Below are 72,089 nucleotides of genomic sequence, written 5' to 3' on the forward strand. Positions count from 1 at the left end.
CTAAAGCTTGCATAGATTTTTTTGGGGGGGTCCGGTCATGGGGCCTGAACTCTGGGCCTGGGCGCTGTCCCTCAGCTGTTCAGCTCAAGGCTAGCACTCTACTACTTGAGCCACAGTGCCACTTCTGGCTTTTATTTTTTGCTTATGTGGTGCTGAGGAATCGAACTCAGGGCCTCATGCATGCAAGGCAAGCGTTCTACCACTGAGCCACCTTCCCAGCCCTAGATAAGTTTTTTTAATGTGTTGATTCTGGGGTTTGAACTCAGGGCCTCAGCATTGAGTTTCTTTTTCTCCAAGGCTACTACTAAAATTGGAGCACAAATCTCTTGAAATTTCCTGCCAAACAAACTCCATAACTAAGATCTCAAAGACAGGTAGAAATGCAAGCATGAGTCACTTAAGTATTACATCATGTACTCAAGTTAGAATGTGACAGGGAATAACAAAAATATCTATTGATACTATTATCTTTGATGATGAAGCCATTCTCCTTCTCCTTTTCCTCAAAGCCTGAGAGGTCATTTAAAGTAATAACATGGCTCCTTTATCTTCAGCATTTCTAAGGGTAAGTACACTGCCCACAAACAACTAGGTTCATATTCAATTATATACACACAAAATGAAATATCATGGAAAAGCAACACATATCTATTTGCAAAAAGCTAAAATGACTTCTTCCTTGTTCTCTTACTCAAAAGATCATTTGCCATGAAATAGATTGTCCTTGAAAAAATCGTGTTAAGTATGTCAGGGTTAGAGAGACAAAGACATATGTCTTCTCTCTGTGGAAGTTAGATCTAAATTATAAACATTCATGAAAAAACATATTCAGGGTCCTAGGCATACATACAAGCTGAATAAATTCTGGTATACTCATGGAAGATTGAAAGAGTGTAACTCCTTTAAACAACTCAGAGTTTAACAAACTGAATACCAGGAGGCTGAAACATGTGTTCCATATGTGGAGAGTGGGAGGAGGTCAAGGGGTAGAGGATGGTGATTGGAGGGAGAGAAGGTGGGTAACCAAACACAGTCCTAATAGTCAATGTATATGCGTGAATATAAAACCAGGTAACTTGAGAACATAGAGATGGGGTTGGGAGATATGTGGGAGAAGGATGAATGCAATGACATTGATCAAGATGCATTGTATTCAAAAAGTGACATGCTGTCAGTAAAAGTCCTTTGTAAAAGCAATTAAATAAGAAAGTCATATAAAAAGTAAGTCACACCCCATGTCTACTGGCTCAATTTGCCTCCTCCAAGTGATCTGTGAAAAAAGCTCAGCTGCTTTCAGATAATTACCTCAAGTTTCTTCAGGAGGAATTTCATTTGCACTGCGGAACTCAGAGAGTGCTCAGGCCACATCTCTGTGATTTCACCTTCCAAGTCATTCATCCAGGTCATCATTTCTGTGACTCTCCACATGATGGAAATTTCTCCATCGGAAGCCACAACAACAGAATGATTTCCCCTTAATTTCTGCAGTTGACAAGTCAGGATATCACAAAAGAATTCTCATTTGATAAAAGGTCTTGCTACCATAATTATGCAGGTTACCCACAAACCCAACACAACATTTAACCTTAAAATACATGACCCGCCCTTCCCACACCCAGTAATGATATAAAACTTTTACATAATGTAGCACAGTACCAGATACTATGAGAAAAATGTAAATCTTATTTTGCCCTTAAGAAAGATCTCATTAGAGGTCAGTGAAGTAACTAAGACCTAGATTAAGTGGTGCCACAGAAAAATAGTGTCAATAAAAATTGTTGAATTGGAAAAAAATATTTTAGAATATTTGTGGGCTAACAATCAAATGCTGATTCAAATACCAAGATCTCCCTGTATCAGTTGAAGCACTGGTGGGCTTTGGAGAAAGCATCCCTAACATCAAACCCAGACCTTCCAACTACACAGGCTACAGCAGAAAGGGAGTCAGGGCAGAATCCTAGCCATAGCCTTCCTTTTCTTAGATTCTCTATAGCACATGCTCAGGCTAATTTGGCACCATGAATATGTGTTCTTGCACACTGTGTACACACATAAACACAAATCCTCCCACATAATTAGGATCTCATGAGAATTTAGATGGGAGCCCACTTATCTCAAATATGGACATGAGATAATGACCTATGAACTTGGTTAGACACTGACCAGGAAGATGGAAATCTGGAGGTGAAGCTGAAGAATCCCTTGAACAAGACCTCTTTGTAGCAGGTGAAGTGTATTTGAGGAGGGTGGCACAATCCCCAGATTCAAACCCATAACCAAGTCTATAGAGGCCAGGAAGGGACATGGGACAAACACCAAGCCCTAGCCGTCCTTCTCTTAGTCCCACTGTAACACATTATCAGGTAAATCTGGCAACAGGTAAATGAGAACCTGTGTGCGTGTGTGTGCGTGCATGCGTACGCATACACACACACACACACACACACACACACACACAAACTTCACGCATGATTCTGTACACTCTGGAGGATAGAGCACCCCTTACCTCAAAACAGGGGCTTCCTGAGGGTAGCACATCACTACAGTCAGTGTATGAAAAGTTTGGTGAAGGCAGTAGACTCAATGGCTCCAACCCCATCGCCACTCTCAGTTGACACACTGGACGCAAGCAATCCCCAGTTATGCCTGAGAAGAAAGCCCAGGTTGTCAAACAGCCCCCACCTTCCTTCTCAAGTGGACTCTTAAGCATACATTCATTCCTATCTGAAGCTACATGTGTACAACTGTGTAACCCTTCATCGTGCCTCAGCAACCACACCAGGGGAAGGGCCATCTTACCTCAAAATGGGGCCTCAAGGCACTTGGGCACATGTGTTCCAGCAAGATGGAGATCTGAAGAGGTCTTTGGACACTAGGTCCCTCCAGCAGTTGAGAGACCACTTGGGGGTGGGTGGCAGTGTTAATGGCTCCAGTACTACAACCACCAGTGAATGTGTGAGCCCTGCACTACAGGTTTTAGTAAGGTGGACTCTAATCCCCAGCCTTCCTTCTCTGGTGACTGCCACAGCCTATGTCCAGACCAACCTTGTACCACATGCATGTGCATGTGCGTGTGTATACTTAAGTGTGCATTTCATGGACATCCTTTCACCCACGCATGTTGAGAGAACAGAGGCTTGGAGAACAGGGTTGAGGGACTGAGGGCAGTGGGAGGAGAGTGGGCAAGGTGGTAGGGGAGCTGGGGAGGCTGTGGAAGGTGGGGGTGGGGAAATAGGAAGGACCGGGTAGAAGGGACAGGTCCACTAAACCCACTTAACTCAAAATAGGGTCTTCCCAGGATGGATCCCACAGGGAACCGGAGCTGAGGGATGAGGGAAGATACTCACCTAAATCTTTGTTTTCCAAGAATGATAAGTGCAGTACTGACATTAGACAAAAAAGCCTAAGCCAGGAGGTGAAGTGGGGAAGACTTACTCTAGGCCTTCCTTCTCTGGCAGCTCTCACAGACCTTGTTCAAGAAATTTGGCACCACTTCCAAGCATGCTATGGGAATGCCTTGTGCATGAGCAGATGTCCACACATGCCCGCATGCATGCATCTGTTCCCATGGGAAGATGAGTAGAACTGGGAGAAGGGAGGGGAAGAGGAGCTTGGATGAGGGATGGAGATGAAAGTTGGGATAAGGTGTGGTGCCAAAGTGGGAGGTAAGGTTGGGGTCAGAAGTGAGGGTGAGGGTTGGGCTGGAAGGGGACTGAGGAGTGGAGCTAGAAGTAGTAGTAAGTTTGAGGCCCGATGTGGGGTGAGAGGTGGATCTAAGAGTGAGGGTGAGGGATGAAGCCAGAAATGAATGTGAGGAATGGAAGCAGAAGTGTGGATGAGGTGTGGGACCTAAGTTGGATGTGTGAGTGGGACCAGAATTGGTGTTGAGGTTGGGGCTAGAAGTAGGATGAAGGGTGCATCAGAGCATGGTTGTGAGGGGTGAGGTTGGAAGTGTGGGTAGGTTGATAACAGAAGTAGGATGAAGGGTGGATCCGATATAGTGATGGATGAGGTCAGAAATGGGGGGTGAATAGTGGAGTCATAAGTGGGGTGTGGGTGGATACAATACTGGGAATGAGGGGTGAAGCTGTAAGTGAGGGTTGGGGTTACAGTGGGGGTGAGGAAGTGAGGTGAGTGGTGGATCCAAGAGTGGGGTGAGGGTTGGAGCTGAAAGTAGGGGTAAGGATCTGGCCCAGAAAAGGCGGTGAGGATTTGGTCAGGTAGGGAGACAGGCCCACTTACCTGGAATCAGAGTCATCATGGGATGTGTCCAGCACCTGGGGCCACACAAGAGGAAGGTGGAGATCTGCCTCACTTGAAGCCCTAGAGTCCCTCTAGTACCACATCTCAGAAGCAGGAGGTAGCAGCAGCTTCCCCACCTCCAGCCCTACAACTGTCAGCAGATGCCAGGAGACCTAGGAACCTCAAACTACAGTAGCCTCTGTCTATGGTGACTGTATTGCCAATGTGCAGGTCAGTTGGGCATCACGTACATGCATTCAGATGTACATGCACACACATTCCCCTCACCTACGCATGTTGGGGTGGCCTTGGGTCCAGAGGGACAGGGTGGGGCAGGATACAAGGTAGGCGGAGGGGGAAGGAACACGGTGGGTGTGGGCCAGGCTGTGAGGAGGGGAAGTCAACTGGAGGATAGTGGAGCCTAGCAAAAGGATATGGTTCCAAGAAGAGGTTTGGGCCCACTCAACTAGAAAGAGAGTTGTGTTGGGATGGCTTCCATAGTGTAAAGAAGGAGCCGTAGAGGACTTGGAGGGGACTTGATGGATGGTGGAGCTTACCTAGAATCTGGGTTGTCCAGGAACATTTCCCGGGAGAACCATTCTGGTGAGTGTATTGCCTATGTTCTGGCCAAGCATTCATCTCATATAAGCATGAGCACACATTCCCACATCCATGAATGTTAAGGTGACCTGGGAGGAGGACAGAAGGAGCAAACAGAGTGGTCCTGGGGTGAGGGAAGGAATGAGGATAGGAGTAGACAAAGCAATGTTGGATAGGTGTCTTTCCAATGTAGATGAGAGGGGTCAGAAAGAGGGGTTGGGCTCACTTCACTAGAAACAAGGGTGTATGAGGATGGCTGCAGCAGGGGGACAGCGGCAGAGTGATGGGTGGGGAAGAAGAGGATGACAGGTTGTCTCCATGGTGTTGCCTTTCTATGGTGCAGCACTGGTTGGGAATGGACATGATTAAAACTTTCATCACTTTTAAAAAAAAATAATCAATAGATTTTTAAGTTTCTAGTTTTAAATTTCCAATTTTCCATGCAGTTAGGAAGTTGAGATGATGCAAAGAAGTCTCAAAACTGTATGTCATTTAGTTTTGGTGTGTCTATGGGGGTGCCAGTCTGATGTTATTCTTCTCTAGGCTAGGACTCTAGCATTTGCTATAGTTTTACTTTCAGATCTTTTGATTATGCATAAGAGAAAAGAAATATCTCTCTTTCCTGCCTGGTCCAGTTTCAAACTACAATTCTCAGCTCTCAGGCTCTTGAATAGTCAGTATTACAGGCATTAACCACTGCCGCCCAGCTATGTTACCTACACTTAAATCATATGGTATGCTGAGTGTTATCCACTCATTAATTTGTGCACCAGTGCTGCCAAAAATAAATAGTAAAAAAACAAGATATTACTGAGATTTTCCTAAACCAAAAAAAATTAATGAGCCATAATATGCTCAATTTAAGTGATGAATTAAAAATTATGCAGCTGTTGAAAAGCAACATATATTTGGTCATTATGTGAAAAATGATTCAAATAGCCAGAGTATTCAAGATACAGAGAATAAGCAAGGTGCGTGGGGGGGGGGGGTTGGTTGTGGGGTTTGAATTCGGCCTGGGTGCTCTCCCCTAACACTTCTGCTTAAGGCTGGTGCTCTACCACTTGCGTCACAGCGTCACTTCTGATTTTTTAGTGGTTAATTGGAGATAAGAGTTTCACAATCTTTCCTTCTCAGGCTGGCTTTGTACCTCTATCCTCATATCTAAGCCTCCTGAGTAGCTAGAATTACAAGCATTATTTCCCAGTGCTGCCCTGTTGTGGGTTTTTTTTTTAATTTATTTTTTATTGTTAAAATACTGTACAGAGGGGTTATAATTACATGGGCAAGATAATGAGTACATTTCTTATCAAGCATTGCAGCCTCCTCCTTTGTTTCCCCTTCCCATCCCTTCCCACCTTCCTCCTGGCCCCCCCATCCTCCCCGCTCCCCCCCCACAACCAAAGTTGTAAAGTTCGTTTTCGACATAACAACTTGTATATCTCATTGTTGCAATGGGTCCACCTGTATCCCTATTTAAACGATTTATTTTCCCCTTCCCCTCCACAAATTATACCGACATCAAATACAGTGAAAGCAGGGGTTATACTATGGGAGAAGGACATACAAACAACAAAGAAATAATCTTATAAATGTGTTAAAAACAATCGCATGAAAGAAAAAAATAACATGTGAATACATACCTTAGGGTTCATTTCCCTAACATCACCTTATCTGAACTTTTCTGCTTGACTCAGACATATGCTAGATATTGCAAATACGGGAAACCATGGGATCTGTTTCTTTGGGCCTGGCTTACTTCACTTAATATATTTTTTTCCAAGTCTTTCCATTTCCTAACAAATGGAGCAATGTCATTCTTTCTGATGGAGGCATAGAATTCCATTGGGTATATATACCACATTTTCTTGGGAGGAGGATCACAAAATCCTGTTGTGTTTTTTTGAGCAGTGTAAATATGTACAATTTTTAAGTTTTTAATGTAGCCCACTTCATTTAGCATCAAGGTACAGATGCTCTGATCTACTGTCTACATGGTAATCACTGAATTTTTAAATTCTGACTTCCTGAACATTTTCAGGATTTCTCTTTTGAATCATACATTTAGGTATCAGATGATTCCTATGGTCATTTTTTCATTTAAGAAAAATCATTTCTGATTTTATTTAAAGTCTAAGACTGGAACTTGAACTTGGTAATTGATTCTGTTGCTCATTAACTAGTCCCTTACCACGTGAGCTATCCATTTAACCTCTAATTTCAGGTTTTTCAAAAAACCAGAAAAGATAATAGGAGCATTGTAACTTCAAGAGCAGCCTGAGCTACATGGCAAGTCCCTGCCAAACACACACACACACACACACACACACACACACACACACACACACACACACACACACACACACACACACACACACACACACACACACACACACACACACACACACACAAAGAGCTGGTGAGTTTGGAGGAGGGGAAAGTGTTATTAATAGCAGTGATACCAGCATAAAAAATTTAGTGTGCGTGCGTGCGTGTGTGTGTGTGTGTGTGTGTGTGTGTGTGTGTGTGTGTGTGTGTGCTGATCCTTGGACTTGAAATCAGTGCCTGGGCACTATTCCTGCAGTTTATGCTCAAGTCTAGCCCTCTACCACTTGAAGCAAACCTCCCCCTCACCTTTTTGGAGGTCATAGGAGATGAATCTCATTTACTTTCTTCTCCAGGCTGACTTAGCACCTAGATCCTGAGGTCTCAGCCTCTTTTCTAAGTAGGATTAGAGAAGTGAGCCTGTAGTGGGTGTTGTATTACTATTAAGTAACATGGTAAACATCATGCCAGTTTATACTCTTTCAAGCAGAGGTTGAGTGTTTCACACAAACCTAAGACACAACCCACTCCATATCTGATGACATCCAGATCTCATAATACGATGAGATAAGTTTTGTTATGCTAACTTTACCTATGAAGAATTTGAGGTCCAGAGAGTTTAATTAAATTTGAGTCCCCAGTTTGTATATAGTGGAGCCTGTATTAAAGCTCAATTAGGTTTGTTTATTTCAGAAAACATTGAGCCAGCATGTATTCTAGTCAGCATGTGTTCTAGCAAGTGCTGCTCTTTGTAAGTACTATTTTCTGCCTGATAGATGAACTTTCTCCTGTATGTATGACTTATTCTTCACTCTTTAACTTTGCACCACTCTCATAAGCTAGGTAAAGTACAAGTGATGAGAAGAGCCATTTTGAACAGGAAACTGATAATGGGGTTTGAGCTTGGTATCACATACATATGATTTTGTTTCATTTGACTCAAGCCTCCAGTATTATATTTGTCTGATTTTCTTTTGTATTGTTATTATAAATGTGATTTATACAGAGATTGTAATCATATAATTCAGGTAATGGATATATTTCTTTTTTAATTTTTATTTATTTTTTATTGTGAAAATACTGTACAGAGGGGTGAAAATTACATGGGCAAGATAATGAGTACATTTTTTATCAAGCATTGTAGTCTCCTCCTTTGTTTCCCCTTCCCATCACTTTGCAGCCTCCCCCTACTCGCCCCTCCCAATCCTCTCCCCCCCACCAAAGTTGTAAAGTTCGTTTTGGACATGACAACTTGTATTTGCACTGTTGCAACGGGTCCACGTGTATCCTTATTTAAACGACTTGTTTTTCTCCTTCCTCTCCACAAATTATACCGATATCAAATACAGTGAAAGCAGGGTTTATATTGTAGGGGAGAGACATACAAAGCAACAAGGAAATAATTGTAAAATTGCATTAGAAACAAATGCATGAAATAAAAAAAAACATTTAAAATACATATTTTAGGGTTCATTTTCCTAACATCACCTTATCTGACCTGTTCAGCTTGACTCATATATATACTAGATATTGCAAATAAGGGAAATCATGGGACCTATGTTTCTTTGGGCTTGGCTTACTTCACTTAATTTAATTTTTTCCGAGTCATTCCATTTCCTAACAAATGGGGCAATGTCATTCTTTCTGATGGAGGCATAGAATTCCATTGTGTATATATAACACATTTTCTTGATCCATTCATCTATTGAGGGGCATCTGTGTTGGTTCCAGATCTTAGATATGGTAAATAATGCTGCAATAAACATTGTTGTGTTGGTAGCTTTAGTGTGGTCTTGTTTGTAAATATTTGGGTAAATGCCCAAAAGTGGGACTGCTGGGTCATAGGGGAGCAACATGTGGAGTATTTTGAGGATCTTCGATACTACTTTCCAAAGTGGTTGAACAAGTTTATACTCCCACCAACAATGCAGTAAGGTTCCCTTGTGTCAATATCCCCTCCAGCATCTGTTGTTATTAGAGTTATTGATTTTTGCAGTTCTAACTGGGGTGAGTTGGAATATCAATGTTGTTTTGATTTGCATTTCTTTTATGGCTAGGGAGGTTGAGCATTTCTTCATGTGTCTATTGGCCATCCTTTTTTCTTCTTCAGAGAAGTTTCTCTTTAAGTCATTAACCCACTTATTTATTGGGCAGTTGTTTCTTTGAGGATTTGTTGTTGGGGGATTTAATTTTTTGAGTTTCAAGTATATTTTAGATATGAGACCCCTGTCCGTTGTATGGCTAGTGAAGTTCTTCTCCCAATCTGTGGGCTTTCTATTGATCTTGCTAGCTATGTCCTTTGCCATGCAGAAGCTCTGAAACTTCATGCAATCCCATTTGTCCAACCTTTATTTGATTTGTTGTGCTTCCGGGTCTCTATTAAGAACATTTTGGCCTGTGCCAAGGAGACCTAGGATTTCTCCTATTCCATCCTGTAATGTTTTCAGAGTGTCTGCTTTGAATCCGAGGTTTTTGATCCATTTGGAGTTGAATCCGGTGCAGGGTGATATATAAGGATCTAGCTTTAGTTTTCTACAAGTAGTTAACCAATTTTTCCAGCACCATTTACTGAAGAGGCTGTCTTTCTTCAATTCTAATTTTTTAGCTCCCTTATCAAAGATTAGATAGCTATAGGTCTGTAGGTTCATTTCTGGGTTTTCAATTCTATTCCATTGGTCCTGAGGTCTGTTCTTGTGCCATTACCAAACTGTTTATTCCTTTGGCTTTATAGTAGAGTTTGAATTTTGGTATTGATATTCCTCCAGCAGTGTTCTTTCCGTTGAGGATTGTTTTTGCTATTCGGGGTCTTATTGTTCCGTATGAATTTTTGGATTGCCTCTTCTATTTCCTTGAGGAATGAGGTAGGAATTTTGGTAGGTATCTCCTTAAATTTGTAGATAACCTTGGGAAGTATTGCCATTTTCACGATGTTAATCTTTCCAATCCTGGAGCATGGGAGTTTTTCCCATTTTCTAAGTTCTGTTTTGATTTCATTTTTCAAGTTTTTCAACTTTTCATCATAGAGGTCGTTCACTTCCTTGGTTAAGTTAATTCCTAAGTATTTTATTTTTGCTGGGGCTATTACAAATGGAGTTGCTTTCCTAACTTCAGCCCCACTTTTCTCATTGTTGGCATACAGAAAAGCCATTGATTTTTGAGGGTTAATTTTATACCCTGCTACTTTGCCAAAGTTTTCAATCAGCTTGAGTAAATTGGGAGTGGAGTCTATGGGATTCTTTAAATACACGATCATGTCATCTGCAAAGTAGGAGAGTTTTGTTTTTTTTTTTCACTATTTGGATCACCTTTATGTCTGCATCTTGCCTTATTGCTGTAGCTAGGCATTCTAATACTAGGTGGGAAAGAAGTGGAGAGAATAGGCATCCTTGTCTTGTTCCTGCCTTAACAGGAAATGGCTTTAGTTTTTCACCATTAAGTATAATGCTGGCTGTAGGTTTGTCATATACAGCCTTTATTGTATTGAGGCATGTTCCATGGTTTCCTAATTTTTCCAAATCCTTCATCATACAGGGGTGTTGGATCTTGTCGAACGCTTTTTCTGCATCTATTAAAATAACCATGTGGTTCTTATTCTTGCTCCTGTTGATGTGATGAATAATATTGATTGATTTGTGTATATTGAACCAGGTTTGCATCCCTGAAATGAATCCTGTTTGATCATGGTGTATGATTTTTGGATGAATTGTTGACGTCAATTGGCCAAAATTTTGTTGAGAAGTTTTGCATCAATATTCATCAAAGAAATGGGTCTATAGTTCTCTTTCTTTGATGAGTCCCTGCCTGGTTTTGGGATGAGGGTCATGATGGCTTCATAGAATGTGTTCGGTAGTGAACTTTCTCTTTTGATTACATTGAAGAGTTGGAGGAGTATTGGTGTGAGCTCAGCTTTGAAGGCCTTGTAGAATTCCGCTGTAAAACCCTCTATTTCTCTACTTTTCTTAGCTGGGAGATCTCTTATTGCTGTTTCTATTTCAATGCTTGATATGGACCTGTTAAGATGGTTTAACTCCTCTTATTTTAGTATTGGCATGTCAATATTTGCTAGGAAAAAGGCCATTTCTGCCAAGTTCTCAAAATTATTAGCATAAAGTTTTGAGAAGTATTCCCTTAAAATGTTCTGAATCTTGGTTTTTTCCGTGGTGATATTTCCATTCTCTTCTTTCAGTTTATTTATTTGGGTGTGTTCTCTTCTTTTTCTGATAAGATTTGCTAAGGGTCTGTCAATTTTGTTAATATTTTTGAAGAACCAACTATTTGTTTTGTTGATTCTTTGTATAGTTTTTTTTGGATTCTAATTCATTTAATTCTGAGTTAATTTTAATTATTTCTTTCCGTCTACTGGATTGGGGTTTATTTTGCTACTCTCTTTCAAGAGGGTTCAGATGCCTCATTAAATTGTTGGTTTCAGATCTCTCCAATTTGTTGATGTAGGAACTCAGTGCTATAAACTTTCCTCTGAGTTCTGCCTTTGCTGTGTCTCAGAGGAGCTGGTAATTTGTGTGCTCGTTTTTGTTCTACATCATGAACATTTGAATTTCCTTTCTAATCTCTTCCTGACCCACTGGTGATTCAGCAGTGTGTTGTTCAGCCTCCATGTGTTACCAGTCTTTCTTTGGTGGCTTTTGGTGTTGAGTTCTAATTTTATTCCCTTGTGGTCTGAGAGAATGCAATGTAAAACTTCAATGTTTCTGAATTTGGACGTTTGCTTTGTGGCCTAAAATGTGGTCTATTTTAGAAAATCTTCCATGTGTTCCTGAGAAAAACGTGTATTCTGATGCTGCTGGGTTAAATATTTGATAGAATTCTGTTAAATCTAGTTGATTTATGCAGTTGTTTAGATCTGCAGTTTCTTTGTTGAGTTTTTGCGGAGTTGATCTATCTAGTGGGGAGAGTGGTGTGTTCAAATCCCCAACTATTAATGTCTTTAGATCTATGTGGGAGTTGAGGGAAAATAGTGTTTCTTGGATAAATTTGGGTGCTCCTTTGTTTGGCGAATAGATATTTAGAATTGTAATATCCTCCTGAAGGAGAGATCCCTTAATTAGTAAGTAGTGACCTACTTTATCTCTTCTCACAAATTTTAATTTGAAGTCTATTATATCTGATATTAGTATTGCAACTGCCGCGTATATTTAGGGCTGTTTGCTTGGTAGATTGTGTTCCAGCCTTTAACATTGAAAATGTGTTTGTTTTTACGGGCAAGATGTGACTCCTGAAGGCAGCAGATAGAAGGATCTTGCTTTTTAATCCCACTAGACAGTCTATGTCGCTCAATTGGAGAATTAAGTCCGTTAAGTTTGAGAGATAGGACTGAGATGTATTTGCCATGTTATCCACCTTTTTGGGGGCTGTGACAACTGTGTCTTTCCTATGGTTCTTGGATTCTCAGTTTGGCTGCAGTTTCTTGGCATTTATTGTGGTTTTGTTGGTTTTCTATGTGTAGGACATCTTTAAGAATCTTTTGTAGTGCTGGTTTGGTGGAGAAGTATTATTTCAATTTTTCTTTGCTATGGAAGGCTTTTATTTGGCCTTCAGTTATGAAGGAGAGTTTATCTGGGTACAGTATTCTTGGTTGATAGTTGTTTTTCTTTAGGGCATGGCATACATCACTCCAAGGTCTTCTTGCTTTGTCGCTGCTGAGAAATCTGAGGTGATTCTAATTGGTTTCCCTTTATAGGTGATTAATCCTTTATCCTTGACTGCTTTAAGGATCTTTCCTTGGTCTGAATTGATCCTGTGTGGATTATAATGTGAGGGTAGGATGTCCTTATCTGGTCAGGTCTATTTGGTGTTCTAAAAGCTTCTTGTATCTGAACAGGTCTATCTTTTTGCATTTTTGGGAAGTTATCTGCTAGGATCCTGTTAAACAAGTTTCCTAGACCATTAACTTCTGTTTCTCAGTGCTCCTCTACACCCATTATCCTTAGATTAGGCCTTCTGATCGTGTCTTCCAAGTGTTGGATAGATCTATCATATTTCCTGGACTTGACTTGGATGGTGTATGTTCTTTCCCTATAATATCTAAGCTATCTTCAATCCCTGAGATTTGATATTCTGCATGGTCTAACCTGCTGTCGAGACATTCTACTTTGTTTTTTATTTCTTTTCCTTCTAGTTGGTCAGCTTTAGTGGTTTCAAATTCTTTGTTGAAGCTTTGTTTTAGATCTTGTATGAACTTCTTTACTTCCTTAATTTGGTGTTCAGTGTTTATTCTCAAATCACTTAGTTGATTGGTTATGGTTTCCTTGGACTCCCATTCCTTCTGTTTGGTTCCATTCAGCATTCCCTTTGTGGTCTCCCTGACTTCCTTCAGCTTTTTATTAATGGATTCCATGAATGCCTTTAGTGATCTTTGAGTATTCTCATCTTGCTCTCTCAATTCCTGTATTACTCTTTGCTTACCTTCCTCATGTACACACCATTCCTGTAGTTCTCTTTGAGTGTTCACAGCCTGCTCACACCATTCCTGCCTTTCTTTTTGAGTATTCTCAAACTGCTCACACAAATCCTGTATCAGTTTTTGAGTAGGTTCCTCACGCTCATGATATTCCTGTATAAACCTTTGGATTGCCTCCTCTCTCTCACTATCATGCTCATACAGAGTCCTTTTTTTGTTTTCAATCTTTTCATTTATCATGTTTGCCAGCAGTGTTTGTAGAGGTATTTGGGAACTCTACTCTGGATTATTCATTATTTATTCTGTCCCTGATTATCATGAGTGGGAGTTCAATACCCAGAGTTGCCATGTTTCTTGTGTTTCTCTGGCTTACTCTGCCCATTTGGGATGAAAATAACACCAGTTTTGTGCTAGAACACTATCTTAAGGCAAGCATCAACCAAAGTCTCTATTTGCACAGTCTATAGTCTGCAGATACAATGTAATTCAACAGATAAATCTATTCAACATCAAACAACTATATATTAATGGGCTACGAACTGCAAAGAAGAATTTGGTAAACCAGAAATTATTAGGTTTAGGGAGAGATGTGAGTAAAAAATAGGAATAAAGTGATGTGGCAAGGCACAGGGAGAGTTAACTTAACTAAGTCCTATACTCAAACAGGAAATAGGTTGGATAGTATGAAAGGAGAGAGAGAAAATAAAGAAGAAAGAGAAAGGAAAAAAAAGAGACCCGACAAAATAGAAAAGTAAAAATTAAAAATATGCAGGATTGAAAACAAACTATTCAGAGAAGAATGTGCATATAATGAGAGAAGAGGAGGTATATAAAGGAGATGTGAAAAACTTAAAAATAGAAATACGTAAAATATCATATAGGTTTAATGAGGTAGTACTGCTATTAAGGAATTTAAGCCTAAGAGGTTTTGAATTGAGTAATAAATTTGTGGATTAAATGTGTACACAATGGGGGATAAGGCCTAATCATCGACTATGGGTTTATCTGAGGATGCGCAGAACAACAATTAAGTCACATAAAAAAGAATGAAGGAGAAGAAAAGGTGAAAAGGATAAGAAAGAAAGAAAAAAGATCTGAAGTTTAGTAGAGCTAAACAAAAAAAATTAAAGAAAAAAAAAGAAAGAAAGAAAAACGCACACACTCATATACCCCTAAAATAAAAATTATAAGAGGAAAAAAAGTTACTAGAAAAAAAATTTTTCAAAAAAGGTAAAAATTAAAAATTTTGAAAAAAGTTTTAGAAAAAAAAATTTTTATAAAATGTACAAAAAAAAGAAAAAAGTTATTTGATTTTTTTTGGAGGGGTGGGAAAAATTCTGTATCTCCCTTGTGTCCATAACCAGCCTCTTGTTGGAGTCTCTGGTCTGCTTGTGGTGATTGATTTTCCTGTGGCTTGCTTGGTTTCTTAAGTCAGTTTGTTTGAACAGGCAGAAAAATGCTCTGCTTTCTCCAATGTTTTGCCATCCTCCTCCCAGGTTAGTTCAATGGGAAGGAGATCTGCTTTGAGTATCACAAAAGATGGAGATGGGTTTTTCCTCACGTTTGTAGATCCTGTGATGAGGCTAGGTTCTGGGTAGAGTTGAGGCCTTTCAGCAAACAGTAGCTTTTCCTGGGGGCTGGTTTGTGAGAAACTCACAGAGCCCAGCCTGGAGCCACTCTCAGGGTTTATGTTACTGAATTTCAATTGATTGTCAAGGCTGCTAAAGGGAGGTGCAGCCTCTGGCTCTGATAACCCAGTGAAGAAATCCACTCCTGGGGCTGGTGCCCTTGCTGGGTGACTTTTCCCTGGGTGGAGCTGAGTCTGGCAGGTCAAGTTAGGTTCTTGTGACCTGCTAAATGACTCTAGTTTTCTTTCAAGGCCTGAGTTGGAGCTAGCAGCTCCACTGAGCTTTGTCAGTATCCAAGATGGAGATCTCCGGTACTGGGGGGGGGTGGCCTTCCCTCCTCTGCTCCCTGAGAAGGAGTGAGGACTGTTAAGCTTCTACTCACTCTGAATCTTGGTTCCTGTGTCATCTGTGGTCTGCGAACTGCAGGATGAAGATGCCTGCTCCTTGTCTGTTCTTTCTGTGTTGAGTAGAATTTGCTCGCCCACCATGTGTGGCTCCTTCGTCCCGGACTCTGTTTTGCAGGTATGGCGGCTACAGCCACCACTGCCACCGCTGCTGCCACAGCGGCAGCTGCTGGCAAGTGCTCAGATCTGTCTCCTTGCCTGAATTTTCCCTCTCTGGCCTAACTCTCTGTACTGTGATGGTACACTTGGTGTGATTCTCTGGCTTAGGACTGTTCACTGGAACTCTAAAACTGCTTTCTATGCGAGAGCTTGTTTAGCCTCCAGCTTTTCCTCCACCAACTTCCCAGAACTCTGAATATATTTCTTTTTGGAAGTGTCACCATTTCCCTTGCTCTCTGTTTTTCTCACTCACTGGTTTAGTTTTTATTATCATTATTATTAATATTATTATTATGGTGATGTAGAGGGGTTAGTTACATTCGTGTGGTTATGACTACATTTCTTTTGTCTTTGTGGCTTGAACCTCAGGCCTGGGAACTGTCTCTGAGCTCTTTTACTGAAGAATGGCACTCACATTGAGTGACAGCTGTACTTCCACAAGTACATTTCTTTTTGAACAATGTCACCCTTCCCTTCATCTTTTCCAGTGTTCTCCTCCATCCCTACCAATAAGTTCCATAGTTCATTTTGAACATAATATCAACTGAGTACCACTACGCATACGTTCATCCTTTGTCCCTCATTTATAGGTCCCCTTTACCTTTCCAAAGAGATAAATGAAAAAAAATTACAAAAATGAAAGAAAGTAAAGAAAAAAATCATCTTGATTCTGTTCCTGGTCACTGGTTATTTTTGAAGAATTTTCTCTCTCTCTCTCTCTCTCTCTCTCTCTCTCTCTCTCTCTCTCTCTCTCTCTCTCTCTCTCTCTCTCTCTCTCTCTCTCTCTCTCTCTCTCTCTCTCTCTCTCTCTCTCTGTGTGTGTGTGTGTGTGTGTAAGTTTGTATGTGTCAATACTGGAGCTTGAACCTAAGAAGCTGACTAGCTTTTTTACTCAAAGCTAACAGTCTATGACTTGAACCAAATTTGCACTTCTGGATTTTTGAATAGTTAATTGGAGATAAAGTTTTCACATATTTTCCTAGTTGGCCTTACTTCAATCCTCTTTCCACAAATTTCAGCCTTCTAAATAGCTAGATATACAGGTGTAAGCCACTGGTGGTGCTTGGCCTACCTTCTTTATGTTAAGTAGATGAAATTTAAAAGAAAGTTGCAACAGTAGTTCAAATGAAATTAACTTTCCCAGCTTCATTAAGTTTTAATACTTTGTCACACTTAATGTGTACAGAACAACATTTTTTTTGTAGATGTTCCTGCAATTTGGTTTTCATCTTGGTTTTTCCTCATGATGAACTTGATTTTATAGCTTTTACATACGAAATATTGATAGGAATATGTCCTGAGTGCATTAATGATATCTTGTTGGCTTTCATAGGAAATGGTGCAAGCTAAAACTTGTCATGATAAATTTGTGTGCCACACCCTGATGATATACCCACATTCTTACCCAGAAGACAGTAGTGCCTGTTACAAATCATTTAGATGTGACAAAACCTTGACTCAGGCCTTTTCTACCACCTCCCTCTATGTCCTTCTCTTAGCAATCCTGAGTCTCCAGTGACCATGACAGAGCCCTGATGGACCTTCTCAGTACACACAGCCAAGGTCACCAGTCAGGCATGGCACTCACATCGGGATGCGAGACCGGTGTTTGCTTTCTATGATTGCATGAAACAGGAACTGTTAGGTCCCTAAGCTGTCCACAGTCCTACGGGTTCCTCATTGAGCATTTGAACATAAGAATTAAGGAGATATCAAATTCAGTCTTCTTTCTGCCAGTTATGCACGTTTTTCTTCTGCTGCTGTCATCTTCTGTTGAAATAAATGATCTGGGCTCTAGAAGCCATTTTGCTTATTCTAGACCCTTAGGGTAAGTCTGGGCTTTATACTTAGACAAAAAGATATGTAGTGATAAGAAACTTAACATTTTTTCTATTCTATTATTACCCAAATATGTTTGCAAATTCTACCAATAATGCTTATTATTAAGAGACATTTATTTAACAGTCACTTTCTCAAATTCCTAACTTCCTCAATGAGCTAAGAGAAGCCACAGAAACTCTCAGGGGCAATTCAGTTCGACCTCTTATTCAGGAAGTAGTGCCAGTGTGCTAGACCTCCAAATTGAACAAAGAATACTGCTTATATCTCAGATTACCCACCCAAACTATACCAAAGAAATCTAAGGACAAGAGATTAGTCTGACTTGGGAACGAACAACACAGATTAAAAAAAAAGATGAGTTCTAAGTTAACAGAAACAAAAAGAAATTTTTGTTTATTCATATAAAAAAGATACTTGGGTAAATTTGGGTGCTGCATTGTGTGGTGAATATTTTGAATTGTAATATCTTCCTGAAGGAGAGATCATTTTATTAGTATGTATTGACCTTCTTTAACTCTCCTACATAATTTTAATTTAAAATCTATTTCATCAGATATTAAGACTCCAAGTCCTACATTTTTATGTGGGCATCTTGTATATACATTTTTTTCAAATTTGGGGAGGGGAAGGGAAATAACAAAATGATGAGCAAAGGATATAGGTTGACCCACTGTAACAATTAAATGTACTCAACACTATGTTGAAAACGAACTTTACATCTTCAGGGGTGGTGGGAGAGGAGTTGGGAAGTGTGGAAGGAAGGTGGCAGGAGAAAAACAAAGGAGGAGGTAATAGCACTTGATGGGAAATGTACTCATTACATTACTGAAGTAACTGTAATCCCTCTGTACAGTATTTTTACAATAAAAATATATACAAATAAAAAGTTACATTTCTCTTTATCACTTAATTGTGGTTATATGTATTTGGTACTAGCTTCTTGAAAGTCCTAAAGAACTCTTTCACATGAACTCATCTTGATAATTTTTTGTTGCTGTTGTTGTTGTTTTTTGTTGTTGTTTTTTATTGTGAAAATACCATACAGATGGGTTACAATTACATGGGCATGGTAATCAGTACATTTCTTTTTTTTTTCTTTTTTTTTTTCAATCGTGGGCCTTGAACTCTGGGCTTTGACCCTATCCCTCAGATCTTCAGCTCAAGGCAAGCTCTCTACTGCTTGAGCCACAACACCACTTCCGGTTTCCTGGTGACTTTTTGGAGATAAGAGTCTCACGGACTTCCTCAGTTCACAGCCTCCTGAGTAACTAGGATTACAGACTTGTGCTACTGGCACCCGGCATGAGTACATTTCTTATCAAGCAATGTTTCTTCCTCCTTTGTTTCCCCTTTCCATCCCTTCCCATCACCACCGCGACCCCCCCCCGGCCAAAATTGTAAAGTTCATTTTTCAACATAATGTCTTTTACATCTCATTGTTGCAATGGGTCCTGTATCCCTATTTAAACAATGTGTTTTTTCTTTCCCCTCCAAAAATTATACCAACATCAAACACAGTGAAAACAGGGGTTGTACCATGGGGGAGGGACATACAAAGCAACAAAGAAATCATCTTGGAAAAAATGATATTAAGTGAAGTAAGACAGGCCCAAAGAAACATAGGTCCCAGGGTTTCCCTTATTTGCAATAACTAGTATATGTCTGAGACAAGCAGAAACGGTCAGATAAGTTGATATTAGGTGAAATGAAGTCCAAGCTTGAGTTTTTTTAAATACATTTTCATTTGAAAAAATCTGTAGAGAGGGGTTTCAGTTACATGAGTGAGGTAATGTGTACATATACTCTCAGGAACTGTTACCTCATCCTTTGTTTTTCCCCTACCATCCTTTCCCTCTCCACCTCCCCAAATACTCTCTCCTTTCCCTCCACAAGTTGTAAAGTTCCTTTTCAACATAGTGTCTTGTACATCTCATTGTTACAATGGGTCAACCTCATATCCCTATTCAAACATTTTTTTTCCTTTCCCCTCCCCCAAATAGAAAAATGTATATACAAGATGCAGGGCACGAGAATCAAACCCAGTGAAAACATGTATTATTCCGTGGGGGAGGAACATACCAAAGGAAAAAAAAATCACATAATACATTATAAATACATTTAAAAAAACTGTAGCAAGCAACAAAAAATACGTGTTCTTGTATATTAACCCCTCTGTACAGCATCTTTACAATAAAACAATTTTAAAAAATATAAAAATTAAAAAATATATGAAAACTCTAGCTAAATAACTAGTGTATGTTTAAGACAAGCAGAAAAATTCAAAAGCTATGTACATATGACCATATAAGATGACAGTAATTCATTGATTTTCTCCCTCTATGCCTTCCCTCCTCCCACTCCAGCCCCCATCCTTGCCCGCCGCCACAAACTTATTAAGTTCATTTCCAATATAGTGTCTTGTGAGTATCATTGCTGTAATATGACATCTTTTGTACTTCTTTCAGCATTTTGTTATTTCCCTTCTGTTCCCCAAATCAGACAAATACATGTACAAGATGGAGAGTACCAGATTCAAAGACAGAAATTGCAGGGATACAGCCAATGGAAAAAGAAAAAGGAAATAATAAAAGAAGAAAGAACTAGCTGTAGTACATTGGCTACATCAAGATTGACAAATAAAGAACTACTGTTTCAAAGTGTTGGCATTCATTTAATTTAGCATCATTTTATGTGGTCATATGTTCATACTTCTTGGGCTATTATGATCCTCTGTTAGGACTAACTTAGGCTAACACTAATCATTGCAAATGAGAGAAATCACAGAGCCTAGGTTTCTTTGGGCCTGGCTTACTTCACTTAATATGATTTTTTTCCAAGACTTTCCATTTCCTTACAAAAGGGACAATGCCATTCTTTCTGATAGAAGCATAAAATTCCATTGTGTAAATAGACCATATTTTCTCTATCATTCATCTATTTTTTTTTGGGGGGGGTCCGGTCATGGGGCCTGAACTCTGGGCCTGGGTGCTGTCCCTCAGCTCTTCAGCTCAAGGCTAGCACTCTACCACTTGAGCCACAGAGCCACTTCAAGCTTTTTTCTTTTTGCTTATGTGGTGCTGAGGAATCACACCCAGGGCCTCATGCATGCAAGGCAAACGCCCTACCACTGAGCCACCTTTCCAGCTCTCATTCATCTGTTGAGGGGCATGTGAGTTGGTTCCCTATCTTAGCTTTGGTAAACAATTCTGCTACGAACATAGTTGTGCTCGTAGCATTAGTGTGGCCTAGTTTGAGATCATTGGGATAAATACTGAGGAGTGGGATTATTGCATCTTAGGGGAGTTCTATATTTAGTCTTTTTAGGAACCTCCATACAGTCTTCCAGAATGGTTGAAACAGCTTACATTCCCACCAACAGTATAGTAGTGTTCCCATCTAGCCACAACTCTGTCAGCATCTGTTATTATTATTATTCTCTGGATAATGGTCATTCTAACTGAGATGAGGTGGAATCTAAAGGTGGTTTTGGTTTTGATTTGCGTTTCTTTTTAAAAAAATACGCTTTTTATTGTAAAAATATTGTACAGGGAGTAACAGTTACATGATTAAGGTCATGAGCACATTTCCTATTGAGCATTGTTGCCTCCTTTGTTTTTGTCCTACCATCCCTTCCTTCCTCACTTCCCATACTACTCCCCTCCTCCCCCTTGCCAAAGTTGTAAAGTTCGTTATCACCATCTCATTTTTACAATGGGTCAATTGGTATCCCTATTTAAACATTTTATTTTTTCCCTTCCCTTCCTCAAATTACAAAAATGTATATACAAGACACAGGGCACTGAAATAAAACACAATGAAAACAGGGGTTAAACAGTGGGGAAGGAAGTCATCAAAGAAAAAAAAATCACATAGTACATTATAAATACGTTAAAACCATAGCAAGAAAAATAAACCACTTGTGTCCCTGTCTTTGGCTTCATTTCGTTTAATATCATCTTTTATTGTCATATGTACATAGCTTTTGAACTTTTCTACTTGCCCTAGACTTATACTAGTTATTACAAATTAAGAAAACCATGGGACCTATGTTTCTTTGTCTTACTTCACTTAATTAATTTTTTCCATGTCTTTCCATTTCCTAACAAAGGGATGGTGTCATTTCTGACAGGAATTGCCAGTGCACACTGAGAATAAACAAAGATTAATACAGGAATTTCATGAGCATGAGGAAACTAATAAAACATTAATGCAGGAATTGCATGAGTGGGATGGGAATAGACAAAGATCAATTGAAATTCATAGAATCCATAAACAGACAGGAAAAGGAATCTAGGGAGGCCACAAAGGAAATGCTGCATGAAACTCAACAGAAGGAAAGGGAGTCCAATGAAATCATAGTTAATCAAGTAAGGGATTTGAGAATGAACTCTGAAAGCCAAATTAAGGAAGTAAAGAAGTTTGTACAAGATCTAAAACAAAACTCCAACAAAGAATTTGAAGCCACCAAAGCCGACCAATTAGAAGGATAAGAAATAAAAAAGTAAACAAAGTAGAAAGTCTTGACAATAGGTTAGAGCATACAGAAGATAGAACCCTGGGATTGAAGACAGCCTAGATATTATAGAGAAAGAACAGACAACTTTTCAAGACAAATCCAAGAAATGTGATAGATTTATTCAACATTTAGAAGACACCATCAGAAAGCTTATTCTGTTGATTTGCATTTCTTTTATGACCAGCAATGTTGAACATTTCTTCAACTGTCTATTGGCCATTCTTATTTCTTCTCTAGAGACGTCTCTTGTTTTTACAAATTTCATTCTGTTTTTCTCTGAGGAGCTGGAGAGAATTCTTGTGAATTTCTCTCATTTATTTAATTTTTCTGTGTTTATTAGTAGTGCTTAGCCACTTGACTTCAAGCTCTCATTGCCTATCCCCACAACACTGGCATTCTACCACTTGAGGCTTTTAGTTGTTATTTGGAGAAAGAATCTGCTTGGCTTTTCTGCCCCAGATGGCTTTGAATATTGAGGGATCAACAGATCTCAACTTCCTGAGTATCTAGTATTGTAGGCATGAAATGAAACTTAGAAGTTGTGATCCTTAAATGGAGAAAATTTGCCTAATTGCAAAATTATTTGTTTTTTATTTTATTTTTGGAAAAAAGTGTCTCTCACACTTTCCCTTAGGCTGGCTTCAAACTAAATCTCCCTGGCTTCATTTTCTGCATGTTGTGATTACAAGCGTGCACCATAATATCTTGCACAAAACAAGTTTTTGAATAACAAACTAGTAAGTAAGAGACCTTCACATTCTCAAAAATAAAAATGAAATGTTACACCAAGACTTCCGAGTAGGAGTTCTCACCTGTAAACCTAGCCACTCAGGATGCTGTGATCTGAGTATTGGGGTTCAGAGCAAGACTAGGCAGAAAAATCTGAGAGACCCTTTTCTTCCAATTAGCTAGCAGAAGTCTGGGACTAGAGCTGTGGCTGAAGTGGTAGAGCACTGTCCATAAAGCAAAGAGATAAGGGTCAGCACCAAAGCCCTTTGTTCAATCCCCCAATGCTAGCAACAAAAACAAAGAGAAAGGCAAAGCAAGGAAAATGATATTTTTTTTCTAGGAAGTCAAATGCAAGAGGATTCCTTTGAGTAATTAGACCTCCAATTATCTTTCTTTTTATTAGCAAATATTAATTATATAAATTATAAAAATATTAATTATTATATATCCACACATGGATACAATGTATCATAGTCATATCCTCCTCCATCACCTACCCAGTCTTATTTCCAGTTAACCACTAAACAGCTAGAAACAAGAGAGGTAGCACAAGTGGAAGAGTCCTAGCCCTGAGCAATAAACATAAGGGACATTACCAGGTCCTGAGTTGAAACCCTAGTACAAGGACGCCCCACAACAAAAATAAAACAAGCTATAGCATATAATTGTCTACAGGAAATAGTAATATCTGTCATTAAGCTCCCACACATTATAAATAACATGAGGAAACAAATTTTCAAAGCTTTTTGAATAGCATTTTATTCTCTGAGAATAACAGAGTAACAAGACATTGGTCTTGTCTGTTCTGTCGCATGATATTGGATACAAGTACAGGATATTCTCCAGAAAGAGTCTCTGCACAACTTCTAAGGAAACAGAGGCTGCCTTCTTTTTTAAGGGTGAAGGAAATACTTTGTATCTGGTTTTTGATGCCTGTGAATCTATGGGAATTCATCAACATATTAAAATTACATATAATTTATAGCATTATATCATATAATAATAAAGGTCAATTAAGGTACTTTAAAACTAAGCAAAGAATAAGTTTAATTTCTAACAAATCAACAACAAACAAGGAAAAAGGAAAAGAAAATGAAACATATCTTAAGCAGCAGGCTGGTGGCTGGAACCTAAAACCCCTGTTTTTAAGGTGAGAACAGAAGGACATTGCTTACAAGGCAGCAGGAGCAGCCAAGTTTTGGGGAAATAATATGAAGATCACCAACATAAATTTTAGTAGAATTCAAATGCTGCTGGCTCATCGCTATAATTCAAGCAAGTCTGTAGGGTGAGATCTGAGGACCACCTTTTGAGGTCAGTCCTGGCAGGAAAGTGCATGAGGTTCTAAGACTACAATAAAGCCACAAATGCAAAAAGTAAAGATGTGGGCAAAAGAGACCATGGACAGAACTCTAGTCTGGACTTTAAGCTCTCAGAATAGACAAAAACAAAAACGAACGAAGAAAAAAACAACAGAAAAATGGGTGGGAATAGAACTGATGAGGTCCTAGGTTACTAAATCCAGTAATGTAAAAATGTAGCCTAATCCAAACAAAAAAGAATAAATTTATTACACACTGGTATATAGAAATTTATTTAGTGAGAATACAGAAGGAATGTCAAATGTAAAAAATGCCATAAAGGTATCTTTCTTTCTCTTTCTTCTTGCTAGACGGGGACTCGAACTCAAGACCTGACACTTTGGTTCATTGGCTATCTGTCTACCAACAGGACCACACCTCCATCACCACATTCTAATGGTATCAGACTCTCATGCTTCTCTCTAGCAGCACTTGTGTCCTTTCGTGTGCCTATTGGTTTTGCATGTGACTTTCCAAGGACTGCTCCAGCTATAGCCTCTTGAAGAGGGAGAGGTAAATAAGGGCCCACTGCAAAATCTCGTCTAAACTGAGTGGGGTTCTTCTTACCTGTGATCTTGCTATAGAGGAAGTGAGGTGTGTGGGTGATGGTAGGAAGGCAGCTCAGATGGGGAAAAGAATCAACTGGGCTCTGCACTTACCACCCTCAGCCCTCAGTTTGCAGGGCCACAGCTGTCTGGAGGTTGGCCTCAGGAGGCCCCACTTTTCCCTGCTCTGTGCATTCTCATGGAGCTCCCCATGAGAGCATGAGTTCCAAAGATTGCAGTGACCATGCTACAGCCCCTCAGATTTCATTCTGCAACTGTAGCCACTACTGAAGCTTCCCCTGCACCTACTGCTGCCTCCTTTTTGGCCACTTGCCCTCATTCCTCGCCTGTCAGTGCCAATAAGGGCCTCCATGATCACCCCTCCACCCATGCACCAAATGTCCTCTGGACTTCCAGTGACTCCTGGTAGTCAGTAGGACCACATGTCCATTAGAATGACATAAAGATAAATGTTACACAGAAACATGAAGAACTACTATGATGGATTGACCTTCATGGCCTCTGATAATGGAAGCTTTATCCCCATAAGTTTTGCATCACTATGAATTTTTTATTTTCCCACAGAACCCAATATATTTTCCTTCTGCTTCCTTTATTGGGTTTTGTCTTACTATTTCCAAAGAATTATGCTATCACAGACTGGTGCCATGTCTCTGGTGAGAAGAACCAAGAGGTAAAGGATATGGGACCTAGATAATCCCTCCTTACCAGAAGAGTCCACCGCAGGTCAGAAATGCAAATCTTAGGAGAGTGGGCACAGCGGCTGCCTCCCTCTCTAAAGTATGGCTCACATCTGGAGAGGATTTCAGAACACCTCTAAAACCTTGCCATTAGTTGCCTAAAGGCAGCTATTACCGAACAGTATATTGAATTAGCTCCACCACCAAAGAAACAACCACATCTAGTACATTGAGCTCACAAGGATAGCATGGAGTTCCAGTGAAAATGATCTTTAAAATGAAGAAATGACACTGTCTAAAATACCAAGAAAGAATGGGAATGACACTGGAATAGGCAGAAATACTTTGTGTGCAAAAGAGGGGGACAAAAGAGATGAATTACAGTTGATTGGGAAATGGGCAGTGACAGAGAAGAAGCTAGTAAAGACAATGAATGTGAAGATGGAGAGTGTGTCATGGAAATCACAGATGGTGCTTCTTGTGCAAGTAGTTAGTCTTTGGCAAGTGATGATAGGAAACCTCAGCTTCCTAAGGCAAGACCTGGCTTTATTGCCTATCTGCACTGAAAGGGAAGAATCTCCTGCCTCAGTTTCCTAAGTTGTGGTATCACTGTCATGCACTACCACATTCCTCTTTGAAACATTATCTTTCATGATAATTATTGATTTTCCACCTTTGACTTTGATAGTCTTGCATCTACATTTCTTTTTTTATGGAGGGGAGGGGGGGGTCTGGTCATGGGGTCTGAACTCTGGGCCTGAGCGTTGTCCCTCAGTTTTCAGTTCAAGGCTAGCACTCTACCACTTGAGCCACAGCACCACTTCCGGCTTCTTTTCTGCTTATGTGGTGCTGAGGAATCGAACCCAGGGCCTCATGAATGAGAGGCAAGCACTCTACCACTGAGGCTACTTCCTAGCCTCCATCTATGTTTCTTGACCTTGGTATAAACATGTCTCTCTTTGGATATAAGGAAAGGAACATAATTCCAACAACTTCCCATACTGAAACACCTACCTTGGGTACTGTTAACTCACTTTGCTCATCTGGCTTCTGTGGAGACTGTCAATTTGCTCTGCTCCTTAAGAGGCCTGCCAGATTCTCAGCTGTGTACTAGAGGAACACGGAGGTGGAGGGTTTAAGATGGAAATGTGAATGAAGAAATTTACTTCACTGAAACTTCTGTTATTTGCCATATTTTTGCTTGTCATGTTTACCTTGCTCAGAGTTTACATTATTTTAATAGTATGATGAAGTAATAACATTTATTTTCCTCAGCATTTAAGTTTAGTTCTTCGTTTTCTTTGAGACAAAGTTCTAAGAAAAAAACAACTAACCTCATGTGCATTTCCACAAATGGATGTTTTCCTTTTCATATTCCCTTGTAAGACAATAATTCTTGGTTTTTGGAAAGTTAGGAAATAGAAATAGACTAAAACTTTAAACAAAATTCATTTATTTGTGATGTCAGTAGGCTTTGGATTTTTAGTCACTAAAATGTGTGTGATTGTGTTCAGTCTGGTCCACTCCAGTGAGAGCATCCTTCTTTACTAAGTTATTAACAAGTGAATGGATTGCCTGACAAAATTTGGAGATTTTGTTTTTGTTTTCTTGGCAGACCATTAAAACTTTCTTTAGAGAAAATAAAAATCACACTATCTTATCTTCATAGAGTCCACTATGCTTCAGGTAATTCATCTGTAACCTTTAGCACACAATCCAGTATACTTGCTTCTGGATTTATTGGAGCATTCTAGCTGCCACAAACAAGGGAAAATATGCAGCCAGTGTTCTCTGGGTCTGGATTACTTCCCTTAATGTAATGTTTTCCCAGTCTTTCCATGTTGTTACAAACTGTAGTCTATCGTGCTCTGTGATGGATGAGTGGGATATCTGTGTTTGTGTGTGCATGTGTGTGCAGATCTAAACTTATACATATATACTACATTTAAGTGTTATCTGGGTATTGGAAAGTGAGAGACATGAGCCTTATCAACAGTCTTGAGTCTTGTTACCCTTGTGCATGGCCTGAGGTGACAACAGCTGATAGGCTATCAGGCATAGAAAGAGGATGTTTCTCTCACCATCAACTTTAAGGTAGATATTGAGCTCAGCTTTCTCTAACCACGGGTCTTCTATTGTAGTAATCCAGCTAAAGATTCAAAGAAACTATTTTATTTTATTTTATTTTTATAGTCCTGCATCTCTAATTCTCACCAGGGCACTGTCCCTGACCTACATTTTGCTTAAGGCTAGCACTCTACCACTTGAGCCAAAGTGCCACTGCTGGCTTTTTCTGGGATTAACTAGACATAAGAATCTGCCTGTGTTGGCCTTGAACTGCAATCCATAGATTTCAACTCCTGAGTACCTAGGTTCACAGGCATGAGACACCAGTGCACAGCTAGAAACTAAATAATGGGAGTATCCATTATATACCTCCACCTATCTTTGGAAAGATTTTCTAGCATGTTCTGACCAGACCAATGTTAACTACTAATCACTAAGAAAATAATTCTTGACACACTCATTACTACAAAAGAAATCATTGAGCTAATCTCCATAATATGACGCAACATTGTATAACTCTTACATATAATACTCCCAATTTATCTCATTCTTGGATCTTCAAACCAACTTCTAATAAATATGAACATTTGTATGTGTAAAAGCGAGTGCATGATTTTGACCTGTGACTTAAGAAAATAGAACCTTGGGTTGGGAATGTGGCTTAGTGATAGAGTGCTTGCTTAGTATGCATGAAGCCTTGAATTTGATTCCTCAGTACCACAAAAAAGCCAGAAATGGTGCTGTGCCTCAAGTGGTAGAGCACTAGCCTTGAGCAAAAGAAGCTCAGGAGCAGTGCCCATGATCTAAGGTCAAGCCCTTGGACTGGCAAAAACAAACAGGACTAGAATAAAATGGGAACTCTTAATCTTGTATGCACTTCTGAACTTTATAACTTGTAAAATATAATTTTAGCAAATTAGATTTGTTTAAAAATTGAAAACCTATATTACATGCTATCTAATATATGTGTTTTAAAATATAATTGATACCAATGAACCCATATTCTTTGAATAACATACTAATCAAACTTATATGCACCTTTGAAGAAGCAAATTTAAAACTTGGAAATTATTTGAAGAACTGAGACTTGGAGGATTTTCTACATTCTCAATATACCTTATTATGAACAGGAACACTTAATGTAGAAAGCAAAATTAGTGGTTCTCTGAAAGGAAGATTAGTAATATTTACCATTGAAAAAATAATTCAGGTAAACACAAATAGCACCCCAATTGAGTGCTTTTAGGGGCTAAAAAAGGTACCTCATTCCCTGGATTGTGAACAAGCATTCTGAAATGTATAGCGACAGATAAATACTATTATTAATGATTACCATTTGGTTTATTCATCTACAGGAAATCTCATTCCGTCTAGTTCTTTATATTGAACAAACATTCAAATTACTAAACTATACACAATGTTTCAAAGTTTACATTTTATGAAAATGAAGTGAAACAATATTGGTGCCCAATGAATGTGAGATGATGAGTTTTAAAGGGTTTCATATATCTTAAGACATTTGACTTACATGAATGGTCTGGGAGTATTTAAGATAAATGGATAAGTAGATTACATACATACACACACATACATACATACACACATATGCATGTATATTTCAACAAGTACAATAAAAATCTTTAAAAACAAATCACGCCACTGGTAGCTGCAGATCAAACAATTACACATAAAGAATTCTTTTTTAAAACACTGAAAATGGCTCATCAGAATACTTGATAAAATTCATATTAGAGGCCCATTTCTTCCAATTCTATTACTGATGTGTCACTTCAATATGTGAATCCATTTATTGAAAGCATTTGTCCCTTCTTTTTGAATTTAATTCTAGGAGTCTCTACGTTCCTTGTTCTTGGTGAATAGCATCTTTTTTTATGTTAAAGGTCAGGACAATGGTTGGGGGGGTCTTTGTAGTTATCTGATATGGTAAAGATAGAGCCATCAACTACATCATCTCAAAACTGTTGAAAGTCACAGTGGCTGTGATCCTGGGAAGCACAGGTCTATCTAAGTTTACAGGAAAGCCTGGAGAAATCTTCATTTGAACACATTCTCTAAGCTCGATAAAGGGCTTGAAGGGAGCTATCACTTCTGTAACATTCAATAATTCACTACCTAAGGGAAATTCGTGACTGATGGCAATTGTGACTTCAAATATCTTCTTATTTTCTTTGAATACCAGTTCTCTTCCTGGATGAGGAGCTTGTCCACTTCCAGCAGATCTATGCTCCTACTTTGTAATAGTGCTCTGAGGGACTGTTTTGGAATGGGGTCAAAATTCTGTTCCATTGAGCACTGTCTCAGCCCCATAGGCTGAGGAGAGTGGGAGGAGGTGGGGATGGCAGGGAGATGACTCCTTCTTCTAATACAGGCAAGGCTGCTCTGAAAAGAAGTCAGAGGATCCCTCTACAGATTAAATGTCCACAATTAGCCAAGCAGGAAGTACCTCAGCAGGGCTGAGTGAAGGAGTGATTCTAGCGGGAGCCATGACCCTGGGTCTTGGTCTGGCGCAGCCAGACCAAGTAGCTGCAGCTACTCCAGCTATTTCTCATGAAGCTCCAGTGTAGCCCAGCAGCTGCATGTCTGCTTCCAGCAGTGCCCCAGCTCCCCAGTCCTTCTTTGCTAAGGCACCAGAGCAGACCATGCACCGCTACAAATACAACATGCAGGAGATCATACCCTTGAAGCCCAGTATTCCCCAGACAAAGCCCCTATTCCCTGGGCTACAGCCCCAGCTTCAGCTCCAACTCCACCGGATAAGAAGGGACCTGATGCTCCCCCTATAACTCAGGTCAGATTTGTCACTTCACTAGCCCAGGAGGGGCTGTAAGAAAAGATCCCATATTGGGGAAGGCAGCAGATGAGACAGTTCATCTGCAGCCCAGTTCTGGCTCCAAAATTTTTGTGGATTTGGGGGTCTGTTGAAAAAGGTGGCCTGTAATTTTCTGGCTAGAAAGTTCATTCCTTCTCCATTCATAAAGTGTTTGGTGATTCCCAACTTGCCACTGATTACTGGGTATAGACTGGCAATCTAGGGATGCCCTTGCTGGTGGTTCAAGGCAGAGGCTTTCAGGGAAAAAGGACAAAGCTGCTCTTCCTGTTATGCCTGGCCCTTGTCCCTGCTTGACCCCCTTCTACCCTGAGAGAATCCCACACCGTGTTTGTTGCTATGAATGGGTCTGTTAACCAGGTCCTTTACCTTGTGTTTACTCTGAAATTGGAGAGAAGTTGAGCCAAAGCTGCCCCTATCAAAGCTTGCCCCCACCCCATTTTGCCTACCATTCATGGTATTGCAGGTTTGCCTTGGCAATATGTATATTGCCCTCTCTCTCTCTCTCTCTCTCTCTCTCTCTCTCTCTCTCTCTCTGTCTCTCTCTCTCTCTCTCTCTCTCTCTCTCTCTCTCTCTCTCTCTCTCTCTCTCTCTCTCTCTCTCTCTCTCTCACTCACTCTGCATCTCTCCATTTCTCTTTTGCCTTTATTTTATTTACACTACTATGTATATACTATATCTGTATAGTATAGATATAGTATATACTTGTATATAGTATATATAGTATATGCTATATATATATATATATACTATATATATGCTATATATATACTATATACATAGCAGTGTACATATACTATTATAAATTTTGTGTTTTGTAACTTTGTAGCATTTTAAGTAAGGTTGTGTTTATGCTTTGCTGGGTACAATAAAGATATTCTATTGAATAAACCTAGCATTAGAATGCAAAGAATACATGTCTTCTGTTACATTTTTCCTTTATTCATGCTTTCCCTGATTTTTTGAAAAATATCCTCCTCACTGAAATATTCTTTTGTTCCTTGATTATAAAATGAGTCCATTCTCCAGATAGAAGTCTACCGATAATTTTCCTATTCTTTCTGTTTTTATCTTCTTGAAAAAGCCCTCCAATTTGGGCACATGTGAAAGAAATGAAGTTGATTGATAAAGTTGCAGAATATCACTGTTCATTAAAATGTTAACCTCTTATAAATACGTTAGAAACAATAACAAGAAAGTAAAAAAAAATACTTGTGTCCCTATCTTGGGATTTATTTTGCTTAACATCATCTTATCTGGTTGTATGTACATAGCTTTTGACCTTTTTTGGTTGTCCCAGATATATACTAGTCATTGCAAATAAGGGAAACAGTGGACCCTATGTTTCTTTGTGGCTGGTTTACTTCCCTTAGTATAAATTTTTCCAAGCCTTTCTGTACCATGTGATTTTTTTCTTTGTCTGTTCCTCCTCCATGGTATAACCCATGTATTCACTGTTTTTCTTGTCGATACTCTGCATCTTGTATATATAGTTCTATAATTTGGGAAGGGAAAATGCTTAAATAGGCATATAGGTTGATCCATTGTAACAATGAGATGTACAAGACACTATGTTGAAAACTGAACTTTACCATTTATGGGGGGTGTGGGGAATTGTAGTTGTGGAGGTGGGAGGGGAGGGATGGTAGGGGAAAAACAAAGGAGGAGGCAACAATGCTTGATAGGAAATATACTCATTACCTTGCTCATGTAACTGTAACCCCTCTGTACAGAATTTTTACAATAAAAAGCATATTTTAAGAAGTCAACCTTTTCTGTTTCAATTGTCTATCAATAAAAATGATTCAGAGGCTGTTGCTTCCCCATTGAAGATGAAGCTCAAATGCTTTCATTGGCACTTCATGTTAGTCAAGTATGTGAGAGTTATTTCAAACCTGACATTGAAATCTTGTGTATTTTACATTCATCAGAATGCAGAATTAGGAAAAAGAAGCATTCAACTTTGAAAATAACAGAGAAGTTCTAGATAAAAGTCACTGAGAAATTGCAAGATTTTCAATAACAGAGGTAGTACCACATCTGGTTTTTACTAGGGATAAGTGTCATGGATTCTTTTGCCCTGGCTGGGTGCAAAAATTAATCCTCACGGGGCTGGGATGTAGCTCAGTGGCAAAGCGCTAGCCTAGCAAGTGCAACGTCCTGAGTTTGATCCCCAGAACCAAAAAAGAAAAGACAAAAAAATACAGTTAAAAAAAAACCAAACAAAAAATTAATCCTCACATCTCATCTTCCTAAGTAATCTTTACCACTCAGAGTGAGAATCGAGTTTAGAGTTTGTTTTCAAGACTAGTGCTCTACCGGTTGAGCCACAGTTCCATTTCTGGCTTTTTATTAGAGATGTGTCATGGATTTTTCGCACAGGATGGCTGCAAACCTTAATCCTCAAATCTTAGCCTCCTATGTAGTCCTTACTACTCAGGGTCAGATAGAGTTTGTGTCTGACCATTTGGTTCAAGACTAGTGCTCTACCACTTGAGCCACACTTCCACTCCTGGCTTTTTTCCCTGGTTAATTAGCGAGAAAAATCTCATGAAATTTAATACCTGGGTGGTATTTTACCTCGATTCTAAAATCTTAGCCTCCTGAGTAGCTAGTGTGAGCCACCACTGCCTGGTTCTACACTTGGTCCCTAGCTTCAGGCCCCTGCTCTTCACTCCCTTGATATTATTGGTGGTGTCCTCGTTTCAGATTTCAATTGAGCTTAGTGTCCTGCGTCATTCAGTCTCTGGTTCCAGGAATCTATAGCAAGGCTGTTATGACATCTAGACTAACCATAAGGCAATAAGCCTGGGATAAACAGCGTGGTGTCCAAGCCTGCGGCTTCTTACATCTGTCACTGGGCGAATGATCCCAGGACTCATTTAATGCCACTGCCTTCTTGGAGGCCTCCTAGCTTCCTTACGATCTGACTGCAGGCATGTCATGACCTGGGGTGCAGGGCACTAAGGTTTCTCCTTCATTCCGCTGCCATAAATGGGACTTTCAGAAGTCATTTCTCCCTTTTGAATCTTCATTTCACAGAAATTGTGCTTAAAACCCTGCATTCTGATGCTTCCTTCTTCTGGATCTTTGCCTATCTAGCAAGTTTGCCAGATGTTCATGCCAACAATTGTACTGATTCAACACCCAGTGACATGGGGGCCCTCTCTACTCCTCCACTTATGCCAGGCTCAAAGGTCTTTCGTACCTAGCATGCATCTTGATTCCTAGAAACCCAGGGCTATGATTTCCCTGAAGAGCCATGGGCTTAAAAACTTTGATGGAGTTAGGCACCAGTAGATCACATGTATAATCTTAGCTACTAAGGAGGCTTTGTTGTAAGAATCAAGGTTCAATTCAGGTTGAACAAGTCAATAACACTCCTCTTACAATACCACTGCATTCCAAGACGTGACCCCCCCAAAGATTCAAACCAACTAGAGATGTTCTCATTGTGTGTGGGGACTAGCCTTTCTATGAGCGTATTCCTGAGGGCTCCTCTTGATCCAGGAGCCTTGGAAGGGGCAAAAGCTTCCTCCAGCAGCAGGCTTATTTCCTGTCTATGACCAGCATAGGCCACATCCTCTAGCAAGCAGAACCTCCTTGTCCAAGTTGGGAGAGCTGCTGTCCCCATGATATCTGCTGGGGAGATGATAGGCAGCTTCATGTGCCTGTGGGTGAGTGGAACCATGGATTCTGCTAGTCCATCCAGCAAGGCTTCATCCAGAAGTCTATCTAGTGCCCAGCCAGCAGAGCCTGGTATCTCCTTGGGTTCCAGCATCCCTACTCTGCAATGTTAGGGAACCCACAGAGCCCACTGTGATGTCTTCGCACTCCAGTTTCAACATTCCATTGCCAGCCACCAGCCTGTCCTTTAACTGTGGGCCTTGGCAGTTTTACCCTCAACAGCATGGGACATTTCCAGATAGCAAGCAAGTCTAGATCTTCATTTGGAACCCTGAAGACTACTAATATAGGCTCATCGCCTGCCCCCTGACAACCTGGACAGCCTGGCCCTCCCAGCTCCATTTTCCAGCATGTGCTTAGGGGCCTTCGGAGCTCGGCTTCTGCTCCCTACAACTACACATGTCTCCTGGAAAGAGCCCTTGAACCTGTTGCGCCCCAGAGGTCAGGCCACAGTGAGGTCTCTCTGCCCCCAGCCTGGCTCCTAGCACAACCACAATCAGGGCAGCACTCCCGGGCTCCACTGCAGACCTCTGACTTGGGTCAAAAAAGTTCCTGTGCTTGTGCAGTCCACAGTCAGCAGTCGGTAGTCCTGGAACAGGGGCATCTACTAAGGCCACTCCAGAAGAACTTTTGCACCAAGCAGGTTGATTTTGGAGCAGCTCCTCTTCCAATTGCAGGCCTGGTGTCCATTGAAGCAGAACATGACACTGCAAAAGATCACAGTGCACAATAGAAGAACCTGACAAGCAATGGTCCTGTGCTCAGAAACCTGACAGAGACAGTAAATCAGAGAGAGAGTAAGGCTAGATTGTACCTGCTTCAATATCCTTGCCAAGAAATGTTTATTTTCACCAAGATATAAAGAGGAAACTTCTAACTCTATCTCTGACAAAGTATCTTGTACGAATCTAGACTTCCATAAACAATCACAAAAGTAGAAGCTATGTGAAAAATAAATATATTTATGTAAATATATATATAATACAAATATGTAGGAATATATATTTATATTAGCGTATTCACATATACAATGTGAATATGTATATAATGTATGTATGTATAATGTATAATGTATATTTATGTGTATATATCTATATATATAATGTACAGGAGAGAAAAACTGCATAGTATTTGGAGGAATAATTACCAAAATCTTCCCAATTTTCATTAAAAGCATGAACCCTTATATGCAGGAATCTAGCAGCTCAACAAAAAATTAGCATAATCCCATAGATCCACACTAAAACACATTCTAATTAAATACTCAAAGACAGCAGTCCTCCCAAAGCACAGAGACACAACTCCTCACACACAAGTGATCTTCAATGATATTATGACCAATTTTTCATTAGAAAAAAGAGTATTAGGCAGCAAGGGCAACAAATTCAAAGTGCTAAAAGAAAAGGACATATCTAACACCAGCCTTTCTTTTATAACATTCCCCCCACCCCAGAGATAGGGGCCGAACTCAGGGCCTTGTACTCACCAGGCAGGCACTCTTCCATTGAGCAAAATCCCCAACCTTACAACTACCCTTTCTAAAACAAAACAAAACAAAAAATATATTTCTTCTAAAAGTGAGAGATGCTAAATACTGAAGGCTCAGGCCTATAATCCTAACTACTCTGGAAGCTGAATTGTGAGGATTGTGGCTCAGAACCAGCCTGGACCTTGTCCCTTCAGGAGTAAATTGTGGGAGACAGGTGTCCTTAAGAAGGATGGAGGACTTTGTGCTGTGTCATTCCTGGAACAAGTCATAGGATAAGGTGGCCATCAAGAATGGAGGCTATTGGCTAGTGTCTCCACAGAAGCAATTTATATAATGCAGGAGTGCTCTCATAGGTCAGAGGACATTGACCACTGTCTTAGTGGTTTCAAAAATTCCATGAAAATAACCATAGCAACCTCAAGTCCTCCTGGAATCTCTAGCAACAGTCTTGGAGGCCTAAGAGCTACAGTGTCAATGGTGGCAGGCTGTAATTGGTCCACTTTTTCTCTGACCTCACTTGGTCTGAATCTGATTTGTCCATTTCCCCCATGATGTCACTATGCACAGTTGTGATTGCTCCATTGTGATAGGTCATGTAGGGTATATAGGAAGCCACTGTGCCCCAACATTTGTCAGTTAACAGTGCTGGGAGCTCTCGCTTGGTAAGCTGCTGGATTAACTCAAAGCTAGATTGATGATCTGTTTGGTTGCAGGTTTTGTTGGTTGGATTTTGGTATTTCTTTTTTTACTTTTTGCCGGGTTTCCCATTATTTTATTGAGTTAATTTTTCGGAGACTTGCTACCTGCTTTCATAGCAGGAGGATCGCAGAATACAAAGAATCATCCCCGAGCTGCTTGACGAGGAGATCATCAAACAATACCAGACAAAAGAACTCCTTGACCAAGTTACCTGAGTGAAACTGTCCCATCACCACTTCACAGACACCGAGATGGCAGTTTAAAATACGTCATATGGGAGAGTCCTCCAGGCATTGAATAGAGAATAAGATGGACATTTTTAAGGCTGGATGGCCCAGACACATCATCAAGTTGTACCTGGTGATGGAGAAAAAAGAGTATGTATATCTCATCATGGAATTGGCCACTAGGGGCTACCTTCTGAAGTCTATCTGAAAATCCCACCACTTATATAAAGTTGAAGCCAGGAGATTCTTCAAACAAATTGTACTAATTACAGCAGAACACAATCGCACATTGAGATCTTAAGCCCAACAATATCCTTTTGGACAGCAAAGGCAATATCAAGGTTAGTTATTTTGGTCTAATCATCTGGTTCTCCCCGGGGCAGCTGCTGACAAATTTATGTGGTGTTGTGCTATTCCATACCCCTGAAATGTTCCTGCAAGAAAGAAATGATGGCTGGAACTGGCTTCACACCTGTAATCCTACCTACTCAGGAGGCTGAGATCTGAGGATCATGGTTCATTGCCAGCCCGGTCAGAAAAGTCTGTGATATTCATCTCCAATTATCCACTAGAAAACTGGGAGTGGCACAGTGGCTCAATTGGTAGAGTTCTAGCCTTGAGTTGAATTGCTCAAGGACACTGTTCAAGCCCCACAATTGGAAAAAGAAAATATGCCTACAAGGTGGAAATCTGGAGCTTAGGTGTCTTTTTATATTTTGTTATAACAGGAAGATTTCCCTTTGAGGGGAGGATGTTATCCAGGTAGAGTCACTAGTTCTGAGGGCCAAATATGTTGGTCCATATAAACTGTCTGTTTGAGGACAAAATGTAAACTGCCAACTGGTAATTGAGGACCTGAGGGAGAGACAAATATTGAACAAATAATGGAGCACCCATAGCTTAAACAAGTTGCATAATATTCCCTGTGTTCTGATGAGCCAAGACTCAACAAGCTGGAACCCACCATTCTTAAAGTAAAGTGTGACATGAGGTACTACCATATGAGATCCAGGGATCTATACAGGACAGAACATTCAATTATGCCATGGGCATGTACCTTTTAATTAAAGAAAACTTAGGCTGTCCAAGTAAAAAGAGTACCTTCAACAGTGCCACCGTGCCCAACTCTTGCAGATCTTTCCAACTTACCTCTCCCTATAGAAGGAGAGCCAGTTTACTTACCTGGCTTAACCATTACATCTTGTCATCTGAGTTTCAATTGCTTTATAATGTCAAGCAGTCACCTCTGAAGAGAGGCTTAGGTACCACTCTGCCTGCCATTCCCTTCTGTTTCTTGCAGAAGAACCCCAGTCCTAGCACAGTTCCAGGCCAGGATTCTGTGTTGTTTCCCTTGCCTGGTCTTTCTTTTTAAGCAGCAGTGAAAGATTCCTCTCTGGGGAGCCACAATTTGAGATCATAAACTGTCTACTAAGAAGCAGGGTTGGAGGAGGGCGGTTAGCAGAATATTCCCTTCCTTCTGGGTAGCCTCATAATTAGACTAAATATAATTTAAGGCGGAGATTTGGCAGGATGGGTGTGGCTAGCGAATAGCTACCACTCTTCTCAGAATATGCTGCAGTATTCAGGCCCAGGAGCAGAGCAATTCTCAAGAAAGTGGTGGAGAGTATTATAAGACATCAAAGATAATAGCAGTTGAGAGCACAGGGACCTGTTATTGGGATGTGAAAGATTGCAAGAAGTATACTCAAAAACGAATTATAGGAGGGATAATCCCTATACAGCCAAGGCTGCATAGAGAGATCATGTCTCAATCCAAAGGCTGGCTACTGAAGCCAGAGGAACTAATGTTTGCAAGCAATTACAAGTAGGAGATAGTGTTCTACCACTTGAACAACAATGCCACTTCCAGTTTTCTGGTGGTTAAATGGGGATGAGTTTCAGGGACTTTTCTATCTGGACTGGCTTTGACCTACGGTCTTCAGATCTCAGCCTCCCAAGAAGCTAACATTAACAACCTAGGATTACACTCAGGAACAATGCCCAGACCCTAATTTCAAGGCCAAAGACCATACAACAAATAATAAAAAAAGAAAGTAAAAGGGGACAGTGGGTGGAGAGATTCACCATTCATCAGATGCATGTCAGGTGTGAATGATCCAAAATGTAGGCTAGGAGCAGACAGGGAACCTACCCAAGACACAACTGATCATTTATTTGTGGAAGCCAAGTGAAAAGTCAATAAACCAATATATGAAACAACTATATAAAGATAAATTGTGCAGGTGAGAGTGCCAGAAAGAGTCCTTGTGAGTCAAGTGCTGGTGGCTAACACCTGTAATCTTAACTACTCAGGAAGCTAAGATCTGACGATCATGTTTCAAAGTCAGTCTCAACAAAAAATGTCTCTGAAATTCTTATCTCCCATGAACTAGCAATAAAGCATAATTGGGAACTGTGGCTCAAATGGTAGAATACTATATTTAAGATTTTAAAAAGATAAGCAACAGTGACCAGGTCCTGATTTCAAACCCGTTCAAACCCCAGAATCCACATACATAGAGAAAAGGTTTCTGTGAAGAGGTAGCACTGAAGCCAAGACCTGTAGATTGAGAGGGAGCCAGCTTTGGGGGCATGTGACAGAGGCAATAGCTAGGGTGAAAGTCTCAGGGCTGGAATAAACCCCATATCAGGAGGAAGTGGTGTGTGGCTGGTTCTGAGTGAGAAAGAGAATGAGGTGAGGTACATCTGAAAAATGGGGGCCAGGTGGGCACTGGTGGTTCACACCTGTAATGTAAGCTACTCAGGAGGCTGAGGATTGAGGATTGTGGTTCAAAGGTAGCCTGACCAGGAAAGTCCATGAGAATCTTATCTCAATAACCAACTCTGAAAAAGCTGGAAGTGGTACTGTGGTTCAAGTGGTAGAGCACTAGCCTTGGGCTCAGGCTCTGAGTTCAAGCCCCAGTCCTCATACTTCAGCTTTCTGAATAGCTAGGATTACATGTGTGAGCCACCACAGACAGGCAACCCTTTATTATATATTATCTAACTTAATGGTTGTGACTTTCCCATTAGGAGGGCTCACTCTGAGCTCATCCTATTCTGGTTCACTTTCAGTCGATGGCCAGGTCAGTTTCCCCTCTGGAACTAACTTGTCTGTGGGAGGAGGATAAAGCCCCTGAAGCGCCTTCCCTTGTTGGGTGCATCCTATATTGTAAGAGTGATGAAAGAGGTCCAAGATTAAAGCTGGGCTCCTAAGGTGGAGTTCCTATTGTGGGCAACCTGGGCTGGTGTGCAGCTTTGAACAAGTGACTCTGGGAAGATATGAAAAATAACCACACTTAAATCCAATTTTTTTCAAAATCCTCTTGAGAGCTAGAAGAGGAGAGGGGAAGGGAAGATATATTCTGAATAGTTTCCTTCCTGTTGTGACATTGATTGATACATTTTGCTCAAGCAGGAATTACTTCTTATCCTGGGAAGGTCCTCAGTTTACCTTCCCGTGGTTGAGAGTTGTATGAGATAAAATCCTCAGCTGTCAGCTCTATTAGGGCTACTTGACCCAGAGAAGAGGGCGACCCTTTTTGCAAACTGCTCTGCTCAGAAGGAGGTCCAATTTTCTGATTTTCAATAATGGGGACTAGGTGCTGCTAGAGAAAAGGATGTTATAAAATAGAGTGAGTTTGGAGCTCACACCCTTCAGAGGGAGGCCCAAACTGAGACCTGCTCTGAGAGAAAATCAAGGAACTGAGAGGAAGTTAATATTTTAGGTCATATGGCCAGAGAAGGCCTTTCTGTGGCAGAACTTCTGATCTAGCTGCTGAAAAGATGAACGAATTAAACAAAGTTTATTTTCCTTTTGTGTGTGTGTACAAGTACTGGGGCTTGAACTCAGGGTCCCATACACTTGCTTAGCTTTTTCCTGCAAGGCAGATGCTCTACCACTTTAGCTAAACTTCTACTTTGAAGTTTTTTGCTAGTGTATTGGAGATAGGAGTCTGTCAGAATTGGCTTTCCAGACTGGGTTTGAACATGGATCCTTAGATCTCAGCCTCCTGATAAGCTAGGATCAAAGACAGGAACTATTAAGCATTCAGGTCCACACAAAGGTGTAGAAGAAGTTTCCAGAGAAGAGAAGAACAAATTTGCAAAGGCCTTGCCTGATTTGTCAACTTGTTGGATATTGTTTATTGATTTATTTTTGAACATGGGGCTTGAACACTGGGCCGGGGCACTTTCTTTCAGCTATTCAGCTCAAGTCTAGCACTCTACCACTAGAGCCACAGAACCACTTTGGATTTTCTGGTGGATAATTTGAGATAAGAGTTTCACAGTCTTTCCTGCTCAACCTGGCAATCCTCAGATCTCAGCTTCCTGAGTAGCTAGGATTACAGGCATGAGCCACCAGTACCTGGCTGGATATTTATTTATATAGGAATACAGCAATATCCTTGTAAATAGGATGAAAAATATTTAAGTTGGTCACTCCATATGAGCCTCACTGGCTTTAAGTTTTCTCTTTGATAGTTAATATGAAGGAAAGCCACAGGGGGATTCACCTCAGTTTATTATAAAAGGATGTCTCTGGCGTGTTTTTACAACAGTGTGCACAATGTAAAAGATAATAATGTTATTCATGACATTATACACAGTAGTAGAAAGGTAGAAAACCAAATGTCTCTTGATGGGTAAACAAAATGTGGTATAACCAGCCAAGGGAATATTATTCAATCTTAAAAAGGAATGACATTCTGACCATGCTACAACAAGAATGAATCTTTAAAATACTGTGAAATAAACCATATTAAAAATAAAAACTATATTTATGATTCTACATATATAAGGTACCAAAACATAGTCAAATTTGCTGGCTACCAGTGGCCCACACTTATAAAACTAGCTACTTATAGGGCTGAGAACTGAGGATGGAGGCTTGAAGCCAGACTAGAAAGAAATGTTGCTGAAACTCTTATCTCCAAAAAGTGAGATACAGTAGAGGTGAGACTCAACAATAGAACTGTGGAGCACATGGGCAGCAAAGATGGCGTTGGGAGGGGGTTGAGTGAGCAGAGCCCAATTTACTATAGAGCACATGGGCAGCCAAGATGGCGCTGGGAGAGAGTAGAGTGGGCAGAGCCCAATTGATCTTCCTATCAGTGCCTAACCAGCCCATGAAGGCTCAGGTGCATGATAGGGTGTGACCTTGACAGTGATTGGTTCCTCTTCCTCCCTTGCCATGCCACCCGCCCTTTTTGTATTTAATAAGGGCTGCTCTCTGTTAATAAATGAGTTTTCTACCTGCTGGATTTGGCTCCCTGCTGCGTCTGATTGTCTCCTGGGCTGGGGAACAGGCGAGCGCCACACTTACCTTTCCTCAGACCCCATCCATCTTTCGTGGGACGGACGAAGACCCAACATAGAACATCAGCCTTGAACAAATAAGTTTAACATAGAGGGGCTGGGAAAGTGGCTCAGTGGTAGAGAGCTTGCCTTGCATGCCTGAGGCCCTGGGTTCGATTGCTCAGCACCACATAAGCAAAAAGAAAAAAGCCATTGAAGGGTAAACAAAGGAGGAGGCTGCAATGCTTGGTAAGAAATGTATGCATTATCCTGCCCATGTAATTGTAACCCCTCTGTAAGTATGTTCTCAAATAAAATAAAATATTAAAAAAAAAAAAAAAAAGAAAAAAGCCGGAAGTGGCGCTATGGCTCAAGTGGTAGAGTGCTAGCCTTGAACTGAAGAGCTGAGGGACAGCTCCCAGGCCCAGAGTTCAGGCCCCACGACCGGACCTCCGCCCCAAAAAAATGTTTAACATCGAATGGAGAATAGAGAATGAATGATGTGGCCAGTGCAGGTAAGAAAGAGCAGGCTTTCTGTGTGCAAAGGACTTCTTGGTCAACAGCACTGTGACAGAACACACAAAGACAGTACTAGGCTGAGAAGTAAGGACAAGGAAGACAGGAGAGTTGATTACCCGTTTTTTTGTTGTTGTTGTTGTATTTGTTTTTCCCAGTACTGGCACCTGGACTCAGGGCCTGGGTGCTGTTCCTGAGCCTCTTTATGCTTTGGGCTAGTGCTCTATCACTTGAGTCACAGAACTTCTTCTTTTTCTGAGTAGTTTATTGGAGATAAAAGTGTCATGTCATGGGCCTTCTTGTAAGGCTGGCTTCAAATGGAGATTAGTCTTCAGATTTTAGCCACTTGTGTTGTATTCCAATTTAAATTGTAGTATTCCAATTTCCCAGGAAGATATGACAGCACTCAGGCAATTTGGCTGGAAGTTCTTTATTTAGCCATATTCCATCTGTCCTCAGCTCACAGAGCTAGAGAACAGCCCTGTTTGTTGTTCAGGGGGGATTTTTATAGGAAGTGCTTTCACATAGGTGATGTTTACCAAAGCAAGCAAGCAAGGTTACAGAAGCAAATCATAGCCTTGAGTCAAACATGCCTTGGGACATTGGACCTTTGCCCTGATGTTGAAGAAGGGGAATCCTTTTCCCAGAGAGAATGCATGTCAGCATGCACCCTCACACCACACAGAAGCTCAAATGGGGACACACGAGTCAATGCTTCTGACAGTGCGCTGAAATTTTCTGAACAGGAATGATGTTTATTACAACTTCCTGAGTAATAAAGAACTCAGTACAGCTGGTGATAAGCATCATAATTGTTAGTGGCATTCAGCAAAATTTGTGATAAACTGCAAAGCTGCCAGTCTGGGAAGCTTGAGGGAGAGAGAGAAGTTTACTTTTAGCAAAAATGTTTCTGAATTTACATTTTTGTTCCCATGGATATCCTTCTTTACCAAGGGAAAGGGGCTCAGGAGAGAAAATTAGCTACCGCAGGAAGGATTGAGGCTAGAATAAACTTTCTTCCAGTGAATAGCAAATCAGATATCACACTGAGTAGCTAGGATTACAAGTTTGAGCCAAAACTGCCTATTTTGATTAATTCTTGTGTGTCATCCCCAGGAATGTGGATTCAAGCCAAGGTGACCCAAGCCTTCAAAGTTTTGTTACAGATATTGACTCAAGCTATGATGTCAGAAATACTGACCTTACTGTTCAGCCTGGAACCAAAAGAAACGGGAGGTGAGAGTTATCTATGTTTGTGGCTTGTAAATCACCAGGATTAGTGGCAGGCTGGAAAGAAGAGAATCAAGAGGGCACATGTGGAACATGGCAGACAGGAAGGCATCAGGGAAGAAGCAGTTTCGGGATGAGCAGTGGATCAGGAGGACCAGATTCTCTGTGGTGCAGAAAGTCTTTCTTCAGAGCCCTCACCACATTAGCCTGTCTTGGGTCACTCCATGTTTGTTTGGTGTTTCAGCCCTCAGTCATTTGAACTCTTAGGGCTTGGGGCTTCCTGTACATCCTCCTGGAGCCTGGCACAGGGTCTAGCCCACATTGGTGCTGGCTGATGGTTGCCTAATGGGGCTGGATAGAGACAAACACTAAACTGGAGGTTTCTGGAAGGGATCGGCGTGCACTTAGTGTCCAGAGGACATGCATGGGACTGTACCTTCATGAGGAAGAGGCCAGAGGACAGTCTCATGTTGCCTCCCTAACACTTTGGTAGAAATGGCAGACAGATGTCACAGGCAGCAGGAAATGCTCTCTGGTTTATATATGTGCATGCACACCCAACATCTGTGGCCCATTAGTGGAACAGTACACACTGATCACAGCATGGACCCCATTTCATGGCTGCGGACACTGAAATCCTGGGGTCTTGGTGTCCTCAGGCCTTGGCCAACAGCAGTGGGGAGTCTGAGACCTTGGAGGCAGGGCAATGGCAGGGCTCCAGCAGTATCTGCAAAGCCTGAGAAGCTCGACTCCTCAAGGATAGCTCACAGACGCAGAGGAGGCTGTGAAGAGGGATAGATCCCTGGGGTACACTTGAACCACCAAAACGCACCCTGCTCACTAGCACCAAGCACGTACGGCTTATAGCCCAACAATCCAATTCTTGCTCTTTCTCACCTCACTTGGCAAGGGGGGGAGCCATGGAGGAGCAAGATGCACCATTTCAGTTGAGGAGGGATATATCTGATATCAGACCCACATATCACACCTAGATAGACTGGAACTCTCCAGAAGGCCAAGGTAACAGATATATTCGTTGTCTAACAAGTGTGGAAGTGGGAATCTTGACTGTGAGGACTCCATAGTCCCCAACTTGTGGGTTGGTGGCTGCGACTCCCCCCTGAGGTGGTGACTAAGTGGTAGCATCTGGGTTGCTAGCCTGTAAACAGAAGAAGTGAAGGTGGGCTGTGGAGTGGCCTGGTGCCTGGGCCACACTCTTTTGCTGAGTTGTTACTGTTGCTACCATGTGGATGTGCCTAGGCTTGGAGCAAGGTTACAGGGCCGGTGGGACTGACTGGCTGTGCAGAAGCAGAAGGTGTCACTTCTGCAGGCAGTGACTCTATTACTGGCAGCCCTATGCTTCCTGCTCAACGTGGGGCTGGGGCTCTGCACCATAATCGGCAGCCTGATGGCACCCCGAGGGGTTAGGAGGCAGATAACTGAGTGCCTCAGTATGGTGCTGAGAGAATGCTGCTCCCCAGTCTCCCACCCCTGTCTGGGTTTACTTCAAACCTGCAGCTTCTCCTTTCTCCTCCTCTGTGACCTCAGTGGCAGCACCAGAACAGTCTGTGCTTCTTCCTACTTTTCTCCCAGGTGGGGTAAATTGAGGCTGCGAGGATAGGGATTTGTCCACTCAGTAGAGTCAGAAATAGAACCCAGGGCCCTTGGTGCCCCAGTATGGAAGTCTTATTTCTACTTACCATACTTTACAATCAGTTCTTTCTATTGCCCTCTCCTGTCCCCTGACCTCCTCCAGCATTCTCTTTCTGGAGTGTACCCTGTCTGCACATGTCTGTATCCTGTAGGACTGATGCCCTCATCATCTTTGTTCCCCTCCCTAACTTCCACCTGCATATCCTGTGTCTCTACTCAGGTCAGTCCTTTTCCCATTTAACCACTTGCACAGGGACGCTAGGCCTCCCCACTAATTCTCCCTATTCACTCTTCCCCATCCTATCTGTATTTTAGGTATTGTTGATTGGGGAGTGAGTGCAAAGACCCTCTTGGAGCTGTAGGCCCCTTGGAGGGAGTGAAATGTGAATTTCTGGTTCTTGAGGAATTTGCCACCTTTGACTCTCCAGTAGTCCAGATGTGTTCCTGTGGAGGGATTTCCCAGAATGTCCCCAAGAGCAGTTCCCTGAGGGTGGAATGCCACATGCCTTCCTTCTCTGCCAGGAACTGATGGGACATGGTATTTTTTGGTATTCCAAACTGTGATCATATTTGATTCTGCCTCTTTGAAACTTATGTACCTGCACATCTGTACGTGCATTTGGACTAAAATAGCAATTTTTCTTCCTGTGTGTGTGTGTGTGTGTGTGTGTGTGTGTGTGTGTGTGTGTTTTCAGATCTTCAGTCTTAAACTCAGGGCCTGGGTTCTGTCTCTTAGTTTTTATCACTCATGACCAGTGCTCTACCACCTGATCCACATCTCTACTTCTGGCATTTTGGTGATTCATTGGAGATAAGAGTCTTACAGACTTTCCTACAAGGGATCCTTTATTTGTTTGTTTGTTTTTGGTCGGTCATGGGACTTGAACTCTGAGCTTGGGCGCTGTCCCTGAGGTCTTCAGTTCAAAGACAGCACTTTACTGCTTGAGCCACAGTGCCATTTCTGGTTTTCTAGTGATTTATTCGAGATAAGAGTCTCATGGAGGGCTTGGAAAGTGGCTCAGTGGTAGAGGGCTTGCCTTGCATGCAAGAGGCCCTGGATTCTATTCCTCAGTACCACATAAGCAAAAAGAAAAAAGCCAGAAGTGGCAATGTGGCTCAAGTGGTAGAGAGATAGCCTTGAGCTGAAGAGATAAGGAACAGTGCTCAGACCCAGAGTTCAGGCCCCAGGACCAGACCCAACAACAACAATAACAAAAGAGTCTCATGGACTTTCCTGCCTGGTCTGGCTTTGAACTGTGGTCCTTAGATCTCCCACTTGAGTAGTTAGGATTACAGGCGTGAGCCACTGGTGATTTGGCTCCTTCCATTTTTTGTTTTTCAAGTTTTTCATTGTTAATTAATCGTAAGAGACTCAGATTTGCCTGCCCAGGCTGGCTTTTAAACGCAATCCTCGCATTGCAAACCTCATGATTGGATTATAACTGTGAGCCACCAGTACCACTCTGGGATTTGTCATTTTTGACAAATGCCAAATGTGTCTATTGAGATGGTCTGAGCATTGAACATTGCACTGCACCCAAGGCAAATTTCAGGAGAATGACAAAGATGTAGAGACCGTTTGGTGCCTCACACACACCATTACATAATGTAAGTTAATGACTTTCTTCCCAGAAATGCATAACTCTTATCTTTATACAATGTAAGGTGCTTAAGTGCTTCTTCATATTTATCTAAAATAGTATATACATTGAAAGGAACTCCACCATATGTAAACAAAATATTTTTTGTTAGTGATGGGGATTGAACTCTGGCACTGTCCTTCAGCTCTTTAAGCTCAAGGTGAATGCTCCACCACTTGTGCCACAGCACCATTTCTATCTTTGTCTGTTCATGTGGTGTTGAGGAATCAAACCCAGGGCTTCATGCATGAGAAGCAAATACTCTATCACTGAGCCATCTTCCTAGGTCACTAAACAAAAGACATTTATGTGTCAGCTGGGCACTGTTGGCTGACACTTGTAATACTAGCTACTCAGGAGGCTAAGAGGTGGGGATTGCGGTTCAAAGCCAGCCTGAGCAGGTAAATGGAGCTGTGACTCAAGTGGTAAAGCACTAGTGTAGGGAGCCGAGGCGAGACTCGGCCCACTCCCTTGCAGCTTTGAGGTAACCACCCCAGACGGTGCTTGGCGGGACGCCTGGGCTGTGCGCGTGCACGAGCCAGGTAGAGTCCCCAGCCAATCCCATGACACCTGGTGACGGTGAAAGGCAGGCGACCAACAATAGAAAGACCCGCATTCCGATTCTCCTATATAAGCGGCTGTGTTTCGGGTGCACGCTCTCTTGAGCCCAAGCTCTCCTACAACTAAAAGGCTCTCCAATAAAGCGTGATCTGAGAAGACCCCTGGTGTGGTGGTCGTTTTACCTCGCTGGTCGAGTAGACGGTCGCTACAACTGGTGCCGAAACCCGGGAACGAACCTGGGACGGGACCCGCGCGAGAGGCCGAATTGGAGCCAGAACTCAACACGCGGAGAGGAGACGTCGGTAAAAATCCCCCGGTATGCTGTTCACTGTAGATTTAGATATTTATTGGTTGCTTGCATTGCTTCTTCCCTTGTGGCTTGTCTTTTTGATGGTGCGCACTTGCCTCGAGGAGGGAGGGTTTGATTTAATCCAGGAAGGACGCAAAGTACTAACGCAGCATCAGGATAGTCTATCAGAGTCAGCATACAGTAAGGGGGAGGAAAATAGGCCTAAAAGAAAAAGGGAAAAAAGACAAAAGGATCCTAAAGAATTAAAGCAAGAGGGGCTGCAGCCCTCACAAAAGGAGAAGGGTTTCAGAGAGGAGCGGGTCTCAAGGAGACCCCCGTGCCCTTCTTTAAAAGCAAACCGGTTCTCAGCCCTACATGTGGAAGGGCAGGACCAAGAATATAGTAATCTTGTGAGTGACTCAGAGGAAGAAATGTTAGAGGAGGAGGGAGAGCAGCTCGATCCAGCTGATAGTGAAGAGTTAGAAGAGGCTGCGGCGGAGCACGAGGCAGACAGATATGGAGGGTGGCGCCCCCTAGGGGTGGGAGTACCGCAGCAGCCAGGGAGAGGAAACGGAGCTGCCCCTCACCCGTCGGCCCCCCCGCCGTGCCCGCCGGCAGGGAAGAGTCACTTTATAAAAGAAAAAACCTGGTCGCGATTAGCAGCCGCTTTCCCAGGCTTTGAGAATCCCATTACTGCTGAAAGAAATTTTGAGCCGGTTTCCTACTCCCAGTTAAAAGATTTAGTTGAGGCAGTCAGGACTTATGGAGTGATGGCCAATTATACCACTGCCTTGCTTCGAAGGCTAACTATTAATGCTATGACACCTATGGATTGGTTTGAAGTGGCCCGTACTTGCCTTAATCACGGGCAGTTCCTTGATTTTCGGTCAATTGTACAAGACAAGGCTCAAGCCCAATACAGACAAAATGTCCGTGATGGGCACCCAGACTGGACCGTAGACATGCTTCTCGGGCAGGGAATCTACTCGGTAGACCAGACAGGATATCCCTTTGAAGTATACCGCCAGGTAAACGAGGTTTTTTACAGGTCCTGGCGAGCCCTCCCAAACAAGGGAGAGGTGGCTGGCAATCTAACAAAAATCATGCAGGCCCCTAATGAGCCATTTTCTGATTTTGTTGCCCGTATGCTAGAGACAGCCGAGCGGGTATTAGGAAATCTGGAAACAGCCATGCCATTTGTACAACAAATCATTTTTGAACAAAGCACCAAGGAATGTCAGAGGGCAATTACCCCAGTAAGAACCCAAAGCCTAGAAGCTTGGTTAAAAGCCTGCAGAGAAGTAGGTGGCCCCCTGACCAATGCGGGGCTGGCAGCTGCTGTCTTGTCGGCTGCCGGGGCCGCAAAAGATAGTAAAGGAAAAGGGTGTTTCCAGTGTGGTCAGTTGGGACATTTTAGACAGCAATGCCCACAAAATGGTGGTCCTGTACAAAATATACCCAGGCCGCCAAGGACTCCAGGAGTGTGTCCTCGTTGTAAAAAGGGAAAGCATTGGGTCAACGAATGCAGGTCAGTTAGAGACATCAATGGACATTTTATCCCCCAAATTACTAACACTAATTCGGAACAGGAGCCAAAAAACGGAGAGAAGGGCCCTCGTCCCAAGGGCCCGAAAGTTTATGGGGCATTTCAGACTCTGGCTCCCAGACAGCACCCGCAACAACTCCCCAGCCAAGAAGAGCAACCTCAGGCTCCGCAGGGTTGGACCACTGTGCCACCTCCGGACGGGTATTAACACAGCAGATGGGAGTCCAGATTGTGGAGACAGACATGACAGGACCCCTAGATGAAGGCACTGTAGGAATAGTTTTAGGACGCTCCTCCTCCACAATGAGAGGATTAATAATTTTCCCAGGAGTGATTGACCCTGACTATACGGCGACTATCAAGGTCCTCTGTCATGTCCCCCATGGAGTGGTGTCCATTTCTCCCGGGGATAGAATTGCACAGCTTCTGCTTCTCTTCATGGCAATTTCCCTGCTAAGGAGATAGAGAGAGGAGATAAAGGGCTAGGCTCCACTGGAGTCGACCTTACATGCCTGTCCATAACTTTAGACCAAAGACCCATGCTAACTCTCCAAGTGGAAGGGAGAAGATTTGAGGGATTGGTGGATACAAGGGCAGATCGAAGCATCATCCAAAGAGGGGAGTGGCCAAAGCAATGGCCAACTCAGAAATCCTCCCAGACCTTACAAGGGCTGGGCTATGCCGATGCCCCACAGTTAAGTGCAAAAGAATTGACTTGGAGAACAGACGAAGGCCAGGTTGGAAAAATGCAGCCATTTGTGGTAGACGTCCCTGTCAATCTTTGGGGAAGAGATGTGCAGCAACAGCTAAAGCTAACTTTAACTAATGATTATTCTGAGGCCAGTCAGAATATGATGAAACAGCAAGGATTTGTGCCAGCCTTGGGGCTTGGTTGGCGTCTCCAAGGACGCAAGGAGCTGATAGAGCCACTTCCTAAACAGGACAGGAAGGGTTTGGGTTTTTCTTAGGGGCCTCTGAAAACAAAGCTTCCACTGAAGGTGCGGTACCCATACCTTGGTTAACGCAAAAGGCGGTGTGGGTTCCTCAGTGGCCCCTCTTTGGAGAAAAATTGGAAGCGGCTCAAACTCTTGTCCAGGAACAGCTGCAGCTGGGGCATGTTGAGCCTTCAGTGTCATCTTGGAATACCCCAATTTTTGTGATCAAAAAGGCCTCCGGAAAATGGAGATTATTACATGACCTTAGAGCAGTAAATGCCCAGATGCAAATTATGGGACCCATCCAAAGGGGACTTCCACTGCTCTCTGCTTTACCTAGAGAGTGGCCTATTTTGGCTTTAGACATTAAGGATTGCTTTTTTTCCATACCTCTTTATGAAAAGGATAGGGAGCGCTTTGCCTTTACTTTGCCCTCGGTTAATCATGAAACCCCAGATGCTCGCTATCAGTGGAAAGTTCTCCCCCAAGGGATGGCTAATAGCCCAACAATTTGTCAATTGTTCGTGGGGGCTGCATTAACCCCTGTTAGGGAAAAATTTCCAAAAGTACAGATTGTCCATTATATGGATGATATCTTGTTGGCTGCTCCCTCGGTAGAGACTCTTCATAAGGTGTTTGGGCAGGTAACGGAGACCTTAGCTAATAAAGGATTAATTATTGCCCCTGAGAAGGTTCAGCAGACTAGTGTTGTTCAATTTCTGGGAACCATTGTTTCTCCTACTGAGATTAAACCACAAAAACTTTCCATTCGAACTGGTCATCTTAAAACACTTAATGATTTTCAGCAATTGGCAGGAGATATTAATTGGATAAGGGGGTTTCTTAATCTCCCTCGGTCAGAGTTGTTACCTTTATTTGCTATTTTGGAGGGCGACCCTGAAGTCACCTCCTCTAGATCCCTGACACCTTTAGCACTAAATTCCCTACAAATGGTTGAGGCAGCTTTGTCTAGGGCTCAACTTTCACGGGTTGATTTGAAATTACCTATTGATTTATGTATATTAAAAACAAAAAATTATCCCACGGGGGTTCTTTGGCAAAATGGCCCCTTATTGTGGCTCCACGGCAATTCTGTGGGAGCAAAAACTGTTCAATATTTTCCTGAATTAGTGGCTAAGCAGGCAATTTTGGGTATAAAGTATTGTTTAATGCACTTTGCAAAAATTCCAGATAAATTAATTATTCCATACACCCGTGAGCAAGTTGAAATTTTAGCAGCCACAATGGATATGTGGGCAATTCTTGTTTGCTCATTTCCAAATGTAATTGATAATCATTATCCTAAGCATCCTCTGCTTGCCATAGTTAACAAAAATTTAGTGTATTTTCCTGTTGTCACTTCAAAGGAGCCCTTGGCTGATGCTCTAACCATCTTTACGGATGGATCAAAATCTGGACAAGGTGCCTTTTTTGTTCAAGGACACAAACAGCCGGTAGTCTTTATTTTTCGGCCGAATGTCCCACAGGCTGTTGAATGTTTAATTGTGCTTGAAGTTTTTAAAAGATTTGATCAACCTTTTAACTTATTTTCTGATTCATTATATGTTGTAAATGCCGTTGCTTCTCTTGAAGTTGCTGCTTCAGTTAAGCAGGCCAGTACAATTTCTAATGTTTTGTTACAGATTCAATCCCTTATCTTAAACAGAAAACATACTTTTTATATTGGACATATTCGTGCCCACTCTATGTTGCCGGGCCCGATGGCAAAGTGTAATGATTTGGTGGACCAGGCAACTCGGGCTATGGCTCTGGTTGCTGCTGATCCTGTAGAATTGGCAAAAGACTTTCATAGATTGTATCATGTACCTGCTAATACCCTTAGGAAAAGATATAATTTGTCCAGGCATGTGGCAAGAGATATTGTTAAAGCCTGTAAATCTTGTGTTACCTTTCTTCATCCTCCCCATGTGGGGGTAAACCCCAGGGGGTTGAGACCAAACGCCCTATGGCAAATGGATGTTATTCATCTGACGGAATTTGGTAAGTTGAAATATTTACATGTGTCTGTGGACACCTTTTCTGGTGTCATTCATGCCACACCTCTGGCAGGAGAAAAGGTGTCTCACGTCAGAATACACTGCTTAGAAGCTTGGGCAGCTTGGGGAAAGCCCCTTAGACTCAAGACGGATAATGGCCCTGCTTATACTTCCCATGGTTTTCGCGCCTTTTGTGCACAAATGCAGGTTGCCCACACCACCGGATTGCCCTACAATCCTCAAGGACAAGGTATAGTGGAAAGAGCTAATAGAAGCATAAAAGAAATGCTTCAAAAACAAAAAGGGGGAGTTGCTGAGTCCGCGTCCCCCAGGGAAAGACTTTCTCTTGCGCTCTTTACCCTTAATTTTTTAATTCTAAATGACAACGATCAGTCTGCCGCAGATTGGCATATGACAAGAGACTCCATGGATACTAAAGACATGGTTATGTGGAAGGATGTTATTAATAATAAATGGTATGGACCGGATCCGGTAATAACGAGATCCAGGGGAGCTGTTTGTGTTTTTCCACAGAGTCAAGAAGTACCTCACTGGGTGCCAATGAGACTGACCAGGCCGGTGGAGACTGCAACAGAACCCCCTCTTGAAGATGCAGCTGATCTTCCTGCTGTTAGCAACAGTGCTAATAGCAATCCCTGTGATAGCTAAACCAATGATGCTGTGGGCTGTTACAATTTACTGACTGGATTGCCTCTGCGGTGTCCTTTTTCAAAGAGCGGGTGGGAGTCAGAATGTTTTTAGCCTGCTGCTTGGGAGGATGCGTGGTCTGCCTATGGTTGGTCTGTCGCCTTCGAGCCCAAACCAGAAGGGACAAGGTTGTTATCTTGCAAGCATTAGCCGCTTTGGAGTGTGGATCCTCACCCCAGATTTGGCTGTCGGCCCTGAGAGGCAGTTAAGCCTTACCATTCTGCATAGCCTTAGCACCCCGAGGGATCAGGGGATCCCATTGCACCGGGACAGGTATGCAATTTGCAATTTGGGACAGGGTGCAAGGCAAGTGCACTGCACTTGAGGAGATGGTTCTCATCTCCTCAAGAAGAGCATGCTGGGTTGCAAGTGGGTTGATGCCCAAGATCCCACCTCTGCAAAAAAGGCATCGGACGGGCCTGGTCATCACTGGGGAAGGCGCCCCTCAGGCGAAGACCAGTGCAAGGTCCTCTCATTAATGTCTTAGACAGAGGCCCAACCTCTACTCTTACCTGTTGCCATAAAACAAAGAAGGGGGAACTGTAGGGAGCCGAGGCGAGACTCCGCCCACTCCCTTGCAGCTTTGAGGTAACCACCCCAGACGGTGCTTGGCGGGACGCCTGGGCTGTGCGCGTGCACGAGCCAGGTAGAGTCCCCAGCCAATCCCATGACACCTGGTGACGGTGAAAGGCAGGCGACCAACAATAGAAAGACCCGCGTTCCGATTCTCCTATATAAGCGGCTGTGTTTCGGGTGCACGCTCTCTTGCGCCCAAGCTCTCCTACAACTAAAAGGCTCTCCAATAAAGCGTGATCTGAGAAGACTCCTGGTGTGGTGGTCGTTTTTCCTCGCTGGTCGAGTAGACGGTCGCTACACACTAGCCTTGAGTAAAAATAGCAAAGGGACAGGGCCCAGCCCCTGAATTCAAGTCCTACTCTGCACTACCAGTTTAAAACTTTTTTTAATGATAAAGCAAGTCATCATCCATGGGTCTAAAACACTTGTGAGCAGTTGCTGACATACATGTCTGCCAACCTACAATATCGGCACATGCAACATGATAGACTTATACATTTCTGTTCATTTCAAGGCTAGGTACAATCACATGATTACAATATATGTAGAAGCTGCAATCAGTTTGAAGTCTACGTTCATTTTCTTTGTCAGTGCTCTTGTAAGTGTGTCTGAGCAGTGTCCCTCACAGGAAGAAAAGAAGCTCCTAATGACTCACCTTAATCTCATGTTGTGAGTAGAAATAAGACCGGGCTGTATGTCAATGCAACATTGCTTGGCTGTTTTTGACTCATCCTGGTTCCTTGAAGGCAGAGCCCCATCTTTTGATTCCATGTTAGGGATCTCAGGGGAGGTCACCATCAAATAGGAACTGAAGAATATCACCAGCTCCCCTTCATTAAAACCTCATTATAGTTGAAGCCAGTGGTTCACATGTGTAATCCTAACTACTCAGGAGGCTAGCAATATATGGTTGTGGTTCAATGCCAGCACTGGGTAGAAAAGTCCATGACACTTTTATCTCCAATTAAACATCAAAAAAACTTGAAGTGGACCAGTGTCCCAAGTGGTAGAGTGCTAGCCTTGAGCAAAAAAGCTCAGGGACAGCCCTAGGAATGGCACACACACACACACACACACACACACACACACACACACACACACACAAACAAACAAATACACACACATACACACACACTCAAACACACATACGCCCCTTTTTGTTAGCTCATCTAATGCTCCCAACAACCATATAAGTCAGGTATGCTTATTTCCATATTACAGAGGAGGAAAATTCCTGGTGTGTCAGTGGACTCAGACCTCAAATCCATGCCCCTGTCCCAGTACTGTTTTTGGGAATAAACCTGTGGACCAAGAGACAAACAGGTTACAGGCATTCTGTGGTGTGTGTGTGTGTGTGTGTGTGTGTGTGTGTGTGTGTGTGTGTGTGTGTGTGCACCAATCCTAGGGTTTGAACTTCGAGTCTGGGTTCTGTCCCTTAGCTTTTATTCTCAAGGTTGGCACACTGTACCACTTGAGCCAAAGCTCCACTTCTTGGTCTTTAGTTCTTCATTGGAGATGACTCTCACAGACTTTTCTGCCCAGGCTGACTTTGAATCATGCATGGTTCTCAGATCTCAGCCTCCTCAGTAACTAGGAGTCTAGATGTAACTATTGGCATCAGGCATAGATTCTTCACCCTTCTGGGTAAATCTGTCTTACCTGGTTTCCTCAGTGTGAATTGGTTTTAATAATGTTTGACCCTAGGCCAGTTGAGACTTGTATGTCCTTATTACAGAGTCTGGCTGGTGCTTCATTACAGCACTAACTACTCTGCCTGTGATGAAAGTTTTTGAAAAGAAAAAGTAAGCCAGGTGATGGTGACTCACACCTTTAATTCTAGCTGGTGAAGAGGCTGAGATCTGAGGATTGCTATTCAAAGCCAGCCTGGGAAGGAAAGACTGTAAGAATCTGGAAGTGGGGCTGTGGCCCAAGTGGTAGAATTTTAGCGTTGAATGAAGAGCTCAGAAACAGTGCCCAAGCCCTCTTTTCAGACCATAGGACAAACACAAAATGAAAGAAAGAGAAAGAAAGAAAGGGAGTAGGGGCAGGAGGAGAAGGAAAGAGGGAGAGAAGAATTATGGCATTAGTGGCTCAGATATGTAAAAGCAAACCAGTAGTGGAACTGTGTCGCAAAGTGGTAGAGAGTTAGCTTTGAGCGAAAAAGCTCAGACACAGGCCCTGTGATCAAGTCCAAAGAAGACAAAAAAGAGAGGGAGGGGATAGAAGGAGAAAGGGAAGGAAGGAATGATCTAGTTCAAGAGTTGAGTGAAATAGAAACTTCTGGGTATCCGGGAACCTACAGACAACCAGGAGGCATAGTTTTTTAACCACACATCCTTGGCTGGTGCTGACAGTCAGATTCCCCCTACAGAGTCCATGCTGTGCTTGAGTTCAGGCCTATTGAATCCTCCCTGGGCCTTGGGACTGAAGATCTAGCCTTAGCTTCATTTATAAAGACTAGGAACCTGAGGACACCAAGGACCTCTCATGGCAAGAAGAGTAAGACATGGGTATCCATTCCTTGAAATCAGATCCTTTCAGTGACATGCCTACTCTGATCCTTCTATCCTATCATCTAAAAAATACCTACATCACCAGCACTCCAGGAAAAGAAAGGGAGCCCCCTCAATGGCTATAGGGTGGGTCTCTCTATCCCATTTGACAGTCCTGGTCCAGCACAGATTCTGCCAGCCCTCTCCTTCTCTCTCCCTCCCTCTCTCTATTGTTTTGGGGAGTCTTCAATGACCAGAGTATAGAATGGGCTGCTATCTCCCCATTGGCACCAACAGTATTTAGCCATTTTCCTCAAAATCACAGCCAGAGCACGAGTGATTAAAGTCAAATTCAAATCTGCCAGCAAGTCATAACATATAGGGCTAGGACATTTATCAAGGCTGGGGGCCTCTAGTGACCTCAAAGAAAGCCAGTGAGATGGGGCAGGGAAGAGGCTGCAGTGGGACTTCTCTTCTCTGCCCTGCACCTTATAAGGCTTCTCAAATCAAGGTCAGGCCAAATAATAATGACAAATAATAAATATTGATTACTAACAACTCCTGTATTGAGACATGAAGGTTTCATTTATTTTATTTTTACCCCATCAAATGTCCATACCCACCCCATGGAGTATTTATTATTATTGATGTTCTTTCTTAAACTTCATTCACATATCAGAAAATGGTATTCAGAGAGATTAAGCCACTGACTAGAGCCACACAGCTCAAAATGCAAATAGTAAACATAAGAATACTGTCTGAGGCAGGTGCTGGTATCTCATGCTTGTAATCTTAGGTACTCAGGAGGCTGAGGTCTGAGGATCATGGTTTACAGCCATGATCTCCGATTAACCACTAAAATGCCTGCAATGGAGCTGTAGCCCAAGTTATAGAGTGTTAGTTTTGAGTGAAATATCTAAGGGACAGTGCCCAGATCTTGAGTTCAAGCTCTGGTACTGGCACCAAAAAATAAAAACAAAAAAAAGGCTCATAACCTTCACCCAAGACTATCTCCCACACACCAACAAAAACCTGGACCTGAAGGTGTGTGTGGCTCAAGAGGTAAGTACTAGTCTCAAGCAGAATAAGCTAAGGGAGTGTCTAAACCCTGAGTTCAAGCCTCCCCACTATAAACTTGTGTGTATATGTATATGTGTGTATATCTATATACACATATATAAAATGTGTCCACACATATGTACACATGCATGTATGTATACACATATGTGTATGTGTTGATTGGGGGATATCAGGCCTGATATCTCAAGCAAGAGAAAATTTTTGCATCATTCAGCCTGTAGATGGAGACTCAGAATTTCTATACTGCAGTTAAGTGAGGATACTCAAATTTTGAAATTCATCAAATCATTGGACAAAGCCCATTCTATTTAGGAAGGGTAATCATCTTTTTTTGATTTGTTTTGTTATGTTTTTGTTTTTTGCCAGTTCTGGGGCTTGACCTCAGGTCCTGCGCACTGTCAGTGAGCTGCTTTTGCTCAAGGACAGTGCTCTACCACTTGAGCCACAGAGTAACTTCTAGGTTTTGTTCATGCGGTATTGAGGAATCAAACCCAGAGATTCATGCATGCTAGGCTAGCACTCTAACACTAAGCCACATTCCCAGGCCATAATAAATCTTCTTTACTCCAAGTTTAAAATTATTTAAATTTATCTATTGAAATTTACCCATGTGATTAAAATGGTAATCACATCCAAAAATTTTTTAATTTCTTTCCTTTTTTATTGCGAAAATACTGTACAGAGGGGTTACAATTACTTGGGCTAGGTAATGAATACATTTCTTATCAAACATTGTTGCCTCTTCCTTTGTTTCCCCTTACCATCCCTTCCCATCTCCCACCCACCCACCCTTAATCCCCCCTCCCTCCAAAGATGTAAAGTTTGTTTTTCTCCATAACGACTTTTATATCTCATTGTTGCAATGGGTCCACCTGTATCCCTATTTAAACAATTTGTTTTTTATTTGTTAGGAAATGGAAAGACTTGGAAAAAATTATATTAAGTGAAGTAAGCCAGACCCAAAGAAACATAGGTCCCAAGGGTTCCCTTATATGCAACAAATAGTATATGTCTGACATAAGCAGAAACAGTCAGATAAATTGATGTTAGGCGAAATGAACCCGAAGATAAAGATTCAAATGTTTTTTCTTCCTTGCGATTATTTCTAACAGCTTTATAAGATGATTACTTTGTTGCTTTGTATGTCCCTTCCCCACAGTATAACCCCTGCTTCCAAAAGTCTTTTCACAGCAACATTTACATTGATGTTTGACTAAAACATGAGGCACTACATGCTAGCAGAATTAATGTGTTAAAATTCACCATCTCTAGCCGTGAGTTGTTCGCTCATGGCTGTAATTCTAGCTATTCAGGAAGCTTAGAGCTGAGGACTGAAGCTTTATGAGACTCATCTCCAATTAACTATCTCAAAAAACTGATGTGGAATTATGGTACCAGTGGCAGAGTGCTAGCCTTAAGCAAAAAAACCCACGGATGGTGCCCAGGACCTAGTACAAGCAATAAAATTGTGTGTGCATGAGCATGAACACACAAACACACACACACATGCACACATATAAGCACATGCACATACACACCATTACTACCACTATCATTAGAATATCATGACTCTAGTCACAGGAGATCTGCCACAGTCAAATTGTGAGACAGGAAGTAGAATGGTGGGTTTCCTGAGACTGTGGAAAGGGATGGATGGAAGGTGCTCTTTAATAAGTGCTTAATTTCAGGTTGGATTCTGAGAAAGTTCTAGAAGTTGGTATCAGAGAGGGTGCATGAAAATTTGAATGTACTTAAAGCCACTGAAGTGTACAATTGTAACTGGTTGAGATGACACATTTTATGCTATGGTTATTTTCCCAGGATGAGAGAATAGATAACAATACAGCCAGGGAGGGCCTGGACAAGAAAAGATAGCAGGAGGCGAGGGCCCTTATAGTGTTCACTCCTTCAGTTTCCCACCAACAAATATCTGCTGTTGAGCCACTTGTGCTGGGCTTATGACAGGTTGGAGCAAAGGCAGTGGGTGGCTACCTGTAATTGGCCCTCTATCATTTGAGCCACATCTGTACTTCTGGCTCTTTTTAAGTTAATTGGAGATAAAACTCTCAGATTTAGCTGCCTGGGCTGGATTTGAACTTCAATCATCAGATTTAAAGCTTATTATACTATCTTAAAGAAATGATTGGAACTTGCTCTTTTGTTGTTGTTGGTTTTGGTTGTCAGGCTTGCACTTGGGTCCCAGGCTCTGTACCTGAGTTCTTCTATTTAAGGTAGCATTCTACCAGTTTTCATTACTTCACTACTTTTAGTTTTCTGGTGATTAATTGGAAATAAAGTATCACAGACTATACTGATCAGACTGGCCATGAACCTTGATCCTCTGATCTCAATCTCTTTAGTAGTTAGGATTTCAGGTGTGAGCCAATTACACCTTGCTGGGAACCTGCTCCTTTATGAAGGAAGGCATTCTGATTATCTCCATTTTCCAGATATAGAAACAGAGGCAAACAAATTAAAATGACTTGTCTATGATGTCACACGTTAGTAAATGCTGGAGCTGGGTCTTATATCCTGGTCTTTCCAATGGCAAATCTCACCCTCAAATAATACTCCATTAGTGTGTTGCCTTTGTTATCCCCTACCCTCACATTCCTGTAGCAAGGAATCAAAAACAAGGTGTGATTAAGTACAGGCTCTGTCTAATGAAGAGAGTGCCTGGGTTTGAGTCTCATCTTCACTACTGAAGTTGGATTGAGAGGTTTGTTGGGCCGGGATTAAAGGTTTGTGTTTTTGGCCCTGGCAAATCATTGGTTTTGTTCCAGTAGCCTGGTCTGTAAGACTAAGATAATGATTACCTATCTCATAGGTTTATTACCAAGTTCACAAAGAAAAAGGTGGGTTGGTGCCTAGCATATACTCAGCAACCCATTGATGTCAGCTGTTTATTTCATTGAGTAAAGATGGCAGCCAATGGCTGGGTGTCCAGCTCAATAGTAAAGCCTATACTTATTTAGCATGGTGTGGAGGAGGAAGTTTGGGAGGGGACAGGAGGAAGAATCAAGAAGAAGGAAGAAGAAATGGTAGAATGTGGCCAGGCACCAGCAGCTCAAGCCTGTAATCCTAGCTACTTAGAAGGCTAAGATCTGTGGATGGTGGTTCAACCCAGCCTGGGCAGAGAAGTCTCTGAGACTCTCAAGTCTAATAAAGTACTCAAAAAAAGCTGGAAATGGCATTGGTGCTCAAGGGGTAGAATACTACCCTTGATTGAGCACAATTTGGCTCAGGGACAGTGCTCAACCAATGAGTTCCAGTTCCAGGTATGGCTAAATCAATCAGTCAATCAATAAAACAAGGAGTAAAAGTGGAAGATTCGGTTGTGTGTTAGCCATGTATTTTTTTTCTTGCTATGACAAAATATTTGACAGAAATATCCTAGGAAGTTATTTTTCTCAGTGTCATAGATTTCAGGCATTAATGGCAGAGAAGAACATGGAGGACATGGAGCATGGGGAGGGGTAAGAGAGGGAAAGGGAGTGCTTCGATGGGAAGATTCCCTTTTCTCTTCATTAACTCCGTATGGAAAGCCAGCATACCGGCTGGTGCCACCCATGTGCAGGAGGGATATCTGCTTCGGTTAATCTGTTATGGAAACCCACCAAACACACCCAGAGTTATGCTTTAATTATTAGCTGGGCGCATCTAAACCAAATCAAATCAATCCCATTGAAGCTCATCCTCAAGATTAACCATCACAGATATCAATTTCATTTGCCTCCAAATTTACATTCCTTGTTATCTCTCAACTCACCAATCATTTATCATTCTTGTTTTTTTTCACATTTAGGCTAGTGTGTGTGTGTGTGTGTGTGTGTGTGTGTGTGTGTGTGTGTGTGTGTGTGTGTGTGTGTGTGTGTGTGTGTGTGTGTGTGTGTGTGTGTGTGTGTGTGTCCTACTTAATGGTGAAACCACATATACTTTTCTCCTAAAATCAGCAACAAGGGTACCATATCTACTGTCACCACTTGTAAGTTGCAGGAACTAGATTTGCAAGGAAAATCAATTTGACAATAGAAATGTCAATATCTGTGTTGATAGGAAGGAGTGTAATTATCTTTTTTGCAGATAATATTATCTTTTTTTGTTCCATCCTGAGCCTAGAACTCAGCGATTGTGTTTTGTCCCTGAGCTTTTTACTCAAAGCTAGAGTTCTACCCCTTGAACTGCAACTCCACCTCTGGTTTCTTAATGGTTAATTGGAAATAAGAATGTCAAGAGTCTCACATACTTCTTTGTCCAGTCTAGCTTCCAACTGCAATCCTCAGAAATCAGCCTCCTGAGTAGCGAGGATTAGAGGCAGCAGCCACTGGCTCCCAAATCTCATATTATTTTTTATTTAGAAAATTACAAGACCCAGCAATCCCACTTTTGGGCATTTACCCAAATGTTTACAAACAAAACCACACTAAAGCTACCAGCACAACTATGTTTATTGCAGCATTATTTACCATAGCTAAGATCTAGAACCAACCCAGATGCCCCTCAGTAGATGAAAGGATCAAGAAAATGTGGTATATATACACAATGGAATTCTATGCCTCCATCAGAAAGAATGACATTGCCCCATTTGTTAGGAAATGGAAAAACTTGGAAAAAATTACATTAAGTGAAGTAAGCCAGGCACAAAGAAACACAGGTCCCATGGTTTCCCTTATTTGCAATATCTAGTATATGTATGAGTCAAGCGGAAAAAGTCAGATAATGTGATGTTAGGAAAATGAATCCTTAGGTATTTTAATCTTTTTTTTCTTTCATGCATGTGTTTCTAACGCATTTATAAGTTTATTTCTTTGTTGCTTTGTATGTCCCTCCACCACAGTATAACCCCTGCTTTCAATATATTTGATGTCAGTATAACTTATGGAGGAGATGGGGAAAAACAGTCATTTAAGGATTCAGGTGGACCTGTTGCAACAATGAGAAGTACAAATTGTCATGTCAAAAAGGAGCTTTACAATGATGGTGGGGGGAAGCGGGGGGAGGGAAGGATTGGAGGGAGGGAGGAGGCTGGGAAGGGAGGTGAAGGGTAAACAAAGGAGGAGTCTGCAATGCTTGGTAAGAAATGTATGCATTATCTTGCCCATGTAATTGTAACCCCTCTGTACAGTATATTCACAAATAAAATAAAATTAAAGAAAGAAAGAAATGAACCTACAGACAAATAACCAAGTAGTCTTCGATAAGGGAGCTAAAATAATAGAATGGAAGAAAGACAGTCTGTTCAGTAAATGGTATTGGCAAAATTGGTAAACTACTTGTAGAAAACTAAAGCTATATCCTTATATATCACCCTGTACTAGAATCAACTCCAAATGGATCAAAGACCTCGGAGTCAAAGCACACACTCTGAAAACATTACAGGATGGAAAAGGAGAAACCATAGGTCTCCTTGGCTCAGGCCGAAATTTTCTTTTTTTTTTTTTTTAATTTTATTTTATTTGTGAACATACTGTACAGAGGGGTTACAATTACATGGGCAGGATAATGCATACATTTCTTACCAAGCATTGCAGCCTCCCCCTTTGTTTACCCTTCACCTCCCTTCCCAGCCTCCCCCCTCCCCCCCACGCAATCATACCCCCTCCCCCCCACACACCGACATTGTAAACCTGGTTTTGACATGACATTTTGTACTCATTGTTGCAACAGGTCCACCTGAATCCTTAAACGACTTGTATGTCCCCATCTCCTCCACATGTTATACTGACATCAAATATAGTGAAAGCGGGGGTTACACTGTGGGGGAGGGACATACAAAGCAACAAAGAAATAATCTTATAAATGCGATAGAAACACATGCATGAAAGAAACGAAAACATTAAAATACGTATTTAAGGGTTCATTTTCCTAACATCACATTATCTGACCTTTTCTGCTTGACTCATACCTATACTAGATATTGCAAATAAGGGAAACCATGGGACCTATGTTGCTTTGGGCCTGGCTTACTTCACTTAATATAATTTTTTCCAAACCTTTCCATTTCCTAACAAATGGGGAAATGTCATTCTTTCTGATGGAGGCATAGAATTCCATTGTGTATATATACCACATTTTCTTGATCCATTCATCTACTGAGGGGCATCTGGGTTGGTTCCATATCTTAGCTATGGTAAATAATGCTGCAATAAACATAGTTGTGCTGGTAGCTTTAGTGTGGTCTTGTTTGTATACATTTGGGTAAATGCCCAAAAGTGGGATTGCTGGATCATAGGGGATATCTATGTGAAGTCTTTTGAGGAACCTCCATACTGCTTTCCAAAGTGGTTGAACAAGTTTACATTCCCACCAACAATGAAGTAAGGTTCCTTTCTGTCCACATCCCCTCCAGCATCTGTTGTTGTTAGAGTTCTTGATTTTTGCTGTTCTAACTGGAGTGAGGTGATATCTCAATGTTGTTTTGATTTGCATTTCTTTTATGGCTAGGGATGTTGAACATTTCTTCATGTGTCTATTGGCCATCCTTCTTTCTTCTTCAGAGAAGCTTCTCTTTAAGTCTTTCGCCCACTTATTTATTGGGCAGTTGTTTCTTTGAGGATTTGTTGTTGGGGGGTTTAATTTTTTGAGTTCCAAGTATATTTTAGATATGAGACCCTTGTCCGTTGTATGGCTAGTAAAGATCTTCTCCCAATCGGTGGGCTTTCTATTGATCTTGCTAGCTATGTCATTTGCCCTGCAGAAGCTCTGCAACCTTATGCAATCCCATTTGTCCAACCTTTCTTTGATTTGTTGTGCTTCCGGGTCTCTATTCAGAAAATTTCGGCCTGAGCCAAGGACACCTAGGGTTTCTCCTATTCCATCCTGTAATGTTTTCAGAGTGTCTGCTTTGAGTTCAAGGTCTTTGATCCATTTGGAGTTGATTCTGGTGCAGGGTGATATATAAGGATCTAGCTTTAGTTTTCTACATGTAGTTAACCAATTTTGCCAGCACCATTTACTGAAGAGGCTGTCTTTCTTCCATTCTATTGTTTTAGCATCCTTATCGAAGATTAGATGGCTATAGGTCTGTAGGTTCATTTCTGGGTTTTCAATTCTATTCCATTGGTCCTGAGGTCTGTTCTTATGCCAATACCAAGCTGTTTTGATTACTATGGCTTTATAGTAGAGTTTGAAATTTGGTATTGATATTCCTCCAGCAGTGTTCTTTCCGTTGAGGAGCGTTTTTGCTATTCGGGGTCTTTTATTGTTCCATATGAATTTTTGGATTGCCTCTTCTATTTCCTTGAAGAATGAGGGTGGAATTTTGATAGGTATCACGTTGAATTTGTAGATAGCCTTGGGAAGTTTTGCCATTTTCACGATGTTGATCTTGCCAATCCAGGAGCATGGGAGGTTTTGTCATTTTTTAAGTTCTGTGTTGATTTCCTTTTTCAAGATTTTAAATTTTCATCGTAGAGGTCCTTCACTTCTTTAGTTAAGTTAATTCCAAGGTATTTTATTTTTTGTGGTGCTATTACAAATGGAGTTGCTTTCCTAATTTCAGCCACACTTTTCTCATTGTTGGCATACAGAAAAGCCATTGATTTTTGGGGGTTAATTTTATAACCTGCTACTTTGCCAAAGTTTTGAATCAGCTTGAGTAATTTGGGAGTGGAGTCTATGGGATTCTTTAAATACAAGATCATGTCATCTGCAAAGAGGGAGAGTTTTATTTCTTCTTTCCCTATTTGGATCCCCTTTATGTCTGCATCTTGTCTTATTGCTGTAGCTAGGCATTCTAATACTAGATTGAAGAGAAGTGGAGAGAGTGGGCATCCTTGTCTTGTTCCTGAGTTAAGAGGAAATGGCTTTAGTTTTTCACCACTGAGTATAATGCTGGATGTAGGTTTGTCATATACAGCCTTTATTGTATTGAGGAATGTTCCATGGATTCCTAATTTTTCCAAAACCTTCATCATAAAGGGGTGTTGGATCTTGTCGAATGCTTTTTCTGCATCAATTGAGATAACCATGTGGTTCTTCTAATTGCTCCTTTTGATGTGATGAATAATATTAGTTGATTTGCATATATTGAACCAGCTTTGCATCCCTGAAATGAATCCTGTTTGATCATGGTGTATGATTTTTTGGATGAATTGTTGAATTCGATTTGCCAAAATTTTGTTGAGAAGTTTTGCATCAATGTTCATCAAAGAAATGGGTCTATAGTTCTCTTTCTTTGATGAGTCCCTGCCTGGTTTTGGGATGAGGGTTATGAGGGCTTCTTAGAATGTGTTCGGTAGTCAGCTTTCTCTTTCAATTTCATTGAAGAGTTGGAGGAGTATTGGTGTGAGCTCTGCTTTGAAGGCCTTGTAAAATTCCGCTGTAAAACCATCTGGTCCTGGACTTTTCTTAGCTGGGAGGTCTCTTATTGCTGTTTCTATTTCGATGCTCGATATGGGCCTGTTAAGCTGGTTTAACTCATCTTGGTTTAGTTTTGGCATGTCAATATTTGCTAGGAAAAGGTCCATTTCTGTCAAGTTCTCAAACTTATTAGCATAAAGTTTTGAGAAGTATCCCCTAATAATGTTCTGAATCTTGGTTGTTTCCGTGGTGATGTTTCCATTCCCATCTCTGAGTTTATTAATTTGGGTGTGTTCTCTCCTTTTTCTGATAAGGTTTGCTAAGGGTCTGTCAATTTTGTTAAGTTTTTCGAAGAACCAACTCTTTGTTTTGTTGATACTTTCTATAACTTTTGTGGATTCTAATTCATTTAATTCTGATTTAATTTTGATTATTTCTTTCCGTCTACTGTATTGGGATTTATCATGCTGCTCTTTTTCAAGGAGGTTTAGATGTGTCATTAAATTGTTAGTTTCAGATCTCTCCAATTTGTTGATGTAAGAGCTCAGAGCTATAAACTTGCCTCTGAGTACTGCCTTTTCTGTGTCCCAGAGGAGCTGGTAATTTGTGTGTTCATTTTTGTTGAATAGCATGAACATTTGAATTTCCTTTCTAATCTCTTCCATGACCCACGCATGATTCAGCAGTGTGTTGTTCAGCCTCCATGTGATACCGGACTTTCTTTGGTGGCTTTTGGTGTTGAGTTCTAATTTTATTCCCTTGTGGTCAGAGAGAATGCAAGGTATAATTTCAATGTTTCTGAATTTAGACAAGTTTGCTTTGTGGCCTAAAATGTGGTCTATTTTAGAAAACGTTCCATGTGCTGCTGAGAAGAACGTGTATTCTGAGGCTGCTGGGTGAAATGTTCGGTAAATGTCTGTTAAGTCTAGTTGATCTATGAAGCTGTTTAGATCTGCGGTTTCTCTGTTGAGTTTTTGCCCAGTTGATCTATCTAGTGGGGAGAGTGGTGTGTTAAAATTCCCAACAATTAATGCCTTTGGATCTATATGGGATTTGAGGGAAAGTAGAGTCTCTTTGATAAATTTGGGTGCTCCTTTGTTTGTCGAATAGATATTTAGAATTGTAATATCCTCCTGAAGGACAGATCCTTTAATTAGTATGTAGCGACCTTCTGTATTTCTTCTCACAAATTTTAATTTGAAGTCTATTTTATCTGATATTAGGATTGCAACTCCCGCCTGTTTATGAGGGCCGTTTGCTTGGTAGATTTTGTTCCAGGCTTTAACATTGAAAATGTGTTTGTTTTTATGGGCAAGATTTCACTCCTGCAGGCAGCAGATAGAAGGGTCTTGTTTTTTAATCCAACTAGCCAGTCTATGTCGCTTAATTAGAGAGTTCAGTCCGTTAACGTTAAGAGATAGGACTGAGAGGTATTTGGGAGTTCCTGCCATGTTATCTACCTTCTTGGGGGCTGCGAAAACTGGGTTCTTCCTAAGGTTCTTGGATTCTCAGTTTGGGTGCAATTTCTTGGCCTTTGTTGCGGTCTTGTTGGTTTTCTATGTGTAGGACATCTTTAAGAATCTTTTGTAGGGCTGGTTTGGTGGAGATGAATTGTTTCAATTTTTCTTTGCTATGGAAGGTTTTTATTTGGCCTTCAGTTATGAAGGAGAGTTTAGCTGGGTACAGTATTCTTGGTTGATAGTTGTTTGTTTTTAGGGCATGGCATACGTCATTCCAGGCTCTTCTTGCTTTGATTGTCTCTGCTGAGAAATCTGAGGTGATTCTAATTGGTTTCCCTTTATAGGTGATTAACCTTTTCTCCCTGACAGCTTTAAGGATCTTTTCCTTGGTCTGGGTTGATCCTGTGTGGATTATAATGTGACGGTGGGATGTCCTATTCTTGTCTGGTCTATTTGGGGTTCTAAAAGCTTCTTGTATCTGAATAGGCCTATCTTTTTGTATGTTTGGGAAGTTCTTTGCTAGGATCGTGTTAAACAAATTTCCTAGACCATTAACTTCTATTTCTAGGTGCTCCTCTACACCCATTGTCCTTCGACTGGGCCTTCTGATGGTGTCTTCCAGGTGTTGGATAGACCTCTCATATTTCTTGGACTTGTCTTGGATGGTTGTATGTTCTTTCTCTATAATATCTAGGCTTTCTTCAATCCCTGAGATTCGATCTTCTGCATGGTCTAACCTGTTGTCAAGACTCTCTACTTTGTTTTTTATCTCTTTTCCTTCTAATTGGTCAGCTTTGATGGCTTCAAGTTCTTTGTTGAAGCTTTGTTTTAGGTCTTGTATGAATTTCTTTACTTCCTTAATTTGGTGTTCAGTGTTTGTTCTCAAATCACTTAGTTGATTGGTTATGGTTTCTTTGGACTCCCATTCCTTCTGTTGGGTTCCATTCAGCATTCCTTTTGTGGTCTCCCTGACTTCATCTTTGTGTATTCTCTACCTGGTCTCTCAATTCCTGAATTACTCTTTGATTAGCTTCCTCCCGTCTGTGGGATTCCTGCAGTTCTCTTTCTTCCCGTTCGTGGGATTCCTGTAGTTCTCTTTGAGTGTTCTCAGCCTGCTCACGCCATTCCTTCCTTTCTCTTTGAGTATTCTCAAGTTGTTCACGCAAATCCTGTAACAGTTTTGGAGTAGCTTCCTCACGCTTATGATATTCCTCTATAAACTTCTGGGATGCCTCCTCTCTCTCCCTATCACGCTCAGACAGAGTCCTTTGTACATTGTCAAACTTCTCATTTATCATGTTTGCTAGTAGTGATTGTAGAGCTATTTGGGAACTCTCCTCTGGATTATTCTTTATCTGTTCTAATCCCTGATTATCATGATTGGGAATTGAGATGCCCGAATTTGCCATTTTTCTTGCGTTTTTCCGGCTTACTCTGCCCATTTGAGATGAAGATAGCACCAGTTTTGTGCTAGAACACTATCTGAAGGCAACCATCAACCAAAGTTTGCATTTGTACAGTCAATAGTCTACAGATACAATCTAGTTCAACAGATACATCTATTCAACATCAAACAACTATATGTTAAAGGACTTCGAACCGCAGTAAAAAATTTGGAAAACCAGAAATTATTAGGATTAGGGAGAGATGTGGGTAAAAAATAGGAATAGATTGGTGTGGGGAGGCACAGGGAGAGTTAACTATGTCCTAATTACAATGCAGGAAATGGGTTGGGTAGGATGCAAGTAGAGAGAGAGAGAAAAAGAAGAGACGGAAAGGGGAATGAAAATAGACCAGAAAAAAAAATAGAAACGTAAAAGTTAATGTTATTATAGAGATTAAAAGACCGTCTATTTAGAGAGGAATGTGAATATGTTTAGAGAAAGGGAGGGACATAGAGGAGATGTGAAAAACTTTAAAGATGGGAAGGGGAGAAGAAAAGATCAGAAGTTCAGTAGAGCTAGACAAAAAACAAAAAGATAATTAAGAAAGAAAGAAGACAAGAAAAGAAAGGAAAACGCTCATTCACATATTCCTAAAATAAAAATTATAAGAGGAGAGAAAAAAAACGTTACTGGAAAACAATTATTTTTTCAGAAGAGGCAAAAATTAAAGATTAATAAAAGTTTTAGAAGAGAAAAAAATTTATGTATATATATATATAAGGTAACAAAAAACAAAAAACAAACAAAAAAGAAAAGAAGAAGAAGAAAAAAAAAGAAAAAAAAGTCTTTTGATTTTTTTTGGGGGGGAGGGGTGGGAAGAATCCTGTATCTCCCTTTTGTCTGTAACCAGTCTATTGTTGGAGTCTCTGGTCAGGTTGAGGTCCTGTGGCTTGATTGGTTTCTTAAGTCGGTTGGTTGGAAGAGGCAGAAAAATGCTCTGCTTTACCCAAGATTTTGAGATCCCCCTCCCAGGTTAGTTTTCTGGGAGGGTGATCTGCTTTGAGAATCACAAAAGACGGGGATGCGGTGATGAGGCTAGGTTCTGAGTAGAGGTGAGGCCTTTCAACAAACAATAGCTTTTCCCTGGGGCTATTTTGTGATAAAGCTCACAGCGCCCAGCCTGGAGCCATTCTCAGGGTTTCTGTTTTTCAATTGAGTGTGGTGGCTGCTAGAGGGAGGGGCAGCCTCTGGCTCTGGTTACCCAGTGAGGCAAGCCACTCCAATGGCTGGCGCCAGAGCTGGGTGACTTTTCCCTGGATGGAGCTGAGTCTGGCAGGTCACTTCACCGTTAAGTTCTTGTGACCTGCTAAATGACTCGTTTTGTTCCAAGGCCTGAGATGGAGCTAGCAGCTCCTCCAAGCTTTGTCGGTATCCAAGATGGAGATCACCGGTGCTGGGGGGGAGGGGTGGCCTTCCCTCCTCTGCTCCCTGAGAAGGAGTGAGGACGTCCGGCTTGTACTCACGCCGAGTCTTGGATCCTGGGTCGTCTCTGGTCTGCAAACTGCAGGGTGAAGATGTTCGCTCCTTGTCGGTTCTTGTGGTGTTGAGTAGAATCTGCTCGTCCGCTGCGTCTGGCTCCTTCGTCCCGGACTCTCTGTGTCTCAGGTGTGACCCCGCGGTGGTGGTCACCGTCACGACCCTGCAGGCGCTCAGATGTGTCTCCTTGGCTTCCCCTCTCTTGACTAACTCTCTGTCCTGTGATGGCACACTTGGTGTGATTCTCTGGCTTAGGACTGTTCACTGGAACTCTCAAACTGCTTTCTATGCGAATGCTTGTTCAGATTCCAGCTTCTCCTCCGCCATCTTCCCGGAACCACATCCGAAATTTTCTTAATTGAGTCCCGGAAACAACAAATCAAAGAAAGGTTGGACAAATGGGATTGCATGAAGTTGCAGAGCTTCTGCATAGCAAAGGACATAGCTAGCAAGATCAATAGAAAGCCCACAGATAGGGAGAAGATCTTCACTAGCCATACAACGGACAAGGGTCTCATATATAAAATATACTTGCAACTAAAAAAATTAAATCCCCCAACAACAAATCATCAAAGAAACAGCTGCCCAGTAAATAAGTGGGCTAAAGACTTGAAGAGAAACTTCTCTGAAGAAGAAAGAAGGATGACCAATAGACACATGAAGAAATGCTCACCCTCCTTAGCTGTAAAAGAAATGGAAAACAAAACAACATTGAGATACCACCTCACCCCAGTTAGAATAGCTATAAACAAGAACTCTTTAAGTCTTTAGACCTCTTATTTATTGGGGAGTTGTTTCTTTGAGGATTTCCTATTGGGGAATTTAATATTATGAGTTCCAAATACATTTTAGATATGAGACCCTAGTCCGTTTTATGGCTAGTGAAGATTTTCTACGTGGGCTTTCTATTGATCTTCTAGCTATGTCATTTGCCATGCAGAAACTCTGCAACTTCAAGCAATCCCATTTGTCCAACCTTTCTTTGATTTGTCGTGTTTCCGTGTCTTTATTAAGAAAATTTCAGCCTGTGCCAACAAGACCTAGGGTTTCTCCTATTCCATCCTGTAATGTTCTCAGAGTGTCTGCTTTGACTCTGAGGTCTTTGATCCATTTTGGAGTTGATTTTGGTGCAGGGTGCTATATAAGTATCTAGCTTTAGTTTTCTACAAGTAATTAACCAATTTTGCCAGAACCATTTACTGAACAGTCTGTCTTTCTTCCATTCTATTTTTTTGAGCTCCCTTATCGAAGATTAGATGGCTATATGTCTGTAGGTTCATTTCTGGGTTTTCAATTCTATTCCATTGGTCCCGAGGTCTGTTCTTGTGCCAGTACCAAGCTATTTTGGTTTCTATGGCTTTATAGTAGAGTTTGAAATTTGGTATTGATATTCCTCCAGCAGTGTTCTTTCCGTTGAGGAGCATTTTTGCTATTCGGGGTCTTTTATTGTTCCATATGAATTTTTGGATTGTCTCTTCTATTTCCTTGAAGAATGAGTTTGGAATTTTGATAGGTATCGCATTGAATTTGTAGATAGCCTTGGGAAGTATTTCCATTTTCACGATGTTGATCTTTCTAATCCAGGAGCATAGGAGTTTTTGCCATTTTCTTAGTTCAGGTTTGATATCCTTTTTCAAGCTTTTAAAGTTTTCATCATAGAGGTCCTTCACTTCTTTAGTTAAGTTAATTACTAGGTATTTCATTTTTTGTGGGGCTATTACAAATGGAGGTGCTTTCCTAATTTCAGCCCCACTTTTCTCATTGTTGGCATACAGAAAAGCCATTGATTTTTGGAGGTCAATTTTACACTCTGCTACTTTGCCAAATTTTGAATCAGCTTGAGTAATTTGGGAGTGGAGTCTATGGGATTTTTTAAATACAAGATCATGTCATCTGCAAAGAGGGAGAGTTTTACTTCTTCTTTCTCTATTTGGATACCCTTTATGTTTACAGCTTGTCTTATTGTTGTAGCTAGACATTCTAATACTTCATTGAAGAGAAGTGGAGAGAGTGGACATCCTTGTTTTGTTCCAGAGTTAAGAGGAAATGGCTTTAGTTTTGATGGCTTCCAATTCTTTGTTGGAGCTTTTTTTAGATCTTGTATAATTTTTTTACTTCTTTACTTTGGTGTTCCGTGTTTATTCTCAAATCACTTAGTTGATTGTTTATGGTTTCCTTGGACTTTTATTCCTTCTGTGTGGTTCTATTAACCATTCTTTTTGTGGTCTCCCTGAATTTTTTCAGTTGTCTGCTTATGTATTACATGAATTCCTCTATCCATCTTTGTCTATTCTCATCCCACTCTCACAATTCCTGTATTACTCTTTGATTAGCTTCCTCATGTTCAAGGAATTCCTATAGTTCTTTTTGACTGTTCTCAGCCTGCTCACGCAATCCTTAT

The 72,089-nt window shown here is 41.4% G+C and overlaps 1 long non-coding RNA gene across 1 annotated transcript; it reads left to right on the plus strand.

The window, feature by feature from the left end:
* Positions 1-36,297: 36,297 nt before the first annotated feature.
* LOC138818382 (uncharacterized) lies at positions 36,298-53,390 on the plus strand. The gene is made up of 3 exons (XR_011369094.1): positions 36,298-36,826; positions 43,416-43,535; positions 52,685-53,390. It is a non-coding gene; the product is annotated as an uncharacterized lncRNA (long non-coding RNA).
* Positions 53,391-72,089: the final 18,699 nt, after the last annotated feature.

This window comes from Dipodomys merriami, unplaced genomic scaffold (genome assembly GCF_024711535.1).
Source record: "Dipodomys merriami isolate MVZ:Mamm:240054 unplaced genomic scaffold, mDipMer1.0.p SCAF_75, whole genome shotgun sequence".
Taxonomy (NCBI): domain Eukaryota; kingdom Metazoa; phylum Chordata; class Mammalia; order Rodentia; family Heteromyidae; genus Dipodomys; species Dipodomys merriami.